The following is a 72089-nucleotide window of genomic DNA, read 5'->3' as shown; positions in this document are numbered from 1 at the left end:
TTGGACAATTGAAACATATTCCTCAAGATGTTGAAAATTATATTCTTCCAGTTCAGTCTCCGACCAGCCATGATAGCAGTCATAGCTTGAAATTTTTCAAGAGTAAGTGCAGCAAAGGATCCAGCCTTTGCTAAAAGCCCTTTGGTATGATATCTGCCAGTAATTGCACCTCTGGCTTCAGGTCCTTCTTGGGATCGAAAACTTTGATTTTCCTACCATTAGCAGAAATAAGGGTTTGCATCTCCTCAACATCAGATGCCTTTACTTCAGAGAGATTAACTAGCTCATCAGTAGGCAGTTGAAATAGGTTGCAGAAGAAATCCTCGTCAATGATCAGCAGCTGACCATTTACAGTAGTTGCGATACTGCCGGTTTTAGTGACATAGCCGTTGGCATAGAGATCCTGAATCTCTTTAGTATAGATTTCTTGGGAAGATAATCCCAAAAATTGTTTCAGTCCAGCTGCTTCCAGTTTGATGAAGATGTTCTTCACAGCTTCATCTGATACAGTCATAACTGAGTCAAAGTTGATTGCCATTGCGTTCATGACATGAGCTGGGATCTGATTTGTCATTTAATTGAATGTTTTTCTGCGAGAAAGAAAACCTGAATTTGTTTTGCTCTGTAAATTTGATGTAAGCGTAAGGAGAAAAACTGAAATAGAGCGGATATAGTACTGATGTAAGTGACTGTTCAAATTATTGGACACGTGTCAGTCCAGGAAAATTTGAATTAAAAACGTGTGTACGTGTGGTAAAAACGTGTGTAGAGTATTCATGGATTACGTGGGTTCACGTTCCAAAATACAATTCGTTGAAAGACAGCAATTAATGCTTCGACAAACAGTCACATCATTTAATATAGAATATTATTTGATTTATTAGTTAACTTATCGGAGAAGATCAGTTAGATCAGCAGCTGAATGACCAGTTGAAAAATTAGTCAGTTCAGTTGAAGACCAACTGATTATTGTCTTCTCAGTTAACTTTTCAAATCGACATCCCCCCTCAATAAATACATATAATTAAAAGAAAGGGTAAGAAAAACTCAGTCTGAGTAAGTCAAAAGACTTTTCAATTGATTTGAGTCTCTTCATCTTCTTCATTATTAAATGAAGCTTAGTTACACAAAGGACACTTCCTCATTTGGAAACTCTGAATGATGTTATATGGTCTCGACTTCATTCTTAATGAAATCTTGTTTTGTATCATTGCTGTGGGGACCCGGACGCTAATCATGTTCTTAATCATCATTGGGACAATTTAATCGATTATAATAAATAGGGTCTAATTTTTTTTTAAATACAGTATTAAATGCGGAACGCAATGGAATACATTCTAATATACATGTCAGTATTAAAGCGCAAGTCTTGTACTATATACAATCATTCAAACTAAGGTTTAACAACTAAATATCAAGTGTCCAAACCCTATCTCTAATCATGATCCGTAGTCTCCACTCTAATCACGATCTCTCTTCATCTCCTCGACCCCGATCCTGTCCCACGTGTTGCCATGCACACATACAAACACGACAACAGCCGGATAACTCCGGTGAGAAATATATCCCAGTATAAATCAACAAAACATGAAATCATATAAACAATGTAAAAGCATGTAACAGATATCAGTAACATGTATCAAAATCTGAAACATAACCAATATAACATCGTCAATCAGACTCGTGACTCCACGTCTCAAACTAGACTCAATCCAAGTCTAGGGATCCCGGTTTTCAGACGTTGGTATTCCATATCGAATATCAGTAATAGAAGAAACTCCAATTCTATTCAACATCGATATAACCAAACATCCGGTGTCTTGACCTATCCGTCACAGACTTTGGCACTTTCGCCAAATCACTATCCTGTGACAATGTGCCAGTGACGATTCCATCACTATCTGACACCTATGTCACAAGATCACTCGTCTAATACTCGTCTAATACATGCTTTCTATAAATCAATAGAACAAGCATATCAATTCAAATCAATGCACACAATAACAATAAGTATGTGATTTAGGGAAACTCAAGTATATCATACTCGAGTCGTTCTCCCGGTACCACATTGACTTATACCTTTCTTTAGTTGCAGTTCTGACAACGTTCAAGTCTGGAATTCGAAGTTTGTCAATACTCAATCTGGAAATGACAATATCAAGAAGTACAATATCAATATACTGCTCAAATCAATACCGAATCTGATCAATCTGAATCTAACTCAAAATCACGGCATAAAGAAACAATCTGAATATCCCCGTCAATACAATATCAACAGATATCAATTACCACAACTCATAATCAATAACAATACAATTCTGATATCAAATATCAATCATATCCAATCAGAAATTCATAACAATTATATACAGTATCCGTTCTTCAATCCGGTTTCGATTATACGATGTCTAACATGTCAAGAACCTCATATATATGAATCATATCCGATTCTGGCAATATCATAATTTCAAGACATATCGAAACGTAGTAAAACTTACGTCCAGTTGAAGCCTGCGTCGATAGGAACACAGTACTGAGGTCGGATTGACAATCTAACAGACGGATCGAAATATAATTCACCGTTCTCTGAAGCCTTCTTCCAGAAATTCTCTCGTTTTTTCCTTCTGAATCGTTGAAGGGAAATAAGCAATTTCATATATATATTGCATGTTCAAGCCATGTGGCTAAGTCCTTGTGCAGCACGTCTCGCGCATATGCGCGACCATCCTCGGCGCATATGCGCGACCATCCTCGGTGCATATGCGCGAGACATAATGTCTCGGCGCGTAACCTTCACAGCAGCTCGCGCATATGCGCACCCTCATTCGACGCATATGCGCGAGGTCTTTTACCATTCTTCACAACTCTCGGGTACCCTCGCGTAAATGCGCAGATACACGTCGCGCATATGCGCGAGGTGTTCTGCCTGCCTCGCGCATATGCGCCCGGTCTGGTCGCGCATATGCGCGAGGTATTCTGTCCTTGCTTATAATTCTATCTTATTTCCGCCTATCCCAGTCTAACCTGTACCATCTATAATCACATCAATTAATCAATGAATCATTTCAGATTAACAACACCGCAAATCTCGGGCATTACATTTTTCCCCCCCTAAGATACGATTTCGTCCCCGAAATCACAGGCAATCAATCATATCAATAAAGAGTATATAACAGAATACTGAATATAAAACTCACATCAATGAAATAACTCTGGGAATCTCTGTCTCATATCTGACTCAGTCTCCCAGGTAACTTCTTCGATGCCATAACGACTCCACTGGACTTTCACAAGCGGAATTGTATTCGTTCTGAGCTGTTTTTCCTTGCGATCAAGAATCTGAATCGGCTTTTCAAAATAACTCAATGTCTCGTCAAATTTGGCCTCGGCTGGCTGAATAACATGTGAAGCATCAGGCAGGTATTTCCGCAATAATGATACATGAAAGACATCATGTATCCCAGATAGAGAAGGCGGTAAGGCGAGTCGATAGGCACGATCTCTTATCTTCTCGAGAATCTCATTCGGCCCAATATATCGTGGAGACAGCTTCCCTTTCTTGCCAAATCTGACAACTCCCTTGAAAGGTGAAATCTTCAAAAATACTCGGTCTCCTGCATCAAATACCAACGGTGGTCGTCTGATGTTGGCATATTTGGCTTGTTTATCTTGAACTGCCTTCATTCTCTTCTGAATCTGCTTCACTTTCTCAGTCATATCTCTGATCATGTCAAGTCCAATCTCAGGAACCTCAGAGATATCATCCCAATACAGAGGGGATCTGCACTTCTTTCCGTACAACGCTTCAAATGGTGCCATTTCAATACTTGTCTGATAGCTGTTGTTGTACGAGAACTCACAAAGTGGCAATGCATCTTGCCAAGTAGTGCTAAAATCAAGCACTACAGCTCTCAGCTTATCTTCCAGTATCTGGATAGTCCGCTCTGACTGTCTATCGGTCTGTGGATGATATGCGGTACTCAGATGTAACTTTGTACCTAGAGCCTGCTGCAAACTCTGCCAAAAGTTCGAAGTAAACCGAGGATCACGGTCTGATACAATCGACTTCGGCACTCTATGCATCTGACCACTTCTCTGACATAAATATCGGCCATCTGGTCATGTCTGTACGTCATCTTGTATGGAATAAAACATGCGGATTTGGTCAATCTGTCAATCACAACCCAAATCGCATCACAATCTCTGGAGGATCTCGGTAACTGCGTCACAAAATCCATGGAAATGTGATTCCATTTTCATTCAAGAATAGATAAACTGTGCAGTAGACCTCCTGGTTTCTTTCTCTCGGCTTTCACCTGTTGGCAATTCAGACATTTGGATACAAATGTAGCGATATCAGCTTTCATCTGTTTCCACCAGTATTGTGTCTTCAAATCATTATACATTTTTCTGCAACCAGGATGAATGCTAAAACGACTGCTGTGCGCTTCTGCTAGTATCCACTGTCTCAAATCTGAAAAATTCGGCACAACAATACGATTATTCACATACAAAACACCGTCACGAACCTGATATTCCGATTGATGTCCAGCTCTAACAATAGCAATATAATTCTGCACATTCTGATCAACTTTTTGTGCCTCTTTGATTCTCAATATCAGTTCTGGTTCACCGGATAGTACTTGATTTCACAATCAAAATCTTTCAGTAAATCAAGCCATCTTCGCTGTCTCATATTCAATTCTGACTGTGAAAACAGATATTTCAGACTTTTATGATCCGAATAGATTTCGAATTTCTCATCGTATAGATAATGTCGCCATATCTTCAAAGCAAATACAATGGCAGCCAATTCAAGATCATGAATTGGGTAATGAGTCTCATGTGGCTTCAGCTGTCTCGAGGCATAAGCAATAACATGTCCTCGCTGCATCAGAACACAAGCCAATTCTCGGTGAGATGCATCACAATAAACCACAAAATCACCAGTACCTGATGAAATAGTCAATATCGGTGCACTGGTCAGTCTTTTCTTCAGCTCAAGAAAATTGGACTCACAGTCTTCATACCATACAAATGGAGCATTCCTCTGAGTCAACTGAGTAATAGGCTTGGCAATACTCGAGAAATCTTTAATAAATCGACGATAATAACCTGCTAAACCCATAAAGCTGCGTATCTCTGGTACAGATGTCGGTCTCAGCCAAGAAATCACGGCTTCAACCTTACTGGGATCAACTGATATACCATCTCCGGATATTATGTGACCCAGAAATACCACCTGTCTCAACCAAAACTCGCATTTTGACAGTTTAGCATACAGTTTCTCAGCCCTCAGAATTTTCAATACAGTTCTCAAATGCTCGGCATGCTCAATCATATTCTTCGAATAAATCAAGATATCATCGATGAATATAATAACAAAATCATCAAGATACCTCCGAAATATGCGGTTCATCAGACCCATAAACACAGCTGGAGCGTTAGTCAAACCGAATGGCATGACAATAAATTCATAATGTCCATACCTGATTGTGAATGCTGTCTTCGAGATATCAGAATCCCTGACTCTCAGCTGATGATATCCAGATCTCAAATCGATCTTGCAATATACTGGAGAACCCTGCAACTGATCAAACAAATCATCAATGCAAGGCAAGGGATATTTATTCTTTACCGTTGCTTTGTTCAGTTGCCGGTAGTCGATACAGAGTCTCATAGAACCGTCTTTCTTTCGAACAAACAATACTGGAGCACCCCAAGGCGAAACACTTGGTCTAATGTATCCCTTGGCCAGTAAATCTTCCAACTGATCTTTCAATTCTTTCAACTCAATCGGTGCCATTCTGTACGGAGCTCTAGAAATCGGAACTGTACCCGGCATCAATTCAATACTGAAATCTCTCTCTCGAATCGGAGGCAAACCCGGAATCTCATCTGGGAAGACGTCAGCAAACTCGCAAACCACTGGCAAATCAGCCAATGATGGACTCGATTTCAGTAAATCAACTGAATAGACAAGGAATCCCCCCGCTCCTTTCTGTAACAATCGAGTCATAGACAATACGGATATCAAAAGAATTCTAGATCGAAAACCCGTACCGTAAAATTTCCACTCATCAGCCATATCCGGTCTGAATCTCACAATCTTGTGGAAACAATCAACCGTAGCTCTGTACTTGGTCAGCATATCGATACCGATAATACAGTCAAAATCAGACAACCCAAGCACAATACAGTTTAACTCAATCTCATGCCCATCATACTGTAGCATACAATGTTTCACAGACTTCACTGATATCAAACATGTCCCCAAAGGAGAAGAGACAGACACTACAGTAGATAATGACTCAATAGGCAAAGAATGCATCAATGCAAATCGCTCAGATATGAATGTATGCGATGCACCAGTATCTATCAATACATATGCAAGATAACCAGAAATAAAACAGTTACCTGCAACAACATCGTCAGGTGCCTCCTGAGCCTGCTCCTCTGTCAAAGCAAATACTCTGGCCTGCTGTCTAGCAGGCTGGCTCACTGTCTGGCTACCTCCTGGCCTCTGCTGTGACTGAGATGGTGCTGGCTGAAATGAATGAACATCAGCTGATCGTCTATCAGTCTGTGCTGTTGATCCAGATGACTCGGCACCCTGTGATCTCTGAGAATCTCTCTGGGGACAAACTCTAGCAAAATGTCCCTGCTGTCTACATATACGGCAACTACCAAACACTCCTTGGCACTGCTCTGTGGCGTGTTTCCCTCCACAAGTGCTGCAGTAGGCTCCTGTATAACTCTGGCTCTGACCGATCTGTCTCGAGCCACTAGATCTGGATGAAATGCTTCCAGATCTTAAACTGCTTCCCTCTGGCTTTCAGGAAATCTTTCTTTCCTCCACTGCTGCTGCCACTCTCAAACCGAGGAGGTGGTTGCTGTGGTCTCGGTGCTGGAGGTACAAACGAAGCTCCCTTCTGTCTCATCAGACCAGCTTCGGTTCCCTTGGCTCTATTCAAGGCATCAGTAAAATTGTTCGGTCATCCCGTATTCACCAATGTAAATATTTCAGGATTCAGGCCATTAATGAACTGATCCGCAACAGCTTCGTCATTTTCAGCCACATGTGGAGCAAAGCGCAGTAATGTCGAGAACTTGGCCACATACTCCTCGATGTTCAACTGGCCCTGTCTCAAATTTGCAAACTCGGCTCCCTTGTCCTTCCTATACGACACTGGAAAGAATCTTTGATAAAATTCAGTTCTAAATACATTCCAGGTAATAGTCGTACCTCGATGCTCCAATGCTCTCTTCGTCGTAATCCACCAATTCTTTGCGACGTCATGCAATTGGTGTCCGATCAGTTTCACTCTCCGCTCATCAGTGTAATCCAAGGACTCAAATAGCATCTCAATGTCATCTAGCCAACTCTCACAATCCACTGAAGTCTCAGTACCTTTCAGAGTCGGTGGATGGAACGACTGAAATCTCTTCATCAATGTTTCCATCTTGCTGTCACATCCATTGGAGGATTCGAAGTACTATCATGTTCTGGTATTCTTCGAGGAGGCATATCTGATTACCAAAAGGGTTAGCAACCAAATACAACAAATCTGTTTCAGTCCTCCTCCGATCATTTTACTGCTGATCAAGAATCGGTTCTGATTCATTCTCAATAACACATGTTTCCAAATCAAGTCAGATAAACATGCATTATAAAGCAGTAAAACATGCTAGCAATCAAAAGTAGGAAAGAAAACTCAATCTACCCCGCTCCCTAGCTTCTATCTCAATCTAAAGGATCTATCGCTCTGATACCACCTATTGTGGGGACCCGGACGCTAATCATGTTCTTAATCATCATTGGGACAATTTAATCGATTATAATAAACATGGTCTAATTTTTTTTAAAATACAGTATTAAATGCGGAACGCAATGGAATACATTCTAATATACATGTCAGTATTAAAGTACAAGTCTTGTACTATATACTATCATTCAAACTAAGGTTTAACAACTAAATATCAAGTGTCCAAATCTTATCTCTAATCATGGTCCGTAGTCTCCACTCTAATCACGATCTCTCTTCATCTCCTCGACCCCGATCCTGTCCCACCTGTTGCCATGCACACATACAAACACGACAACAGTCGGATAACTCCGGTGAGAAATATATCCCAGTATAAATCAACGAAACATGCAATCATATAAACAATGTAAAATCATTTAACAGATATCAGTAACATGTATCAAAATCTGAAACATAACAAATATAACATCGTCAATCAGACTCGTGACTCCACGTCTCAGACTAGACTCAATCCTAGTCTAGGGATCCCGGTTTCCAGACCTTGGTATTCCATATCGAATATCAGTAATAGAAAAAAATCCAATTCTATTCAACATCGATATAACCAAACATCCGGTGTCTTGAACTATCTGTCACAGACTTTGGCACTTTCACCAAATCACTATCCTGTGACAATGTGCAATGTGTCAGTGACGATTCCATCACTATCTGACACCTATGTCAAAGGATCACTCGTCTAATACTCGTCTAATACATGCTTTCTATAAATCAATAGAACAAGCATATCAATTCAAATCAATGCACACAATAACAATAAGTTTGTGATTTAGGAAAACTCAAGTATATCATACTCGAGCCGTTCTCCCGGTACCACATTGACTTATACCTTTCTTTAGTTGCAGTTCTGACAACGTTCAAGTCTGGAATTCGAAGTCTGTCAATACTCAATCTGGCAATGACAATATCAAGAAGTACAATATCAATATACTGCTCAAATCAATACCGAATCTGATCAATCTGAATCTAACTCAAAATCACGGTATAACGGAACAATCTGAATATCCCCGTCAATACAATATCAACAGATATCAATTACCACAACTCATAATCAATAACGATACAATTCTGATATCAAATATCAATCATATCCAATCAGAAATTCATAACAATTATATACGGTATCCGTTCTTCGATCTGGTTTCGATTATACGATGTCTAACATGTCAAGAACCTCATATATATGAATCATATCCGATTCTGGCAATATCATAATTTCAAGACATTTTGAAACGTAGTAAAACTTACGTCCAGTTGAAGCCTGCGTCGATAGGAACACAGTACTGAAGTCGGATTGACAATATAACAGACGGATCGAAATATAATTCACAGTTCTCTGAAGCCTTCTTCCAGAAATTCTCTCGTTTTTTCCTTCTGAATCGTTGAAGGGAAATAAGCAATTTCATATATATATTGCATGTTCAAGCCATGTGGCTAAGTCCTTGTGCAGCACGTCTCGCGCATATGCGCGAGACATAATGTCTCGGTGCGTAACCATCACAGAAGCTCGCGCATATGCGCACTCTCATTCAGCGCATATGAGCGAGGTCCTTTACCATTCTTCACAACTCTCGGGTACCCTCGCGCACATGCGCGGATACACGTCGCGCATATGCGCGAGTTGTTCTGCCTGCCTCGCGCATATGCGCCTGGTCTGGTCGCGCATATGCGCGAGGTATTCTGTCCTTGCTTATAATTCGATCTTATTTCCGCCTATCCCAGTCTAACATGTTCCATCTATAATCACATCAATTAATCAATGAATCATTTCAGATTAACAACACCGCAAATCTCGGGCATTACATTTCTCCCCCCTATGATACGATTTCTTCCCCGAAATCACAGGCAATCAATCATATCAATAAAGAGTATATAACAGAATACTGAATATAAAACTCACATCAATGAAATAACTCTGGGAATCTCTGTCTCATATCTGACTCAGTCTCCCAGGTAACTTTCTCGATGCCATGACGACTCCATTGGACTTTCACAAGCGGAATTGTATTCGTTCTGAGCTGTTTTTCCTTGCGATCAAGAATCTGAATCGGCTTTTTAAAATAGCTCAATGTCTCGTCAAGTTCGGCCTCGGCTGGCTGAATAACATGCGAAGCATCAGGCAGGTATTTTCGCAATAATGATACATGAAAGACATCATGTATCCCAGATAGAGAAGGCGGTAAGGCGAGTCGATAGGCACGATCTCTTATCTTCTCGAGAATCTCATACGACCCAATATATCGTGGAGACAGCTTCCCTTTATTGCCAAATCTGACAACTCCCTTGAAAGGTGAAATCTTCAAAAATACTCGGTCTCCTGCATCAAATACCAATGATGGTCGTCTGATGTTGGCATATTTGGCTTGTCTATCTTGAGCTGCCTTCATTCTCTTCTGAATCTGCTTCACTTTCTCAGTCATATCTCTGATCATGTCAAGTCCAATCTCAGGATCCTCAGAGATATCATCTCAATACAGAGGGGATCTGCACTTCTTTCCGTACAACGCTTCAAATGGTGCCATTTCAATACTTGTCTGATAGCTGTTGTTGTACGAGAACTCACAAAGTGGCAATGCATCTTGCCAAGTAGTTCTAAAATCAAGCACTACAGCTCTCAGCATATCTTCCAGTATCTGGATAGTCCGCTCTGACTGTCCGTCGGTTTGTGGATGATATGCGGTACTCAGATGTAACTTTGTACCTAGAGCCTGCTGCAAACTCTGCCAAAAGTGCGAAGTAAACCGAGGATCACGCTCTGATACAATCGACTTCGGCACTCCATGCAATCTGACCACTTCTCTGACATAAATATCGGCCATCTGGTCATGTCTATACGTCATCTTGTATGGAATAAAACATGCGGATTTGGTCAATCTGTCAATCACAACCCAAATCGCATCACAATCTCTGGAGGATCTCGGTAACAGCGTCACAAAATCCATGGAAATGTGATCCCATTTCCATTCAAGAATAGATAAACTGTGCAGTAGACCTCCTGGTTTCTTTCTCTCGGCTTTCACATGTTGGAAATTCAGACATTTGGATACAAATGTAGCGATATCAGCTTTCATCTGTTTCCACCAGTATTGTGTCTTCAAATCATTATACATTTTTCTGCAACCAGTATGAATGCTAAAACGACTGCTGTGCGCTTCTGCTAGTATCCGCTGTCTCAAATCTGAAACATTCGGCACAACAATACGATTATTCACATACAAAACATCGTCACGAACCTGATATTCTGATTGATGTTCAGCTCTGACAATAGCAATAGAATTCTGCACATTCTGATCAACTTTCTGTGCCTCTTTGATTCTCAATATCAGTTCTGGTTGAGCTCGAATAGTACATAATCTCAAAGGCTGACGATCTATTTCAAAAGCTAATCCAGACAAACAACAATCTTCTATCAAATTCGAAACACCAATCGTCGATAAGGATAAGGAACATACCTTTCGACTCAGTGCATCTGCCGCCGCATTGGATTTCCCTGGATAGTACTTGATTTCACAATCAAAATCTTTCAGTAAATCAAGCCATCTTCGCTGTCTCATATTCAATTCCGACTGTGAAAACAGATATTTCAGACTTTTATGATCCGAATAGATTTTGAATTTCTCACCGTATAGATAATGTCGCCATATCTTCAAAGCAAATACAATGGCAGCGAATTCAAGATCATGAATTGGGTAACGAGTCTCATGTGGCTTCAGTTGTCTCGTGGCATAAGCAATAACATGTCCTCGCTGCATCAGAACACAACCCAATTCTCGGTGAGATGCATCACAATAAACCAAAAAATCACCAGTACCTGATGGAATAGTCAATATCGGTGCACTGGTCAGTATTTTCTTCAGCTCAAGAAAACTGGACTCACAGTCTTCAGACCATACAAACGGGGCATTCCTCTGAGTCAACTGAGTAATAGGCTTGGCAATACTCGAGAAATCTTTAATAAATCGACGATAATAACATGCTAAACCCATAAAGCTGCGTATCTCTGGTACAGATGTCGGTCTCGGCCAAGAAATCACGGCTTCAACCTTACTGGGATCAACTGATATACCATCTCCGGATATGATGTGACCCAGAAATACCACCTGTCTCAACCAAAACTCGCATTTTGACAGTTTAGCATATAGTTTCTCAGCCCTCAGAATATTCAATACAGTTCTCAAATGCTCGGCATGCTCAATCATATTCTTCGAATAAATCAAGATATCATCGATGAATATAATAACAAAATCATCGAGATACCTCTGAAATATGCGGTTCATCAGACCCATAAACACAGCTGGAGCGTTAGTCAAACCGAACGGCATGACAATAAATTCATACTGTCCATACCTGATTCTGAATGTTGTCTTCGAGATATCAGAATCCTTGACTCTCAGCTGATGATATCCAGATCTCAAATCGATCTTGGAATATACTGAAGGACCCTGCAACTGTTCAAACAAATCATCAATGCGAGGCAAGGGATATTTATTCTTTATCGTTGCTTTGTTCAGTTGCCGGTAGTCGATACAGAGTCTCATAGAACCGTCTTTCTTTCGAACAAACAATACTGGAGCACCCCAAGGCGAAACACTTGGTCTAATGTATCCCTTGGCCAGTAAATCTTCCAACTGATCTTTCAATTCTTTCAACTCAATCGGTGCCATTCTGTACGGAGCTCTAGAAATCGGAACTATACCTGGCATCAATTCAATACTGAAATCTATCTCTTGAATCGGAGGCAAACCCGGAATCTAATCTGGGAAGACGTCAGCAAACTCGCAAACCACTGGCAAATCAGCCAATGATGGACTCGATTTCAGTAAATCAACTGAATAGACAAGGAATCCCCCCGCTCCTTTCTGTAACAATCGAGTCATAGACAATACGGATATCAAAATAATTCTATATCGAGAACCCGTACCGTAAAATTTCCACTCATCAGCCATATCCGGTCTGAATCTCACAATCTTGTGGAAACAATCAACCGTAGCTCTGTACTTGGTCAGCATATCGATACCGATAATACAGTCAAAATCAGACAACCCAAGCACAATACAGTTTAACTCAATCTCATGCCCATCATACTGTAGCATACAATGTTTCACAGACTTCACTGATATCAAACATGTCCCCAAAGGAGAAGAGACAGACACTACAGTAGATAATGACTCAATAGGCAAAGAATGCATCAATGCAAATCGCTCAGATATGAATGTATGCGATGCACCAGTATCTATCAATACATATGCAGGATAACCAGAAATAAAACAGTTACCTGCAACAACATCGTCAGGTGCCTCCTGAGCCTGCTCCCTCTGTCAAAGCAAATACTCTGGCCTGCTGTCTAGCAGGCTGGCTCACTGTCTGGCTACCTCCTGGCCTCTGCTGTGACTGAGATGGTGCTGGCTGAAATGAATGAACAGCAGCTGATCGTCTATCAGTCTGTGCTGTTGATCCAGATGACTCGGCACCCTGTGATCTCTGAGAATCTCTCTGGGACAAACTCTAGCAAAATGTCCCTGCTATCTACATATACGGCAACTACCAAACACTCCTCGGCACTGCTCTGTGGCGTGTTTCCCTCCACAAGTGCTGCAGTAGGCTCCTTATAACTCTGGCCCTGACCAATCTGTCTCGAGCCACTAGATCTGGATGAAATGCTTCCAGATCTCTTAAACTGCTTCCCTCTGGCTTTCAGGAAATCTTTCTTTCCTCCACTGCTGCTGCCACTCTCAAACCGAGGAGGTGGTTGCTATGGTCTCGGTGCCGGAGGTACAAACAAAGCTCTCTTCTGTCTCATCAGACCAGCTTCGGCTCCCTTGGCTCTATTCAAGGCATCAGTAAAATTGTTCGGTCATCCCGTATTCACCAATGTAAATATTTCAGTATTCAGGCCATTAATGAACTGATCCGCAACAGCTTCGTCGTTTTTAGCCACATGTGGAGCAAAGCGCAGTAATGTCGAGAACTTGGCCACATACTCCTCGATGTTCAACTGGCCCTGTCTCAAATTTGCAGACTCGACTCCATTGTCCTTCCTATACGACATTGGAAAGAATCTCTGATAAAATTCAGTTCTAAATACATTCCAGGTAAAAATCATACCTCGATGCTCCAATGCTCTCTTCGTCGTAATCCACCAATTCTTTGCGACGTCATGCAATTGGTGTCCGATCAGTTTCACTCTCCGCTCATCAGTGTAATCCAAGGACTCAAATAGCATCTCAATGTCATCTAGCCAACTCTCACAATCCACTGAAGTCTCAGTACCTTTCAGAGTCGGTGGATGGAACGACTGAAATCACTTCATCAATGTTTCCATCGGTGTTGCTGTCACATCCATTGGAGGATTCGAAGTACTATCCTGTTCTGGTATTCTTCGAGGAGGCATATCTGATTACCAAAAGGGTTAGCAACCAAATACAACAAATCTGTTTCAGTCCTCCTCCGATCATCTTACTGCTGATCCAGAATCGGTTCTGATTCATTCTCAATAACACATGTTTCCAAATCAAGTCAGATAAACATGCATTATAAAGCAGTAAAACATGCTAGCAATCAAAAGTAGGAAAGAAAACTCAATCTACCCCGTTCCCTAGCTTCTATCTCAATCTAAAGGATCTATCACTCTGATACCACCTGTTGTGGGGACCCGGACGCTAATCATGTTCTTAATCATCATTGGGACAATTTAATCGATTATAATAAACAGGGTCTAATTTTTTTTTTAAAATACAGTATTAAATGCGGAACGCAATGGAATACATTCTAATATACATGTCAGTATTAAAGTACAAGTCTTGTACTATATACAATCATTCAAACTAAGGTTTAACAACTAAATATCAAGTGTCCAAACCCTATCTCTAATCATGGTCCGTAGTCTCCACTCTAATCACGATCTCTCTTCATCTCCTCGACCCCGATCATGTCCCATCTGTTGCCATGCACACATACAAACACGACAACAGCCGGATAAATCCGGCGAGAAATATATCCCAGTATAAATCAACGAAACATGCAATCATATAAACAATGTAAAAGCATGTAACAGATATCACTAATATGTATCAAAATCTGAAACATAACCAATATAACATCGTCAATTAGACTTGTGACTCCACGTCTCAGACTAGACTCAATCCTAGTCTAGGGATCCCGGTTTCCAGACGTTGGTATTCCATATCGAATATCAGTAATAGAAGAAACTCCAATTCTATTCAACATCGATATAACCAAACATCTGGTGTCTTGACCTATCTGTCACAGACTTTGGCACTTTCGCCAAATCACTATCCTGTGACAATGTGCAATGTGTCAGTGACAATTCCATCACTATCTGACACCTATGTCACAAGATTACTCGTCTAATACTCGTCTAATACATGCTTTCTATAAATCAATAGAACAAGCATATCAATTCAAATCAATGCACACAATAACAATAAGTATGTGATTTAGGGAAACTCAAGTATATCATACTCGAGTCGTTCTCCCGGTACCACATTGACTTATACCTTTCTTTAGTCGCAGTTCTGACAACGTTCAAGTCTGGAATTCGAAGTCTGTCAATACTCAATCTGGCAATGACATTATCAAGAAGTACAATATCAATATACTTCTCAAATCAGTACCGAATCTGATCAATCTGAATCTAACTCAAAATCAAGGTATAACGAAACAATCTGAATATCCCCGTCAATACAATATCAACAGATATCAATTACCACAAATCATAATCAATAACGATACAATTCTGATATCAAATATCAATCATATCCAATCAGAAATTCATAACAATTATATACGATATCCGTTCTTCGATTTGGTTTCGATTATACGATGTCTAACATGTCAAGAACCTCATATATATGAATCATATCCGATTCTGGCAATATCATAATTTCAAGACATATCAAAACGTAGTAAAACTTACGTCCTGTTATAGACTGCGTCGATAGGAACACAGTACTGAAGTCGGATTGACAATCTAACAGACGGATCGAAATATAAAGGCTTAAGGATTTTTCACAATTCTCTGAAGCCTTCTTCCAGAAATTCTCTCGTTTTTTCCTTCTGAATCGTTGAAGGGAAATAAGCAATTTCATATATATATTGCATGTTCAAGCCATGTGGCTAAGTTCTTGTGCAGCATGTCTCGCGCATATGCGCGACCATCCTCGGCGCATATGCGCGAGGCATAATGTCTCGGCGCGTAACCTTCACAGCAGCTCGCGCATATGCGCACCCTCATTCGGCGCATATGCGCGAGGTCCTTTACCATTCTTCACAACTCTCGGGTACCCTCGCGCACATGCGCGGATACAAGTCGCGCATATGCGCGAGGTGTTCTGCCTGCCTCGCGCATATGCGCCCGGTCTGGTCGCGCATATGTGCGAGGTATTCTGTCCTCGCATATAATTCGATCTTATTTCCGCCTATCCCAGTCTAACCTGTTCCATCTATAATCAATCAATTAATCAATGAATCATTTCACATTAACAACACCGCAAATCTCGGGCATTACAATTGCTGTTGTCTCTTTATCTTTCTGCAAAACTTAACTTTCATCAGTTGATAAATAGTTAACGAACTGAATATAATAACTGATAAATGTCCAACTGACATCAGTTGATAAGCATTTAAATAATAAATGACAAACTGAATGAACATCAATTTATAAAACAGCAATAAAACTGATAAATTAAGATAAATCAATTAAACCAAGTATATCGCGAAAGTGAGAAAACTTAGTCTCTGACAATGATTTGGTAAAGATGTCAGCAGCTTGTTGTTCAGTTGACACATATTCCAGTCTGATAGCTTTCTTCAGAGCATGATCTCTGATGAAGTGATGCCTGACATCAATATGCTTGGTCCTTGAGTGAAGAACTGGATTGTAAGTTATTGCAATCGTGCTAGTATTATCACAAAATATGGGAGATTCTTTAGCATCAACTCCAAAATCTTTCAGTTGTTGCTGAATCCAGAGCAGTTGGGCATAGCAGCTTCCAGCAGCAATGTATTCTGCTTCAGTTGAGGAAGTAGCTATGGATGTTTGATTCTTGTTGAACCATGAGATCAGTCTGTCTCCTAGAAACTGACAAGATCCACTGGTGCTTTTACAATCTAGCTTACATCCTGCATAATCTGCATCTGAATATCCAACTAAATTGAAATAAGAGTCTTTACCGTACCATAATCCCACATTTTGAGTGCCTTGTAGATATTTTAAAATATTTTTGGCAACTGAAAAATGCGATTGCTTAGGATTTGCTTGAAATCTAGAACACATACAAACAGCAAATACAATATCAGGACGACTAGCAGTTAGGTACAATAATGAACCTATTAAACCTCTGTAGAGTGTCGTCTCCACTGATATTCTCCTTTGATCATTGTCCAGTTTGACTGATGAACTCATGGGAGTACTTGCAGCTGAACATGTTTCCATGCCAAATTTCTTGAGCAATTCTTTCGTGTATTTGGTCTGACTGATAAAAATACCAGTGTCCAGTTGCTTCACTTGTAGTCCGAGAAAGAATGTCAGTTCACCCATCATACTTATCTCAAATTTGTCCTGCATTAACTTGGCAAATTTCTCACATAATTTGGGGTTAGTTGATCCAAATATAATATCATCAACATATATTTGCACAAGTAAAATGTGATCATTCTTAGAAATTTTGAACAAGGTCTTGTCAACTGATCCAACAGTAAAATCATGATCAGTTAAGAATTTTGAAAATGTCTCATACCAATCTCTTGGAGCTTGTTTAAGATCATATAAAGCTTTGTTCAAATGATAGACATGATCAGGAAAAGAGTGATTGATAAAACTTTGTGGTTGTTCAACATAAACTTCTTCCTGCAACTGACCATTCAGAAATGCACTTTTTACATCTATTTGGTAGACTTTAAAGTTCTTGAATGATGCATAGGCAAGGAACATTCTGACTGCTTCCAGTCTTGCAACTGGTGCATACGTTTCAGCATAGTCAATTTCTTCTTCGTGCCTATATCCTTGTGCTACAAATCTTGCTTTGTTGCGTGCAACTGAACCATCTTCGTTTAGTTTATTTCTGAATACCTATTTTGTACCTATAATTGTTTTACAAACTGGTCTTGGAACTGAGTGCCAGACATTGTTATGGATAAACTGATTTAGCTCCTCTTGCATTGCATTTATCCAGTTAGGATCAACAAGAGCTTCGTCAGTTTGCTTTGGTTCCAGTGTGAGACAAAAGCAGAATGAATGAACAAATTAAGCATTTGATTTCTTGTTCTCACCGTGTCAGATAGATTACCTATCACCAATTCTGGAGGATGTGATTTCTTTCATCTGAGCTCAATATTTGTTGCTTCCATATCAGCAACTGCTTCTGTTGGCAACTGAATGTTTTTAGTTTCAGTTGGAGTTGTATCAGTTGGTAACTGAATATCATCTGTGTTCTCCACCAACTGATTATCAGGAGCATGTTCCTGTTCAATTGATTGATCTAGTATTTCTGGTTCAGGTGTTTGAAGGATATTTCTATTGATATGATTTTCTTCTTCATTATCATCCTCCAAACTGATCTTTGTATAACGATCAACTAGCTCAACTGAATTAGTTGGCTTATCAGTTAGCACAGTTTCATAAAAAAAACATGATGAATAGATTCTTCAACATTTAAAGAGCTTTTATTAAAAACTCTATATGCTTTGCTAACTGAAGAATATCCAAGAATTATTCCCTCTGTAGATTTAGCATCAAAGGCTTTTAAATGATTTTTACTATTATCAAGAATAAAACATCTGCAGCCAAATATTTTGTAGTAAGAAACCACACCTTTTCTTCCATGCCAGATCTCATATGGTGTTTTCACATTATTCTTATTAATCATTGATCTGTTCTGAGTGTAACATGCAGTGTTTACTGCTTCAGCCCAAAACCTTTGAGAAATACCAGAATCAGCAAGCATTGTTCTAGCAGCTTCTTTAAGGGTCCGATTTCTTCTCTCAGCTACACCATTTTGCTGAGGTGTTCTAGCTGCTGAGAGCTCATGCTTGATTCCAGTATTTTCTAAAAAAGTTGAAAGATTTTGATTGATGAATTCAGTCCCTCTGTCAGACCTTATTCGATCAATCTCAACTGATTTTTCATTTAATAGTCTTTTGAAGAGCTTAATCAGTTGTGCAGCAGTTTGGTCTTTGGATTTGAAAAAAATAACCCAAGTAAATTTTGAAAAATCATCCACAACTACTAAGGTGTATTTCATTCCCCCTAAACTCATGACTGATATTGGATCAAAAAGATCCATATGTAACAGTTTTAAGCATCGAAAAGATGATTTACAACCTCTGTTTTTGAATTAAGATCTTACTTGTTTACCAAACTGACATGCTGAACAAAATTTATCTTTTGAAAAATTTATTTTGGGCAAACCAGTTACAAGATCATGGTTACTCAGATAGGCAATAGATTTAAAGTTTAAGTGGTTCAACCTCTTATGCCACAACCAGTTTTTAGAAGACTTGGAAGCAACGAAACAAACTGGTGCATAAGGTTGTTCAGTCCAACTGACTTTGTAAGTGTTTCCACAACGATTTTCAGTTAGGATGACCTCATCAGTTGAGTCTTTAACTGAACAAGTATGTCTGTCAAACTTAACTGAGAAATTTTTATCGCATAACTGACTGATGCTTATCAAGTTGTACTTCAAATTCTCAACTAGCAAAACATCTTTAATTGTAAAGTTACCATGGATAAGCTTATCTTTACCTACAGTTTTAACTTTGGAGTTGTCTCCAAAACTGATGTTTGGTCCAGTATATTTGATCAGTTGAGATAGCAAATTTGCATCTCCTGTCATATGCCGCGAATAACCACTGTCTATATACCAAGTTGATTTTGTTTTTTTCCTATTACCTGCAATCACACACAGTATATAATTTTGGTACCCATATTCATTTGGGTCCTGAACTGATTAGTCCTTTAGGAACCCAGACTTGGACCAGTCTAACTGACTACCCAGTTGCTGTGTTCCAAATGGTTTTTCTCGAATTCTTGGCAATATGTGTGTGATGTGAGGATGAAACAATATGATTTGTATCCTTTTTCAACTGACTGTTCTTTTGATATCGTTTCTGAACTGGCTTACAATTGTAGTAATTGTAATAGTCATTCCTTGAGTACTGATTTTTGTAACTGAATCGTTTAGGTGACCAATTTCTTGAATCAGTTGAACTCTCAGAGCTATATCCAATTCCATACCGTTTGCCTTTGTTCTTACTTTCAGTCAATTGAATAGCTGGTTTACTTGGTTCTGAGAATTCATTTACCATAGTTGATTATACAAAGGTAATGTACTTTACTTTGTTTTAATTCAACCTTGGCTGTGTATCACTTGCAGAATTTTCATCATGACTGTTAAAGCCTAAACCAGTTTTATCAGCAACTGATTTTTGTGAATTCTGCATTTCAATCAATGAAACTGAAGACTTGTTCCAAGCTTGAATCAGCTCAGTATGTGATAAACATAAAAATTGTACATTAATTAAATATTTTATAATATAAATATATAGTTTTCGTTTTATTAAATGTTTAAATATTATATGTTTTATAATAAATTGTATAAAATATAAGTTGTTGTGTAATTATAAGTTTTTACTATTTTTTACAGGTTCGATAAAACAATAATAAACTTGGCGTTGCAAATGGGATTAAGATGATTCTTGGACCTGTAGAAAGTTGATGTTAATATCTACAATATTGGTGGCAAGCATGAGATAAAAATCCTCTCACAATTGAGATCAAATTAAGCAACAAATAAAGTTATCAAAGGAGTGGCAGTTTTACCATGCTCTAGTATTTTGACCATATCTCTCAAATTACTTGGTCAAATGGTTTGAAAAAAATACCACAACTAGACAACTTAATTATCCACTTGTTTCTTTTTATGTGAAGAAGCAAATTCGGAGAAGAAGATTTTCAAAAGTGATGTGTAATATAATATAATATCTTGGAACACCAATGAAGACTTATGTGTAAAAAAATAATATTTTATTTGTGGTTGTCTCCCCAAATTTGGCTATAAATAGGGGTGCATTGTAATGAATTGGGATATCCCTCATTCTATGAACAAACCTTTGAGTTCATAATATTTCTCTCTATATTTTTCCTTTATTTTTTCATTTAAATATAATTAGCATGTTAATTTCATATTCAAAGTTTTACACTTTGAATAATGAATAGCTAACTTCCTAAAGTTGAGATGAAAAGGTGAAACTCTTGGCATGATAATAAAGTTACTAAAAGGTAAGAATCTATGTTTTATATTATTTAATCATTATTTATTGTTTATGTTATATTTATTTCTTTAAGCATTTTTATACCCTACTTATAAGTGGGAGTTTTGATTTATTGTTGCTATATGTTACACTAAATTCTTGGAACCATTTAAATGTTAGTTTGGTATTACCAACCGTTTAAAGTGGATGCCTTGATTTATTATATATGAATATATTATAATATTAAATTCTTGGAACCATTTAAATGTTTGTTTGGTTTTACCAACCATTTAAAGTGGGAACCTTGATTTACTATATATAAATATATCATAATAATAATTTCTTGGTACCATTTAAATGTTATTTTGGTTTTACCAACCATTTAAAGTGGGAACCTTGATTTAGTGTTTACAAATATATATATAGCACAATAAATACTTGACAATATTTATAAGTTTTGGTATATATTATATACTTATAAGATAATAATATATAACATAATATAAATATGATTATTTAATATATTGGAACCATTTTATTAAGTGGATTTCAATAATGTTCGTTAATGTTAACTTTATTAAAATACCAAGAGTGGATCCTTTAATCTCAACTACTTAATTTTTGAACAATTAAAAATTACCAATTAAAGATTCAAACAACTAAAAAAAAAATAAAAATAAAAAGACATTACAGTGGACTTGTAATTACCTTAGCTTTCCTGCGGATACGATATCGGACTCACCGAATTATACTACTTGTGGACAACTTGCTCTTGGGAGTGCAACAATCAAAGTCGCAACAAGTTTTTGGCGCCGTTGCCGGGGAAGTATAATTTAATTTTGTTTATAGTTTATTTTTCTTTATTTGAATTTTTATTGCTTTTGTGTGTTTTTATTCTTTTGCATTTGCATTTGCATGAGCATTTGGTCACGTACACTTAGTGGTCGACTCATTCGAAATAACCCTTTATTTTTACAAAACATGGCGGAAGAACCCATCCAAGAAAATGAAGATGAAATTCAATCTCAACATGATCATGATAGACGAAGAACACTTAGAGATCACATGAATCCTACACGTACTAGTGCACCTTCATGTCTAGTTTTTCCCCCTGATGCATCTCATTTCAATTTTAAGCCTGGTATTATCCAACTTTTACCGAATTTTCATGGATTAGATTCTGAAAATCCATACATGCATTTACGAGAATTTGAAGAAGTGTACAACACATATAATGATCTAAATTGTAGCATGAACACCATTCGACTTAAGTTTTTTCCTTTTTCTTTAAAAGATAAAGCTAAAACTTGGCTACAAAATCTTAAATCGGGATCCATTCGAACTTGGGATGAATTGCAACAACAATTTTTGAAAATTTTTTTTCCATCTCATAGAACAAATTCTTTCAAAAAGCAAATCATCACTTTCACTCAAAAACAAGGAGAAAATTTTTATCAGGGTTGGGATAGATACAAAGAATTGCTTAATCTTTGTCCACATCATGGTTTTCAAATTTGGAGAGTTGTTTCTCAATTTTATGAAGGCTTAACACCTAAAGATAGGCAAATGGTTGAATTTATGTGTAATGGAACATTTGAAGATAAAGATCCAAACGAGGCAATTGAGTATCTCGATTCATTAGCTGAAAATGCTCAAAATTGGGACACTATAGGTACAAAGATTCAATCTCCTACATCTGGTGGAGATATGTACACTCTCAAAGATGAACATGATCTTCAAGCTAGATTTACCTCTTTGGCAAGAAAAGTTGAGGCACTTGAATTGAAAAAGAATGGTCAATTAAAATCTGTTCAAGAAATTGTGTGTCACATCTGTGATACAAGTGATCATTTTACAAAAGATTGTCCCACTTTGCCCTCTTTTAAAGAATGTCTCCATGAACAAGCCAATGTTTTGAACAATTTCAAAAGGTCAAATTTTGAACCATTTTCCTCAAAATTACAATCCAGGTTGGTGAAATCATCTAAATTTTAGTTGGAGGAATGATAATGCTGCACAATTTTCACAACCAAATTTCCAAAATCAACAAAATTTTCAAAATTATGCACCTTATGTTCCTCCACCTAAAAGAAATTTGGAAGATACATTGAATACTTTCATTGCAAAGCAAGAGTCTATCTATACTCAAACTGCTCAAACCATGACAGATTTGAAAGATACTCTTGCTAAATTTGCATCTGCACTTAATGTTCATGAAAAAGGTAAATTTCCTTCACAACCTCTGCCTAATCCCAAAGATCATCATTCACAAACTGGAACTTCTGGAACTCAACCGATGGATCAGGTAAAATCTGTTATTACCCTTCGAAGTGGTAAGGTTGTGGAAAAATCCATTCTTGAATCTTGTGAAGATGATGATAAATTAACTCCAAAGGGTGAGGAAGTGGAACCCATAACTTGCGAAGAGGAGGTTCAACAGACAGTGTCACCACCATTCCCTCATGCATTGAAAAATACAAAAAAATCAAATTTGAATTCTGATATATATGATATTTTTAAACAAGTAAAAGTTAATATTCCTTTATTAGATGCAATAAAACAGGTACCATCATATGCCAAATTTTTGAAAGACTTGTGCACTGTGAAAAGAAAATGAATGTGAAAAAGAAAGCATTTTTAGCCGAACAAGTAAGTGCAATCATTCAAAATAATAATACTTTGAAATACAAAGACCCTGGTTGTCCTACTATTTCATGTATTATTGGAGAACGAAAGATTAAAAAAGCCTTGCTTGATCTTGGAGCTAGTGTGAATTTACTTCCATATTCAGTTTATCAAGAACTCAATTTAGGGGAGTTAAAATCTACTTCGGTAACACTTTTACTTGCCGATAGATCTGTTAAAGTGCCAAGAGATATGGTAGAAGACGTATTGGTCCAAGTTGATAACTTTGTATATCCTGTCGATTTCATAGTTTTAGATACACAACCTATCGAAGCTTGTAATGCAATTCCTGTAATTCTGGGTCGTCCATTTTTAGCAACTTCTAATGCTCTTATAAATTGCAGGAATGGAATAATGAAGTTGTCATTTGGTAACATGACCTTGGAGATCAATGTTTTTAATCTTTGTAAGCAACCACATGACAAAGGAGATGAAAGTGAAGATGAAAATCTTATTGAAACTCTTGTGGAAGAAAACATTCAAGAAGGGGAGTACTCGTGATCAATTAGATATTTGTTCAATTGAAACTGTTAAAGAAAATATTGAAATTGATCTTGATGATTTTATCAGGTATCACTCGTTACCAGGATCAGAGAAAGAATTTGATGCAAAATATGAAAACAAAGACGAACCACCCATATTGGAGTTAAAACCCTTGCCAGAAGAATTGAAGTATGCATTTCTTGGAGAAAATGAAACATATCCGGTGGTAATTTCTTCCAAACTAGAAAGTGATCAAGAAGGTTATTATCAAATTCCCATTTCACTCGAAGATCAAGATAAAACTACATTCACATGTTCTTTTGGAACATTTGCATTTAGAAGGATGTCATTTGGATTATGCAATGCCCCAGCAACATTTCAAAGATTCGGTGCAGTATTGGGTCAAAGAAGAAACGGAAAAATGCCACCGCAATGGAGTTCTCAAGATAAAATTTTTTTTTTTGAATGAGGTAAAAAACTTTTATTGGGATGATCCGTATCTGTTCAAGTATTGTCCGGATCAAATTTTTCGACGTTGCATACCAGACAATGAGGTAAGTAGTGTCATTAAATTTTGTCATTCAGAAGCATATAGAGGACATTTTTCTTCAAAGAAAACAGCTGCAAAAATCTTGCAGTGTGGATTTTATTGGCCCACTTTGTTTAAAGACACCCACGAAATCTGCAAGATCTGTGAAAATTGTCAAAAATTGGGTGCGATTTCAAAAAAAAACATGATGCCTTTGAATCCTATCATTGAAATTGAAATCTTTGACTGTTGGGGAATAGATTTTATAGGACCTTTTCCACCGTCGTTTGGATACTTGTATATTTTAGTTGCAGTTGATTATGTTTCCAAATGGATAGAGGCAATTCCATGTCGAACAAATGATCATAAAATCGTCATCAAATTTTTAAATGAAAATATTTTTAGTAGATTTGGAATTCCTCGAGCCATGATAAGTGATGGGGGAACTCACTTTGTTAATAAACCATTTGCTTCATTAATGAAAAAATATGGTATTACTCATAAAGTAACTACTCCTTATCATCCTCAAACAAATGGACAAGTTGAATTAGCTAATAGGGAGATAAAGCAAATTTTGGAAAAAACTGTTAACTCAAATAGAAAAGATTGGTCCTCTGCGACTTAATGATGCACTTTGGGCATATCGAACAGCTTTTAAAACATCATTGAATATGTCTCCCTATAGGTTGGTTTATGGAAAACATTGTCATTTGCCTGTGGAATTGGAACATAAAGCTTATTGGGCGATCAAAACTTTAAATTCAAGCATGGATGATGCCAAAAAATTGCGTAAATTGCAACTTAATGAAACTTGATGAACTCAGAAATGACGCGTATGAGAATTCAAGTATTTATAAAGCAAAAATCAAATCATTTCATGATAAAACAATTCTTAGAAAATCTTTTGAGATTGGTAAAAAAGTTTTGCGTTATAATTCTCGACTTCACATATTCCCAGGAAAATTACGATCAAGATGGACAGGCCCATATGTTGTAAAGCATGTGTATACTTATGGAGCTGTGAATATTGAAAATCCTAAAAATGCTGATATTTTTAAAGTAAATGGACAAAGGCTTAAACCATTTTTAGAAAATGAAATCTTTCAAGAAGAGTTTATTTCCCTTTCTGATCCTTGATTTTTTTTTATTTTTTTGGTGTTGCATTTAAGTTTGTTTGTTTTTATTTCAGGTTTTCTTAATCTTTTTATTTTCCCGATTAAATGGCGGATAACTGGTACTCCGTGACTCTTATAGTCGGTTAAATCAGTTTCCCACAATTGCTGATACAAAAATAAAAAAAATCATTTCTTTTCTTTTCAAAATGGATGAAATTCTCTCAAAAATTTGTAAATATTTTCCCTCTGTTTCTGAAAATGTTCTAAGAAAAATTTATGCAGGAAGGTGTGAAAGATTGAGATTGCTAATGCAAAAAGGAATTCCAGAAGATATTTGTCTTGTAATAGAAGCTAAGGTCCGATTAGGAGGAGAAGTTCCACAATCATTGCTCATTCGGTATTTGCCTGGATTAGGAAAAAACACTTATGCAAAAAAACGAAGGGCCAAAAGTTTAGGGGTTTGTCATAAGTGTGCAAGATGGACTTGTGACAAACGATGCAGATCTTTGGGATGTGTTTCCAATAACAGAGAAGATAAAATTGGTTTCATTAAGAATGGGCTGAGTAAGGAGTCTTTAGATAACATCTTATTGACTCTTGAGACACATTCTAGTGGACATGTGCATATTGAACTTCTCCGTTTATGGAAACAATTCCAAGATGAACGTCATAGTCTTGGGACTCCGACTAAAAAAGACCATGTTTGCCAATTTATAAGAAAATTGGATGGGAAGCATATCATCGACTCATAGAAGGCGTTGAAGCCGTTTCTGGACGTAAAACCAGAGGAAAATTGTGAGTCACAATCACACTACTGTTTATATGCATGTGTGTCATTATTGTTTTTACTATTTATTCTGTTTACAGCTTTGACCCATAATTTTGTTATGATAACATATTACCCCTATAAAATCTCTCATCTTTCTCTCTATTTTCGCAGATAAAAAAAGAAAGTAAAAACATAGCTGGATTCTCTGCACAAACATTGAAAAATATTTGTGTATTTGTGGGTCGAGTCCTGGAAAAAATGAAGTGTTTCTAGAAGCAGCGAATAATCTTGGAAATATATTGGCTGAGAGAAAAATTTACTTGGTATATGGGGGAGGTAATATTGGGTTAATGGGATCTGTTTCAACATCTGCTCATCTTGGAGGTAGTCAGGTTTTGGGTATTATTCCTACAGCTTTAGCTGAAGGAAATATTACATGTGTTACGATTGGGGAGGAATTAAAAGTTTTTTCTATGTATGAAAGAATCACTCAAATGATTGAAAATTCTGATGCTTTTATCGTACTACCAGGTGGTTTTGGTACATTAGAAGAAATTTTTCACACTGTTTCTTGGGCACAACTTAATATCCATAATAAACCTGTGGGCTTGTTGAATATCAATAATTATTATGACAGTTTGTAGACATTTCTTGATAAAGCTGTGGAACAGAATTTCATTTCAGAAAATTCACGACGGATGCTCATCTGTGCTTCGACTGCCGACCAATTAATTGATGATTTGGAAGCTTTTGTTCATAAGCCTGATCCGATGATAACAAAGATCAATTGGTCGCAATCAAGCAGTAAGAAAAGGAAGTTGGATCATTGATTCAAAAGTCGTGGATTGGTTTGCGTTTGTTTCAGTTTGTTATCTTCAATAAAATTTCAGGTGATATCTCTTTCATTATGTACTCTTTATTAATAGTTATTTTGACATTAGGGACAATGTCATATTCTGATAGGGGGGAGAACAAACTTATAATATATATTATTTTAAAATAAAATCATGTTTATATTTTGTATCTTAGTAATTTTTGCAAAAAATGTCATACATTACATGTTTGAAAGATTTAAATTAGAACATGCATTAATCTATTTAAGAATGTTTAAATTTTTATTTGAAAAAAAAAGTCAATTTTAATATTCTGATCAATATAAAAATATGATTTATGAAATCTTTTTGAGTGATTAACCATTGTGATAAAATCAGGTATTAAAGTATATGGCCCAAGATATACCTTATAAGAGTGCCTAAAATTTTAAACTCACACATATTTTGTGAGTGAGTGGAGAGGACTGAGAAAACAGCGTTCGAGCCTTTATTGATCATGAGAGAGACTATCTATTGTTTAGATCTTGAGTTCTTATTTTGAAAAAAAATGATATTTCCTGAAAAAAAAGGAGAAAAATACAAAAAGAAAGATATTGAAGATCTATGTAATTTTTAAGTTATATGCTACGACCCATATATCTCTCATAAAAAAAAAGAGAGAGAAATTTATTGTACAAATTAAATAAATATGTGGTCAAGAAGCATAAACTTAGTCTGATTCCATTATGTTATGAAAAAAATATATATACATATATCAGGAAAAAATATATAATAAGAACAACTAGATTTTGAATCAATGGATTTTCTATATTTTGATTAGTTTGGCTCGTTTGTCTGTCTGCATTCTGTAAACCATTTTTCTGAGCATTTATCTGTATTCCAACTCCATGAGAGAAATTGTTGCCATAAATTGAAACATTTATTAACCTGTGAGGATATGGAGTTGAGACTCTTACTAGGAATTTCTGAAGGCCGTGTACATTTAACTACCTGAAATAAGCTTTGAATTGATCATCTCAAATTATTTCATAAATTATAATTATGATGATCTTGATATAACTTTGACAGTTTTCAAATTTAATTTAAACACTTAGATAGTTTTGATTACATTTCTATTTAAATTAATCAATATGTTTTGTATTGCTATTAACGCTTAAATTGCTAGAGACTAGCAATAAGCTGGTTGGGAGGTGTGATAAACATAAAAATTGTACATTAATTAAATGTTTTATAATATAAATATATAGTTTTTGTTTTGTTAAATGTTTAAATATTATATGTTTTATAATAAATTGTATAAAATATAAGTTGTTGTGTAATTATAAGTTTTTACTATTTTTTACAGGTTCGATAAAACAATAATAAACTTGGCGTTGCAAATGGGATTAAGATGATTCTTGGACCTGTAGAAAGTTGATGTTAATATCTACAATATTGGTGGCAAGCATGAGATAAAAATCCTCTCACAATTGGGATCAAATTAAGCAACAAATAAAGTTACCAAAGGAGTGGCAGTTTTACCATGCTCTAGTATTTTGACCATATCTCTCAAATTACTTGGTCAAATGGTTTGAAAAAAATACCACAACTAGACAACTTAATTATCCACTTGTTTCTTTTTATGTGAAGAAGCAAATTCGGAGAAGAAAATTTTCAAAAGTGATGTGTAATATAATATAATATCTTGGAACACCAATGAAGACTTATGTGTAAAAAAATAATATTTTATTTGTGGTTGTCTCCCCAAATTTGGCTATAAATAGGGGTGCATTGTAATGAATTGGGATATCCCTCATTCTATGAACAAACCTTTGAGTTCATAATATTTCTCTCTATATTTTTCCTTTATTTCTTCATTTAAATATAATTAGCATGTTAATTTCATATTCAAAGTTTTACACTTTGAATAATGAATAGCTAACTTCCTAAAGTTGAGATGAAAAGGTGAAACTCTTGGCATGATAATAAGGTTACTAAAAGGTAAGAATCTATGTTTTATATTATTTAATCATTATTTATTGTTTATGCTATATTTATTTCTTTAAGCATTTTTATACCCTACTTATAAGTGGGAGTTTTGATTTATTGTTGCTATATGTTACACTAAATTCTTGGAACCATTTAAATGTTAGTTTGGTATTACCAACCGTTTAAAGTGGATGCCTTGATTTATTATATATGAATATATTATAATATTAAATTCTTGGAACCATTTAAATGTTTGTTTGGTTTTACCAACCATTTAAAGTGGGAACCTTGATTTACTATATATAAATATATCATAATAATAATTTCTTGGTACCATTTAAATGTTATTTTGGTTTTACCAATCATTTAAAGTGGGAACCTTGATTTAGTGTTTACAAATATATATATAGCACAATAAATACTTGACAATATTTATAAGTTTTGGTATATATTATATACTTATAAGATAATAATATATAACATAATATAAATATGATTATTTAATATATTGGAACCATTTTATTAAGTGGATTTCAATAATGTTCGTTAATGTTAACTTTATTAAAATACCAAGAGTGGATCCTTTAATCTCAACTACTTAATTTTTGAACAATTAAAAATTACCAATTAAAGATTCAAACAACTAAAAAAAAATAAAAATAAAAAGACATTGCAGTGGACTTGTAATTACCTTAGCTTCCCTGTGGATACGATATCGGACTCACCGAATTATACTACTTGTGGACAACCTGCTCTTGGGAGTGCAACAATCAAAGTCGCAACAGTATGTTTTGAAATTTCTGTTTTTAACTGACATATCAAAGTTTGATTTTCAATCATTTCAGCTTTTTTGCTGTGCAATCTCTCTTTTTAGACTCAACAGTTCAACTGAATCATCAGTTTCTGTTTTGTTGTCATTGAGATCAGTTTGCTCAGTTCTAACCTTCTCAAATGATCGAGCAAGTTTGTGATACTCATTTACCATGTCATGCAATGTGGTAATGAGTTCCTCACGAGTGAAATCAGTAGAGCTGAAGTCAAATACCTATTCACTTGCTGACTGCAGTTCAGCATCATCTGCCATTAAGCACTTAACTTTCTCTTCATCTTCACTTGAACTGATTGGGCTTTCTGGTTCTGACTTGTCACGGTCAGTTTCTTCCCACTTAGATTTGCTCTCTTCAGCCAAAAGCACTTCATGTTTCTTTTTGGAAGATTTCTTGTCATCCTTGGTCCTTTTTCTGTGCTCATAGGGCTTCATTCCCTTTTCAGTTGATCCTCGACTGTCCTTCTTTGATTTATGACAATCTGCTATGAAATGACCAGATTTGCCACAGTTGTAGCAAGCATATGATTCTTCTTTGGACTGATTTTTCTGAATTCGCTTCTGGAAGTTTCTTTGATTCCTCCTCATAAACCTTCCAAATTTCTTGACAAACAATGACATAGCATCATTGCTTAGTTGATCAATATATTTGTCAACTGAACCAGTTGGTTCCAGTCTGATAGCAGTTAAAGCAGTTGTGGCAGTTGGTGTAGAAGGTTCTCCTTCTCTGATTTGTAGTTCAAACTCGTAAGCCTTTAGATCAGCAAACAAGTCATGAAGTTTGATCTTGTTAAGATCCTTTGACTCTCTCATTGCCATGGTCTTGACATCCCATTCTTTGGGAAGACCTCTGACCACTTTCAGTGCCACTTCTTTGTTCGAATATACTTTTCCAAGTGCATTAAGCTCATTGATAATACCACTGATCCTCTCATCATATTCGTGCATGGATTCTCCGGCCTTCATCTTGATGTTGTTAAATTTGTGAACAGCAACTGATAGCTTGTTCTCTTTTGTTTGCTCGTTTTCTTCACACAGCTGGATCCTTTTCTCCCATATCTCTTTGCCAGTTTTGCACATCTTGATTTTGCTGAAAGTGACTTTATCCAGCGTTTTATGTAAGATATCATTAGCCACATTATCTAGGTTGGCTTTTCTTTTATCCTCAGTTGTCCATTCCTCTCTGGACTTTTCTATGCGATGAGGGTTTAGGGTTTAGGGGTTTGGGGTTTCGGGTTTAGGGTTTTTTTTAATAAATTTTTTTATTTATATACAACAAACGAGCAGTACAAATAAAACCTAATGGGAGGAAGACGGTGTCAAGACCTCCGCAAAGGGCTATACAATCACAACATCAAAACATAAATAACGAAAAGACCTAGGGTGGCACATACATGTGCCAAAATCCAATCCCTAAGAAAAGCGCATAATAAAAATGAACATCTAAGAGCAGCGATAAGTACATCAAAACAAATCGAAGTTTATCTAAACAGTAAAGATCCAGCTCAGATGTGAAAGGGGATCGATTAAGGTGCCCGAAGGCGTAATGGAAGTTTCAAAAATTGTTTTTCAACAAGAAAACCGAGCACCCTAAGCATATAGTGTGTAGCAAATACAAAAACACGAAATTTCATACATAGGGTGTTTAGAAGTTTTACCTATCAATCACAATGATTGATGTAATGGCTCCAACTAAGCTGTAAACACCTTAGCTCTTGATGGATGACAATCTACAAGCCTCCTTCCTTCAAAATTAGGCCCACCACCAACTAGCTAGAACCCTTCTTATTTTGCACTAGAAAAATAAGATGATTTTTCAAGGAGAAGAGTATGAATTCCTCAACAATTGAAGAAAGAAAAATGAGGAGAATATTGAGAGCAATATTTCGGCCATTGTAGGTTGTGGAGAGAAGGGAGAGCAATTTTCTTGGTCCTTGAAAAAGTGATAAAGGTGCATGAGCATGCCATGCAATTTTTTAATGAAAAAGTAATCCCCAACTCTTCACCTCCCTAGCATGCTTTTTAAGTGGGCTTGTAACATTTACAAAGCCCATGGACTTTATTTAAATGTCTCAAACATATTTGAGTCCATTTAAAACTTTACTTGATTTTACTCAAGCCCACTAGTTTAATAATTATTTCTAATTGGGCTCTACAAGGCCCAATGTTATTTAATTAATTCAACACTTAAATTAATTTAATTATTTGGACACTACTAGGTCCATTAGTGTTTAATTAATTCAACACTTGAATTAATTTAATTTAGTCCATAATAATGTTTATGAAAATTACAATTTTCAAATACATTATTTGTTTGGCCAACTTTTAATTTAAAAACATTTCCTCAAATTAAAAGTTACATTCTCCTTATAGAAGTCATACTTCTATTTTTCATTACGCTTATAAACTCCTTTATAAGCCGTTCAACAAATTGAACTATTTTACTTCTCAATGGGATCTAGAAAGCTAGCACTTGTGTGGCCCTTAATGGTTCATTGATACAACTAACCGTGGGTTCACATCTCCATGTGATTCGGACTAAACATGTCCTTATTCGAGATACCCCAATTGATCCATTCTTAATTATCAACTCCTTGATAATAAGAACGTCAGAACTCAAGTCTGATAGTACCCAACCAATCATGTTAAACGCCTAGAAGCATCGCTTACACGATTCCCTAGGTATCAAATGATAGTGCCTGCAAGAACCATTCAATTATGGTTAGCGTACAGTACGGTCCCTTCATCTCATATATCCCGACCGATTCGACAACCATTGGTATATCGAGAGTTGTCAATGAATCGATACTATGTGTCATGTCGTAGTTGCATCGATGGTGTAATATATGAAACCCCTTTCATAATTACCACCATACTCTGATCAGAGATTTTATACTACATATACATGTGATCACATAGGATATCCATACCCGAAGGTAAGCGGTGAATCCCCGACTACAATGCATCGACTCCTATATATTTCGACAAAACACCCAACCTTGCCACCTGATGACCCCATGAGAGTCGGTAAACAATTCAAAGAGCAATGCTAGCATATAGAGTCTCAATGTTGTCCCGGGTCGTAAGGACTAATGGTGTACAACCATAAACTAGGATGTTTCCACTCGATAAGTGAGAACCACTTGGAAAGTCCTTTATGGAGGGTTGTTCAGTGCACTCTACCAAGAGCACCAATCTGCATGCTCGGACATCACAATGTCCCCTACCAATGAAACATGGTACTCACATCGCAGATACTAGTCTCGAACTCTAGCGGCCTATATCCTTCTTAGCGGCGGCTGAATCGACTAGGAACTGTTTAGAATATATAGTATTACAAATATGAGTTTCATGATACTCATCATATGAGCATCTCATATTCTTTCTACTATTTGTATATTCAAGAACTTTATCTATTCAACTAGCATGGGTATACAGATAAAGAAGTGCCAAAACAATAATTTTAAATATTATTAAAATAAAGATTGTTTATACATAGAGTTTAAACATGAACCCTCGGCCAACACTTGGCTCGACGGGCACCTACTCTAACAAGATGTAGGAGCAAAAGACCACCGATGGTACCTATCTCTGAGCCGTCTGTCACTGTAAGTCATCACTGTGCCAAAACGGTCGAAGCACAGATGGAGGACCGCAATCCAGATCCAGTCAGAGAAGCGCCAAATCCCTAGAAGAAGGTGAAAACGTATGAAGCTCATAAAGTCATAAATCCAAGCGTGACTGGAACTCTGATATAAGAGGTAACCAAGAGAGAACATCAAGAACCACCAATGCACACAGCACAGCAGAGAACATATAAATCCCGACATGAATGGAGCTTCAGGCCAGAGAAACCACTGAGATAGATCATCCAGAGCCACCATAACACTCGGCAATAGAACATAAAAGATAGAAGGCGTCAAGCAAGGAGAAGTCTACAGTGAGCGCCCTCCAATATCACCTGTCCCGAATCTATCTACCAAAATACTCATCAAAATATATGAAAGAGAGGAAATAGCGAGCAAGGAGAAGCCTGTAGAAAATGCTCGCTAGATACTAGTGAGACAGATAAAGGAGACACCACTGTAGCAGGTGCCTGAAACCACCATGTATAAGAGTCCTGAGGAGTACAAGTGTCTGAACCCACTTGCACAAAACTGGCAAGGAGGAGAGAAGACAACCTCCCAATGGTAGCAAACCCGCAAAGAAATATACATATATATATATATATAGAAATGTAAATAAAGAAAGAGATCCAACAAATAGAGATGGGCTGCAAATGGCTAAGAACATCTGTATCTCAGGTAGGGGAGCCCTAACAGATAAGAGCGGGCAAGGTTTAGGGTTTAGAGGTTCGGGGTTCGGGGTTAGGGTTTAGGGTTTACGGTTTTTTTTTTAAGAAACCACCGCCGGAAGCGGGGGTTAGGCAGACCCCTACCTGTATATATCATGAAAACAAAATACAAGATAAAACCTAAAGAGAGGGGGCTAAACCAATACCTCTCAAAAGGCTAGACAGAACACATAAAACATGAAAACATAAAGGCCTAGGGTGGCAAATACATGAGCCAAAATCTAATCCCTAGGAAAAGTGCATAATAAAAATGACCATCTAAAAACAAGCGCTAAGTACATCAAAACAAATCGAAACCTATCTAAACAGTGAATATCCTGCTCAGAAGTAGGTGCAAAAGACCACCAATGGTACCCATCTCTGAGCCAGCTGTCAGTGTAAGGCCAAACTGATAAGAAGATCTTAGTCCGAGCTCGGTCTGCTGTACAGGATCTCACAGTCAAAATAATATATGTCTGTAAAGTCACTACGCAAATACGGTCGAAGCACAAAAGGGTGACCGCAATCCAGCACAAGTCAGAGGAGCTCCAATTCCCAAGAAGAAGGAGAAAATGGACGGAGCTCATAAAGTCATAAATCCAAGTGTGACTGTAACTCTGAAAGAAGAGGCAACCAATAGAGGACATCCTGAGCCACCAATGCACGCAGCAAAATAGAGAACATATAAATACCGACATAAATGGAGCTCCGGGCAAGAGAAACTACTGAAAGAGATCATCCAGAGCCACCATAACACTCGGTAAGATAACATAAAAGGAAGAAAGTGGCGGGCAAGGAGAAGCCTGCAGTGAGCGCCTGCCAAAGAACATGGGTGGTCCACAAAAAAGCACCAACGGAGAAAGTGCTGGAGCCCACCCAGACCAAAGGAGCAAAGCATGGAGGGTGCAAGTGTCTGGGCCCACTCGCACACAACTGACAAAAGGGGAAAAATGACGATTCTCCAAAGAGACAGTACTGAACCAAGCCCATGAAGAAGGAGTCTGACTAGAGAGACACAGCGATGCAGAGGGCCGTCAGGAAAGAACCCATGAAACCACCACAGCATCCAGCAAAAACAGATACAATAACTGAGGCGACGAGCAAGGAGAACCTGCACTAAAAGCCCGCCAGGAACCAGGGATAGGCCAAAGAGGATCACCAACAGAGAAAGTGTTGAATACCACCCGGAACAAGAAATAACAAAACACAAAAAATGCAAGTGTCTGGACCCACTTGCACAAAGAAGAGGAGAGGGAAAAAACCTCCAAAAACAATAACCTGCAAGAAAAAAGTACATATATATATAACAAGATATAGAGATAGAAATAGAGCCAAAAGGAAGAAGGGGCTACAAATGGCTAAGAATATCTATATCGGAGGTATGGAAGCCCTAAACGATCAGAGGGGGCAAGGATGGAGATGTGGCTGGGTAATGAAGGTCCTAACTCTAAGCTATACCGTCTAAGGTCATGGGCCCTTGCCGCCAAAGCATCCGCCACCGAATTACCCTCCCGAAAAATATGAGAAATATGAACCATACGTTCCCTCAAGAGGACCAAAATCCGAGACACAATATGATCCAGACCCCAACAACAGCTACGAGAGCGGATGATCTGAATAGAAATCTGGGAATCAACCTCGATCCAAAGAGGGAAAAAAAAAGATCAGAGCAAAGTAGAAGACCCCTCCAAACCGCCCAAAGTTCTGCCCGGATAGTAGACCCAGCTCCAATGAACTCACTGTAGGATAACAAAACCGCCCAGAATCATCACGAACTACACCTCCAATCGTAGAATCTCCAGAGTTGCCTCTAGAACTCCCATCCACATTAAGCTTAAAACAGCCCAACGGCGGCCGAAGCCAACGAACAGTCGTCATCTGATGAGATCTGTATAAACCAAATGAAATCCCCATCGATCTCGCCACATGAAAGAAGCCCAACCAATGTTTAGGCTTGACAGTACGCGCAACATGAGCGAGATGCATGTAAGACAGGATCTGGAACTTCACCGTCTCCACAGAAATGGAGAGCTTACGGTGCTTTGCATCATTCCGAGCAGTTCAAAGAAACCACAAAACGATGAAAGGGATAAACTCCCTCACGTGGTCCCCTGGAGCCCAGACCAGATCCCTCTTCCAATCACTGAGGAACAACCTAAAATCCTCAGTGTCAGGGATACGAACCCTAAAGACTGCACCAAAAAAATGCCAAACAACGCGAGCCACCGGGTTGCGAATAAAAATATGGGTGAATGTCTCAGACAGATCACAGCACTGACAACGAGACGCTAATACAAAGCCACGGCGCTGAAGCACCTAATCAACTGGGAGCCACTGATGCCAAAATCTCCAAAGAAAGAATGACATCGTAGGCCTTAACCAACTACCCCACAGGGCCGAAGAATATCGGAAATCGAAGCGCGCAGACGGATCAGCTCCCAAGCGGACTTGACAGAAAAAGCACCATTAGAGCTATGAATCCATCTAGCCAAATCAGGCTCTCCCGAAAGAATCGGGACCAACACAATCTGCTCCGCAAAAGAAGGAGCAATCACTGAAGAAAGAAGATCAAAATCCCAGGCTCCCTCAGAAAGAAAATGGGAAACCCGGACCCCACGGTCACCACGAACCTCAGTCTGACTGGACAGAGGGACATCCCTAAACCAACAATCATCCCAAAAGGAAACCTCTCCAAGACCCACACGCCAGGGAATACCAATCTCCGCACGAGGCATGATCTGAAGCAAACGCCGCCAAGTGGGAGAGATAAATCCACGAGAAGAGACACAAGCTGGGTGCGCCAAGAGACAATATTTCCTCATAAAAAATTTGGCCCATAGGGAAGACCCCTGCCGTAACGGAAACCACAACTTTATTGAGAAGCTATCCACGAGATCTTTCAATCTGCGGAAGCCAAGACCTCCTTCTGCCACAGGGAGGCAAGCCCGAGACCAACGAGCCCAATGCCATTTCTTCTCCAAGGGCCTAGACCCCCATAGAAAGGAATTAAAGGCTATCTCAAGCTTCTCCAATACAGACAACGGAGGCTGAACTACCTGAAACAAATATATCGACATTGAGAGGAGTACACTACGAATTAGGGTCATGCGGCTCGCCGAAGAAAGATTCCGAATATCCCAACCCTCAAGGCGCTTCCTAACTGACTGTAAGAGGGGCTCAAAAAGAGAGCACGTCCTGTTACCCCGAAACAATGGAAATCCAAGATACTTGAGAGGCAACTGACCCTCCGTAAAACCAGTTGAACGGAGAAGCCTCTGCGGAGGCGCGCGGAGCATCTCGGAGGCAAAATCAGAGAATTCTTGACAGCGTTAACCAGCTGTCCCGAACAGTTCTCATAGTGATGGAGAAAATCTAAAAGACTCTGCATCCCACGATACCCACCATTGGCAAATATAATAATATCATCAGCATAGGCCAGATGGGAAATCAAAAAATCACAACCAGAACGGTACCTGATATCAGGATAATGCAGGTGAAGACGGTCAAGGCCACGTGAAAGATATTATGCCCCTAAAATGAAAATAAGAGGGGACAATGGATCTCCCTGCCTAAGGCCCCTGGTAGAACCAAAGAACCCCGAAAAAGAGCCATTGATATTAACGAAGAAATGAAAATGAGAGATACAGGCCGAAACCAACGCCACAACCCGCTCGAAGAAACCAAAATGACGCAGAACTTCAAAAAAGAAAGGCCACTGGACCCGGTCATAGGCCTTAGCCATATCCAACTTCAAATAACATTACCACCACGAGTGGAAGAGTGAGACTATGAGTGAGCTCCTGAGCAAGGAGGATTGTAAGGCCCGAGATTTTATTACTGTAATCTGAGAGTAATCTGAAATGATTTATTTATTAATCGAGATGATTATAAACGGAACGGATCAGACCGGGAGAGCCGAAAGAAGATTTGACATGAGATGTAAGGAGAAGTCCTCGCGCACATGCGCGACGTGTTGGGCGCACATGCGCGAGGAAGGCAGAACCTTTCGCGCATATGCACGGGATGGGCAGAATGTTTGGCGCATATGCGCGACGTAGATGGCGCATATGCGCGAGCTGACAGAATGCTGGTTCGAACTACCGGCGCATATGCTCGACTTTGTGCGTGCATATGCGCGCAACGTGCAGAACATGCACGATGCCACTTGCCCTTGTATCATGCAGCATATGTATATATATATATACCTACATGCAAACCCTCCAGATTAAAAAGGAAAGAAACGAGGGATGAAGCTCCAAGTTCTCTTGGGTGAGAAATTGAATGTCACGTAAAATCCGTCCGTCTGTTTTTGAATCCGATTACAGTACTGAATTCCTATCGACGCAGGCTACAACTGGACGTAAATTTTGTTACGTTTAGACATGATTTGAATTTACGATATTGTCAGAATTGAATATGAATCGGATATGGTGTTTCTACTACAGTAGACATTATATAATTGAAGTCAGATTAAAGAATAGACTGTTTTTACAATTGTTATGATTTTCGAAAGATATTGATTTAGATTTGATATCAGAGTTGTGTTATTACTGATCTTAAGTGTACCGATATTAAGATTATGAATTGTATTGATACTGATTGTGAATTCTGGTAGTATCTATGTGATGTTGAGATTGACTGGGTTATCGAGACTGTATCGTTATGCCGTCGAAACATCAGTTGATTTAGATTGATCAGATTCAGTAATGATTTCGATTGTATCGTGATATCGTTGATATGAATTAGATTGTACCTTGTTCAGATATGGATCAGATTATGTATTGATTTGAGTATTGATCAGAACAAGTCTTGAATTGAGTTATATACTGATATGGTATTTATGTGACTTGTCATTGCCAGACTGGGTATGGACATATTGGAATACAAGACTTGGTCTTCATCAGACCGAGAAGAGAAAGGTATAAATTGATGTTAATTGGGAGATCGACTTGAGTTAGATTTAACTCGAGTTTCCCTAAACCACATACTTGTATGGTATTGTTTTTATACCTTTGTATTTTAATGATTATGTTTATTCTATTGAATTAGAAGTAGAAAGCAGAGAGCTATTGAGTGAGAGTCACTGACAGAGGGGTTAGATTTTGACAGTATAGTCACTGACCCATTGCACATTGTCAGACTAGGCTTAGTCTTGATAGATACGCCAAGGCACTGGACGTTTGGTGTATCGATGTGCTTAAGATACAGACATTGTTCTTATTGTAGATTATTCGATACAGCTAGACCAAAGTCCAGAAATAAGAACGTACCGCCACCGCGACTGGTAGTAGTAGGTGGGAGACTTGTTACGTTCTTATTCACCGAGATCCCTAGATTAGAATGAGAGATGAGTCGAGTCTTAGATATCGAGACTAGAACTTGATTACAGAGTTGTATTGATTTATGTTTCGTAGATTACGATTCAGATATTATTTACAGATTGGTATTGATACATGTTGTTTGATTATGCTACATGTGATAAGATATAATTCATGCTTTTATGTTAATTCAGTTAACTGCTTGTATATATTATTTATACTGGGATTTATTCTCACCAGAGTTATCCGGCTGTTGTCTTGTTTGTATGTGTGCATGACAACAGGTGGGACAAGATCGGGGTCAAGAAGACGATGAGAGGAGACAGATTAGAGTGGTGATTCCGGACTTATTGTAGATATGGATTTAACACTTGGAATCTAGTAGTTGAACCTTAGTCTAGTTTCATGATTATTGTACATTATTTTACTTCTATACTGAGATGTATATTAGTAAATTCTATTACGTTCCGCACTTGCATTTTAAAAAGAAAAAATTTTAGACCCTGTTTATCTGAATTGATAATTAACTCCCAAAGATGATTAAGAAGATGATTAGCGTCCGGGTCCCCACAAGGATGTTATCAGAAATCATCCGTCCCGGGACAAAGCCACTCTGGTTCAATGAAATAAGTTTCTCCGCTACAACCCTCAAGCGAGAGTACAATAACTTAGAAATAATCTTATTAGTAACATTACACAGACTGATCGGACGGAAATCCGACCAAGCATGTGCACCCTCGGCTTTTGGGATCAAAGTAATTGTGGTGGCAGTAAAACTATGAGGCATAGGAGAGCCTCGGAAAAAATCTAAAACCGCATCCAACACATCCTGATGAACGATCTCCCAGCAATGCTGAAAAAACGCCGAAGAGAAACCATTAGGGCCAGCCACACTATCAGGAGAAATGGAGAAAACAGTTGCACGTACCTCCTCTAAAGAGGGGATAGCAGCAATCTCATTATTCTCCTCATCAGAAATCACCGAAGTAAAGCCCGAAAAATCAGGACGATCAAGCACAAAGGTATCCCCGGTAAGCAAATTCTGAAAAAACGAGGCACCCGACTGCTAAATCAACTCAGGAGACGTTAGGTAAACCCCATTCTCCCATATGCGGAAAATCTTATTCGCCACATGCTTCTTCTTAACCATGTTATGAAAGAGTTTGGTGTTCCGCTCACCATCCTCTAGCCAGTTGCATGCAAATTTTGTTTCCAAAAGTCCGCCTCCATGGCGGTGATACGAGAAGATCCACATTACGATAAGACAGAGCAGTCCAATTCGACTCAAAAGGATCGGCCTCATATGCAATCTCAGCAAAACGAACAGCACTCTCACCTCAGTGAGTTTATCAAAGATGTTACCAAAAACATCCCGATTCCACCACTTCAGATGATGCTTCAGCTGTTTCAATTTGACAAAAAGGCGTGACATGCCAATCAGACTGCAAGGTAAATTCCAATTGAGCCTAACAGTCTGCAAAAAACCATGATGCCGAAGCCACATACGCTGGAAGCGGAACGAGCTAGGCCCACGGGCAAAAACCGGAGTGTTAACCAAAAGCGAACAGTGGTCAGAGACCGTTCGACTAAGATGTTCAACTCTAATAGAGCTGAAATGATCACCCCAATCAACCGAAACTAACACTCTATCCTACCGCTTCCAGATGGTCTTATTCGTCCAAGTGAACGAAGACCCCTCAAAACCAGCATCAATCAAACCAGAATCCATAATGAAAGTGTTGAACTCCTCCATGGGTAGCAACCTACCACCACGGGTGCCCAGACACTCAGATGAATCACGGACGACATTGAAATCCCCACCAACCATCCAAGGACCCAGAACAGGCTTGACATGAAGCAGGGAAGTCCAGAGATCCCGACGCTCAATGTAATCACATATGGCATAAACAAAAGAACAAAAACCAGATGTGGGTAAAGAAGGAGCAGAAACCTTGATGTGAAGGAACTGAGCATGATCAAGGACACACTCAGCCTGGACATCAGCAGCAAAAAACACCCAAATGTGGCCAGAAATATTCGAAATGACTTGAGAAAACCAAGACGATGAGTCATGAATCTCTGATCTAAATTGATCATCGGCTCCAAAACAGTCAAAACCTTAATCTGTTTCTACTTATCAAAAGCATGAAGCCTCTGTTGGGACTCCGAACCCCGAAGCCTCGGATATTCCAGATTAGGAAATTCATGATTAACGGGCAGCAGAGATGCCCGATCGCTTCCTAAGCGACCTAGGGAGATCATCCCTCCCCTTCTTTTTCTTAACATCTGGCATATCTGAATCCAGTACGCCGTCCTCAGACGCACGGCCATCACCCGGCTCAGAATGTTTATCAAAACCCTGGTCATGATCCTCAACAAACCTCTCACGGGCAACCCTCTCACAAGCAGGAGAACCCTTCCTATCAACCAGCTGAACAAACAAAGAGGACGCATCGTCAGGGGACGGAGGATCAGAAGGGATTGAGTGACAACTATGATTCTCCAAACAAATCACGGGTTCAGTAAACACCGTGTCAATACCAGCATGCGGAGACCCCAAAACCTCCGCACAATCTTCAAAAGGAATGACATCATCCTCCTCCGAATCCTTAGCCCCAGACTGGGATGACACACCACCTAATTCCAACGGGGAAACTGCAACGGTGGGTGAACTCAAACCTACATGATCCATACCCACGGATGGGGCTTGCTCCAAAGAAGCACCCCTGGTGATAACAACACCCACATCCCCCAAGTGGGGCACAAAATCAGAGGTGGTACCAACTAACGCACTAGTATAAAAAAGCTGCGCTTCCTTCTGCCAAGGAGAAAGTACATCAAAAGCATTCGAAGTACTCTTCGACTGTGAAAGAACCTGCCCTAGAGGGGGAATAGCAGCGGGTGGAACTCGACGCACTTGCCGTCTCCTTCTACGACGCTTAGGACCAACAAAAGTCTAAGCATTGGGACCTTGAGGACCCTGAACTTCACCAGAAATGACACCCTCATGGGGTGACTGACCCGAAGCAGCCTTCTGTGACGGAGGGACTGGACCAAAAGACTTAGCCTTGATCGGCCAGGGATTCTTGCCACGTGAGTAACAAACACTCGTCGCATGTCCCAGCATTTTGCAATCAGTGCAATAGGCCGGGATCCTCTCATACACAACCTCAATCTCTTGAAGGTGATCACCCCAGCCCACCCAAATGTGCTTGACGGGAGGCTCCAACACATTAATTTCCACACACACACGAGCAAAGGCCCCACGAGACACCTCAGCTGTGTGGTCATCAATTTTGATAGGCTTACCCAAGAGCTTGGCAATAGCACAAAGACTTTTTTTACTCATATAAATGAAATGGTAATTCCGGAAGTCAAGCCCAAACAGGGGCAACTGGCGACTCCGCCTGAAACTTGAACTCTGGGGTCCATTTAGAAAAACGGATACCAAGAGATCCAACCATCATATTACCATGCGCCCAAAGGAGTGCATAATCCTCTTCACAAGTGAGAGTAATGAACATGAAACCCCGGGGTAAAATTTCAAATTGAACGGTCTGACCAAACCCACTTTGTCAAAGGCAGCAAATATCATTGAATTGGGGACCACAGACCGATTCCCAGAAATTTTACCCAACAATGCAAATTTAAATGGCTCAATAAGGGAATAAATTACCTTATCTGGGAATAGAATACCCAGTTTTCCATCCAAATAAGAAGGCTCAAGCATCTCTTCCATCGAATTGAGAACATCATCAAAGCTATTCTTCATCGTACGAGGAGAGAGGGAAGCTAAAACATCCTTAAAAGACACATGAGGTGTAACAACAACTTTCGGACCTACGTTGACCGCAGAAGCACCATGTTTGACTGCCGAGTTGACTCGCTGCCCTCGGCTGTGTGACTCATCCGAGTTGCCTCGGACATTACCAATCGGAGCAACACCGAGGGCCGGTGACGTAGCGGTAAACATGTGTGGGGACCCGGACGCTAATTCGATTCTTAATCATCTTTGGGACTAATTACTCAATTATAATAAACAGGGTCTAATTTTTTTTTTAAAACACAAAGCGGAAACGTTATGTAAATCAATCTAACTTACATATTAAATATAAACATACAAGTCCTGTATTGTCTACAATAATCCAACTAGGTTCAACTACATATCAGTGCTGACTCCTAATTTATTTCTGAGCCCGGATCTCCACGCTTTCTAGTCCAGCCTCGTTCTCTTCTTGACCCTGATCCTGTCCCACCTGTTGTCATGCACACATACAAATAAGACAACAGCCGGATAACTCCGGTGAGAATTACATTCCCAGTATAAATCATGTATACATGCAATCATATAAACAATATAAAAGCATATACAGATATTCATAACATGTACCATAATCAGGAACATAAATCAACATCAATCAATGAATCAATATCCGTAACTCATAAACTCAGACTAGACTCAATCCTAGTCTAGGGATCCCGATTCCCAGACGTTGGCATTCCATATCAATCACCAGTAATAGAAGAAACTCCAATTCTATCCACGTTGATATGGTATCGATCACCAGTAATAGAAGAAACTCCAATTCTATCCACATCGTTTGCCAATCGTCCAGTGCCCTATACGTGATGGACATTGGCACTTTCGCCAATTTACTATCTTGTGACATCGTGCAATATGCCCGTGGCGATCCCGCCACTATCAGGTACTTCTGTCACAAGATCACTCGACTAATACCTGCTTTCTATACATTCATAGAACAAGCATATCCAGTCAAATCAATGAACATAATAATAAGAAGTATGTGATTTAGGGAAACTCAAGTATATCATACTATACTCGAGTCGATCTCCCGGTACCACATTGACTTATACCTTTTTCTTCTCGGTCTAACGAAGACGAAGTCTGAAACTCAGCTCTGTCCATCTTCAGTCTGACTCTGTCGAAGTCTTGGACTCACTGCCTATCTATATCAATCTGGCAATAACAATATCGAATATACTGTAGTAATGTATAACTCAATTCAAGACATAATCTGATCGATATCACGACACCATAATACAATCTCAATCAATACTGAATCTGATCAATATCAATTCACTGATGTTTCGACGGCATAACGGTACCATATAAATATACCACGCAATATAAATCAACAGATATCAATTCCTGTAACTCATACTCGATAACAATACAAATCTGATATCAAATCTCAACCAATTCGACTTCGAAAATCATAACAAATACATACACAGTCTGTTCGTCGATCTGACTTCAATTATATAATGTCTAATATCGCAAGAACAATATATATGAATTCTATTCGATTATGGAAATATCATAATTTCAAGACATATCGAAACGTAGCAAAACTTACGTTCGTGTGAAGCCGCTAACACGAAGATTACAGAAATATACTTAGATCAAAATTCTGACGGGCGGATCTTGCGTAACATTCAAATTCTCGCACGTAAAGAACTTAGAGCTCTTCCCTTCGGTTTCCCTTCTTTCTTCTATGTGATAATCAAGTTTGTATGTATATATATATATCAAATCGCATGCCAATGAAACGTGGCTGATTTTTAATTTGCATGTCTCGCGCATATACGAGCCTAAGCCCCGCGCATATGCGCCGGAAGCTCTATCCGGAAATCAGCTACTGGAATGCTCGTGCATATGCGTTCACATAAGTCACGCATATGCGCGAGACCGAATGTCTCGTGCATTCTACCACTCGCGCATATGCGCGACTTCACCCCGCGCATGTGCGCCCAACTCTCTGCCTACCTCGCGCATGTGCGCGGCTCACGTCGCGCATGTGCGCGCAATGTTCTGTTATAGCTCCTTGGCTACTGGACACCTCGCGCATATGCGCGCCCTCACGCCGCGCATATGCGCGGGGTCTTCTGCCCGAATCGCGCATGTGTGCGCACTAGGTCGCGCATATGCGCGAATAGCACCTCCCTCACATATTTTCGCGTCTTTCCCGGCCTAATCCATTCCATCTATATTTACATCAATTAATCCATAAATCATTTCAGATTAATCTCCGATTACAATAAATAAAATCCCGGGCATTACATTTCTCCCCCCCTAAGATTCGATTTCGTCCCCGAAATCACAGGCAATCAAATCAGATAAAGAAAGAAATGTATAATAGAGGTTAATCAGAAAACTCATTACAACGCAACAATTCTGAATTTTCAGTCTCATATCAGATTTTGTTTCTCAAATAGTTTCTTCAGTATCATAACGCCTCCATTGAACTTTCACAAACCGAATAGTCTTCTTTGATACCCTGACGACTTTACTGTATGTTTAACAGCAGAATAGTCTTCATTCTGGATTATTCTTCTTTCGTGAATCTCTAACTCCAATCTGGAATATTAATGCAAGAAGTATAATCTCATAATACAACTTGAAGTAATTCTGATAGAATCGATCTCAAAACATTGGCTATACAACATCCGTATATACCAATTACCGACTCATAACAAATCAATATTATCCTCTATTATCAAATCCGGTACTCCCAGTCAAGGTTACATTCAGTTGTTCCAGTTTTAAATATCAACAGTCATCATCCGACGTTGACATATTCAGTCTATTTATTTTGAGTTGTCTTCATTTTCCTCTGAATCAGTTTCAATTTCTTTTTCATATCTCTGATTCCATCCGATCCAATCTCAGGTATCTCGGAGATATTATTCATATACGAAGAAAATCTACCGTTCTCACTATACAATACCTGGACTGAAGCTATTTCAATACTCATCTGATTGTCGTACATTCATTCACAAAGTGACAACACACCGTCTCAACTAGTGCTAAAATCCAGCACTACAGTTCCTGGATATCCTCCAGTTTCCAGGATAGTTGCTCCAACTATCTGTCGATCTATAGACGATAAGTGAAAGAGTTTATTGTATACTCTGCCAAAAGTAAAAAATCAAACGAAATTCACAGTTTGATATAATCAACTTTGGCATTCAGTACAATCTATCCTCTTTTCTGACATAAATCTCCATCGACTGGTCATATCCGTAAGTCTTCATGTACAAATAATATATGCAAATTCACGCAATCTATTAATAACAATCACATCGCATCACAATCTTGACAAGATTTCGGTGGTTTCATTATGAAATCTATAGAAATGTACTCCCATTTCTATTCAAGAATCGATAATCTATATAACCAACCTCCTGGTTTCTATTTTTCTGTCTTCATCTGTCGACGATGCATACATTTCAGTACAAACTCTGCTACAACATATCTCCACTGTTTATATCAAAACTGTCTTTTTGAATAATCATACATTTTCTGTCACCAGAATAAATACTGAATCGACTACCGTGCGCTTCTGCCTATATCTGTCATTTCAGATTCGAAATATTCAGCACAAACAAGTCGATTATTCACATATAATACAGTATTACCTACCTGATATTCTGATTGACACCCTGTTCTGACTATCGAATCAAGTTCTGAATAGTCTGATCAAACTTCTAAACTGCTGTAATTTTCAAAATCAGCTCTGATTCGGCTGGAACTGTATATAATCTCAACGGTTCCCAATAATCTGTATCACATCTTCGACTTTGTTTAGATCAACTGCTATATCACTTTCGAATGTAATGTCCCCCAACCAATATACTCTGTCTCAAATATTGTTTTAGAACAATACAATTCTCAAGCAATTTCAAAACAACAGTCATATACAATAATCTGTTAAACTCAAGCAAGAAAATAAAGAAGTTTCTGACATCGGTATCATTCTCAGCCACTGATCACTGCCTCAGCTGTGCTAATATCAATCGGTATACCATATTCGGATATCACATACTCGGAATACAATCTGTTTCAATCAAGATTCATATCTGAACAATTTCTGTATACAACAATTTCAGTTCTCAGATCCTTCAATACAAGATATTCGATTTAGTCAGTCATATGCCACGAGTATATCACAAAATATCATAGATAAACGGCATAAAATCATCAGAATACCTCTGAATACCGGATTCATCAACCCATAATCAGAACTGAAGTATTTTACAGAGAAACACACAATCAGATGTAACTTTCGATCAGTAAATCTTCTAACTGATAATTATCTTCAATTCAATCAGTATCATTCTGTAAGGAGTTCTAAAATAAAACCAATACCTGGTATCAATTCAAGGCGGAATTCACTCTCTCTGATATAAGGCAAATCCGGAATTTCATCTAGAAAGACTTTATCATTTCTCCTGCTACTGACAAATCAGCTCATGGTATATTCATTTTCAGTAATCAACTGAATGCATAAGGAATAACTCCATTCCTTTCGATAATCATCGAATCATAATTAATACGGAAATCAAAGGAATTCAAAATCGAAAATCCTTACCGTACATTATTCATTCTTCGGCCATTTCAAGTCCGAATCTTACCATCTCCTGGTAAGAATCTACAATAGCTCTGTACTTGTTCAATATATTCATATCAATAATGCTGCCAGAATCAGACAATACAAGTACAACACAATCTAACTCAATCTCATTCTCACTTCACTGCAGTATACGATATTTACAGAATTCACTGGTATCAATCTTTCCCCCAAAAGATAAAGAAATCAATACTACAGTATATACAGACCCAATAGAATAAAGCATATGTCAATGCAATTCATACAGAATCATGTATAAGATGTACGAGAATCTCCCCAATACATATGGAACAAAATCATAAAAGAACAGATACCTGTCACTACATCATCAAGTGCATCTTGGATCTGTTCCTCGGTCACTACCACCAGACGCCTCTGCTCCCTGGAATCTTCGGGAACCTCTCTGTGGACATACTCTCGCAAAATGTCATGACTGTCGGCAGATACGGCAACTACCAAAAACTCCTTGGCATTGCTCATTGGGATGTCTTCCTCCGCAAGTCCTGCAATAAACTCCAGTATAACTCGGGCTAGAACCACTGGAGCTAGATGAACCTCTCGGTCCGCTCCCTAATTTCTTAAACTGTTTCTTTCGAGCTTTCAACAAATCTGGCTTCCCACTTGTACTGCCACTATCAAGTCTGAGAGGGGATTGCTGTGTCTGGGGTCGGATCACATCCAACCTCTCTCGTTGTCGACTCAAACTTGCCTCAACTCTCTTTGATTTATTCAAAGCATCACCAAAATGCTGGGGTCGCTCTACCTTTACCAAGGAAGATATCTCACCATTCAATCCGTTGATGAACTGATCCGCTACAGCTTCATCATTCCCAGCTATAAGAGGAGCAAAACGTAATAAAGTAGAGAATTTAGCAACATATTCTTCAATATTCAGTTGGCCCTATTTTAAATTCTCAAACTCTGCTTTCTTGTCCTCTCGGTACGAAACTGAGAAATATTTTCGATAGAATTCCGCTCTAAAGATTTCCCACGTAATTATCGTACCACGCTGTTCTAATACTCTTTTGGTTGTAATCCACCAACTCCTTGCGACGTCGTGTAACTGGTTGGGCACTAGTTTAATTCTCCGTTCGTCTGGATACTCAAGTGAATCAAACGATATCTCTATATCATCTAACCAATACTCACAATCATCAGATGTCTCAGTACCTCTCAGAATTGGCGGTTGAAATGACTGAAACTGTTTCAACTGTATTTCCATCGGAGTTTCTGACACATCTATCTGATCAGTCGAAGTACTACCTCTTTCTGGAATTCTTTGAGGAGGTATACCTGATTACCACAAGAGTTAGTATCACATGAGATAAATCAATCTCAGTCCCTTTCTGATCAGCTTACCTTCTGATCAAGAATTGGTTCTGATCCATTTTCAAATAATACACATTACCAAATCAACTCAGATATTCAGGTAACATGTATCTTCCAAAAAAGTAAAACATACTGCAATATTAACATATACAATGTAATTCAACATTATAATAAATCACATGCAAGGAAAGAAAACACATTCTACCCCGCTCACTAGCTTCTATCTCAGTCTCAAGAACCTACAGTTCTAGAACCTATTGTTCTGGAACCTAAAGCTCTGATACCACCTGTTGTGGGGACCCAGACGCTAATTCGATCCTTAATCATCTTTGGGACTAATTACTCAATTATAATAAACATGGTCTAAATTTTTTTTTTTTAAAATACAAAGCGGAAACGTTATGTAAATCAATCTGACTTACATATTAAATATAAATATACAAGTCCTGTATTGTCTACAATAATCCAACTAGGTTCAACTACATATCAGTGCTGACTCCTAATTTATTTCTGAGCCCGGATCTCCACGCTATCTAGTCCAGCCTCGTTCTCTTCTTGATCCTGATCCTGTCCCACCTGTTGTCATACACACATACAAACAAGACAACAGTCGGATAACTCCGGTGAGAATTGCATTCCCAGTGTAAATCATGTATACATGCAATCATATAAACAATATAAAAGCATATACAGATATTCATAACATGTATCAAAATCAGAACATGAATCAAATATTCGTAGCATGTATCATAATCCGAAACATGAATTAATATCAACAATAACCCTTACTCTAAACATGTACCATAATCAGGAACATAAATCAACATCAATCAATGAATCAATATCCGTAACTCTTAAACTCAGACTAGACTCAATCCTAGTCTAGGGATCCCGATTCCCAGACGTTGGCATTCCATATCAATCACCAGTAATAGAAGAAACTCCAATTCTATCCACATTGATATGGTATCGATCACCAGTAATAGAAGAAACTCCAATTCTATCCACATTGTTTGCCAATCGTTCAGTGCCCTATACATGATGGACATTGGCACTTTCGCCAATTTACTATCTTGTGACATCGTGTAATGTGCCCGTGGCGATCCCGCCAATATCAGGTACTTCTGTCACAAGATCACTCGACTAATACCTGCTTTCTATACATTCATAGAACAAGCATATCCAGTCAAATCAATGAATATAATAATAAGAAGTATGTGATTTAGGGAAACTCAAGTATATCATACTATACTCGAGTCGATCTCCCGGTACCACATTGACTTATACCTTTCTCTTCTCGGTCTGACGAAGACGAAGTCTCAAACTCAACTCTGTCCATCTTCAGTCCGACTCTGTCGAAGTCTTGGACTCACTGCCTATCTATATCAATCTGACAATAACAATATCGAATATACTGTATTAATGTATAACTCAATTCAAGACATAATCTGATCGATATCACGACACCATAATACAATCTCAATCAATACTGAATCTGATAAATATCAATTCACTGATGTTTCGACGGCATAACGGTACCATATAAATATACCACGCAATATAAATCAACAGATGTCAATTCCTGTAACTCATATTTGATAACAATACAAACCTGATATCAAATCTCAGCCAATTCGGCTCCGAAAATCATAACAAATACATACACAGTCTGTTCTTCGATCTGACTTCAATTATATAATGTCTGATATCGCAAGAACAATATATATGAATTCTATTCGATTATGGAAATATCATAATTTCAAGACATATCGAAACGTAGCAAAACTTGCGTCCGTGTGAAGCCGCTAACACGAAGATTACAGAAATATACTTAGATCAGAATTCTGACGGGCGGATCTTGCGTAACATTCAAATTCTCGCACGTAAAAACTTAGAGCTCTTCCCTTCGGTTTCTCTTCTTTCTTCTATGTGATAATCAAGTTCATATGTATATATATATATATCAAATCGCATGCCAATGAAACGTGGCTGATTTTTAATCTGCATGTCTCGCGCATATGCGCGCCTAAGCCCCGCGCATATGCGCCGGAAGCTCTATCCGAAAATCAGCTACTGGACTGCTCGCGCATATGCGCGCGCATATGCGCGCGCATATGCGCGAGACCTACTGTCTCGTGCATTCTACCACTCGCGCATATGCGCGACTTCACCCCGCGCATGTGCGCCCAACTCTCTGCTTACCTCGCGCATGTGCGTGGCTCACGTTGCGCATGTGCGCGCAATGTTCTGTTATAGCTCCTTGGCTACTGGACACCTCACGCATATGCGTGCCCTCACACCGAGCATATGTGCGGGGTCTTCTGCCCGAATCGCGCATGTGTGCGCACTAGGTCGTGCATATGCGCGAATAGCACCTCCCTCGCACATATTTTCGCGTCTTTCTCGGCCTAATCCATTCCATTTATATTTACATCAATTAATCCATAAATCATTTCAGATTATTCTCCGATTACAATAAATAAAATCCCGGGCATTACAACATGAAACCGGTGTTAGAACCAGCAGAACCAGGCGGCGGAGGGCTGAACTCGGAGAAAACAGTAGCCGGAAAAGGGGAGGAAATCGGAATTTGGGCGTTTCCGATTTCCAAGCTAGTACCTGAAATTGAAGGTACCGAGATGTTGCCCATGATAGGGGGAGTAAACGCCATGGAGGAATTGAGAAAAGGAGGAGCGACGCCGGAGGAATTGAGCAAAAAATCCGTCGCAATAGGTGAACAGTGACTAAAAATCGTAGATCTGAAATTGCCGTCGCATACAAATGGCGTTGGGGCTGATACCAGAGGCAAAGTGATCGTCTGGTTGAGAGGATTCAAGATTGGTGTTCCATTAGCAGCGAGGTTGCTAGAGATGGCCGGAATTTGAATAAAACCAGACGGTGTACGCATGAACAGTGCCGCCGAGGAAGAAAACAAAGAAATCGGCGGCTGTGGTTGATAATCCGGTCGCACATGGGTACCATTGGAAAGCTGACAAAAAACCGATTCAGGGGAAGTACCTCCGATGCTCGGAGAAGCAGCGGCCACCGGGGACGAAGAAGAAAGAAAAACAGGCGTAATTTCGATCGGAAAATTGAGGCAGTTGCCGGAGTCCGATCGGTCTGAAATTTTAGTATGTTGATCGGCGAGGGGAGGCGGTTCTAATGGAAGCGGTTTCCGGCCAGGATCCGACGGCGGTGACATGGCGGTGGTTTGGGCGTGAATAGTGTCAAATTGTGGTATTTTTGGAATTTTTTTTCTTGAGAGCGTTCGTCAGCTTTAGAGTTTAGGGTCTGGGGCGGGGGTCGGGTCTGGGGTCAGAGGTCGGGGGTCCGGGTTCCGGGGTTTGGGGTGGGGTTTGGGGTTTAGGGTTGAGGGTTTGGGGTTTGGGATTCGGGTTTCGGGTTTAGGGTTTAGGGTTTAGGGGTTAGGGGTTAGGGTTTAGGGTTTAGGGTTTAGGGTTTTTTTTTTTTTTTTTTTTCCGGAAAACACCGCCGGATGCGGGGGGGTTAGGCAGACCCCTACCTGTATATACCCACAAAATAAACAGTAACAAATACAGAATACAGAAAAAAAAACCTAAAAGAGGAGGTGGATAAAACCATAACCTCCTCAAAAAGGCTAAAGCAGTAGAAACATAAATACAAAGCAACCTAGGGAAGGAATTACAAAAGCAAAACGAACCCTAGAAGACTACCAAATAAGTGGCAACAACTAATCAAAAAGGAGAAGCGCTATGAACCACATGCTGAGGAAGACAAAATGATAACGGCGAGATGATCGCAGAGTCCATGCAAAAGCTCTCATCCCGGAGCTATCATCCTGGAGAGTCCAATCTGTCAATATAAATATAATCTGGTAGCTGTCAACTGTACCAAACCCACTAGTCAAAAGAAAATCTGGCCAGGAAGCCATTATACAATGGCGATCACAGAGTAATATATAGATCGCAATCCCGCCAGAACAAAAGATATCTAGCATCTGAATCAAAAGAGCAGAGAGCTCGATCCCATGAAGTAGGAGTCTGACGAACATGTCATAAAAATCAGAGGATCCTTTAGAAAGCACCCCATGAATCCACCATGACATCCAGCAAACACCTCTACAATAACTGATACGGCGGCCAAGGAGAACCAGCAGTAAACGCCTACCAGGAACCATGAATGTGCCAAAGGAAAGCACCAACAGAAATAGGGCAGAAACCCACTCAGAACAAACAAGAATACACACATCATGTGCAAGTGTCTGGACCCACTTGCACAGACCATACGGAAGTGAAAAACAACCTCCAAGTACACTAACCTGCAATAAAATATATATATATATATATATATATATGTATATAGATATAAATAGATATAGAGCCAGAGACCATAAAGAAAGAGATCCAAAAAAGAAGAAGGGGCTGCAAATGGCTAAGAGGATCTGTTTCTGAGGTATGGAAGCCCAGAATGATCAGATCTAGCAAGGGTGGAGATGTCTGGAGGTAGGGAAGGACCTAACTCTAAGGTGTACTGCCTAAAAGTATGAGCCCTCGCCGCCAAGGCATCCGCAACAGAATTCCCTTCCCGGTAAATATGCGATAAATGAACACATCGCCCCCTCATCAACAAAAGAATCCGTGTAACAAAATGTTCAAGATCCCAGCAGCACCGACGAGAACGAAGTAAAAGAATGGAATCCAAGAGTCAGTCTCAATCCAAAGAGGGAAGAGATGAAGATCAGAAGAAATGAGTAGACCCCTCCAAATAGCCCATAATTCTGCCCGGACATTGGTCCCAACTCCAATGAACTCACTGAAAGAAACCACCACATGCCCAGAAGAGTCACGAACAACACCACCAACAGTAGAGGCCCCAGGACTACCTCTCGAACTCCCATCAACATTCAATTTAAAACACCCGAACGGCGGCCGCAACCAACGAACAATCGTCAGTTTACGAGCCCTACGCAACTGAACAAAAATCCCCATAGCCCTTGCAGCCTGCAAAACACCCCGCCAGTGCATGGGCTTAACAGTAGACGCAGCGTGAGCGAGGCGCAAATAAGACAAAATCTGAGACTTAACAGTCTCCGCGGAAATGTGCAAATGACGGTGTTTCGCATCATTACGAGCCGTCCAGAGAAACCATAAAACAATGAAAGGCAAAAACTCCTTCACGTGGCCCCTAAGAGTCCACCCCGGATGCCTCTTCCAAGCACTGAGGAAGAGTCTGAAATCACTGGTAAGGGGAATACGGACATGAAAAACAGCCCCAAAGTAATGCCATACAGACCTGGCAAGAGGGCTATCAATGAAAATGTGCGTGAATGTCTCAGGCATCTCACAACACTGACATTTAGACGCCAGCTCGAAACCACGACGCTGGAGCACATCGTCAACTGGAAGCCATTGATGCCAAAACCTCCAGAGGAAGAAAGACATAGTAGGCCTCAGCCAACTGCCCCAGCAAGGAGTGAAGATATCAGAAACTTGGTCTCTCAAGCGGACAAGCTCCCATGCGGATTTCAGCGAAAAAACACCGTCAGAACTATGCACCCAAATAGCCGAATCGTGCTCCCCCGATGCAATAGGGATCAGAGTAATAGTCTCAGCAACAGAGGGTGGGACAACTGAGCAGAGGAGGTCAAAATCCCAAGCCCCATCTGAAAGAAAGTGAGAAACACGGACACCCCGATCCCCCCTAAGCAGGACCTGACTAGACAAGGGAACATCCCCACACCAGATGTCATCCCAAAAAGCAACATCTCCCACCCCAATTCTCCATCGAATGCCAGATTCAGCACGAGCCCTAATCTTAAGCAAACGACGCCAAGTGGGAGAAATGAACCCAGCAGATGAAACATAAGCTGGATGCACCAACTGGCAGTATTTTCTCATCATGAATTTGGCCCATAGGGAGGAACCTTGACGAAAACGAAACAATAATTTAATGGAGAAGCTATCCACAATATCTTTGAGCCTGCGAAATCCAAGACCCCCTTCAGAGACAGGAAGACATGCACGAGACCACCTCGCCCAATGCCATTTCTTATCCAAGGATCTGGATCCCCACAGGAAACCATTGAAAACATTCTCAAGCCTCTCCATAACTGCCAGAGGTGGCTGGACTACCTGGAACATGTAAATGGGAACCGAAAGGAGGACACTCCTAAGGAGAGTCATACGGCTCCCCGGGGAAAGAGTTTTAAGCTCCCAACCCTCCAACTTCTTACTCACCATCTGCACAAGGGGATCAAAAAGAGAGCAAACTCTATTCCCACGAAACAAAGGAACTCCGAGGTATTTGATAGGAAAACAACCCTCCCCAAACCCAGTTATACGAAGGAGACGGGAACGAGTACGACCAGAACACCTCGGAGGCAAAATAATGACACTCTTAACTGCATTCACCAACTGCCCCGAGCAGTTTTCATAGTGATGCAAAAAATCCATGAGACTGTTCATCTCACGAGTCCCACCATTGGCAAAAATAATGATATCATCAGCATAGGCCAGGTGGGAAAGAAGGAGATCACAACCAGATCGGTACCTAATCGCAGGATACTGACGATAAAGACGATCAAGACCACGCGAAAGGTACTCTGCCCCCAAAATGAAAAGAAGTGGGGACAAAGGGTCGCCCTGCCGGAGACCCCTAGTGGATCCAAAGAATCCAGTGAGTGAACCATTGATATTAACTGAAAATTGGCAATGAGAAATGCAGGCAGATATCATCGACACTACCTACTCTGAAAAGCCATAATGCCTCAAGACATCCAACAGAAAAGACCATTGGACCCTATCATAAGCTTTAGCCATATCCAGTTTCAAAATAACATTGCCACCACGGGTGGGGAGAGAAAGACTATGAGTGAGCTCTTGAGCAAGGAGGATATTATCCGAAATCACCCGCCCTGGAACAAAGCCACTCTGATTCCACGAAACCAGCCTCTCCGCCACCACCTTCAGCCGAGAATATAAAAATTTGGAAATTATCTTATTTGTCACATTACACAAGCTGATAGGACGAAAGTCCGACCAAGCCTGAGCACCCATGACTTTGGGAATCAATGTGATCGTGGTGGCAGTAAACCCCTGTGGCAAGGGACTACCCCGAAAGAAATCCAGGACCGCATCAAAAACATCCTGATGGACAATCTCCCAGCAATGCTGAAAGAAGGCCGAAGAGAATCCATCAGGCCCCGCCACACTATCACGATGAATGGAGAAAACAGTCGCCCGCACCTCCTCCAAAGAAGGAGGGGCAGCAATATTTGCGTTCTCCAAATCCGAGATCACCAAGGGGAAATCAGAAAAATCTGGGCAAGCAAGCACAAAAGGATCCCCAGTAAGCAGGTTTTGAAAAAAGGCGGCCCCAGACTGCTGAATAAGCTCAGGGGAAGTAATGCAAGAGCCATTATCCCAAATACGAAAGATTTTATTAGCCACCCTTTTTTTCTTGACCATATTGTGGAAGAGTTTGGTGTTCCTCTCACCATCCTCTAACCACCTACAAGCGGCTTTTTGCCGCCAAAAATCCGCCTCCATGGCGGTAACCCTAGCAAGATCTGCATTGCAATTGGACAAACTAGTCCAATGCAAATCCGAAGGAGCAGCCTCGCAATCTGCCTCAGCAATCCGGACAGCCTGCTCCGCCTCAGCAAGTTTGGCAAAAAGATCACCAAAAACACTCTTATTCCACCACTTCAGATGGCTTTTGAGGCGCTTCAATTTCACAAAAAGACGGTGCATACCGTTCAAATGACACGGTAAATTCCAATTAAGCCTCACCGTCTGCAAAAAACCATGGTGCCTGAGCCACATGCTCTGAAAGCGAAAAGAACTCGGCCCACTAGCAAAGACCGGGACTGACACAAAAAGAGGACAATGGTCAGAGACCGTACGAATGAGGTGCTCCACACGAATAGAATGAAAATGGTCACCCCAATCAACAGACACAAAAACCCGATCAAGACGCTTCCAAATGGTCTTGTTCGTCCACGTGAACGAAGACCCCTCAAAACCAGCATCGACTAACCCAGAATCCAAAATAAAGTGATTAAATTCTTCCATGGGAAGCAACCGCCCACCAGAAGAACCCAAACACTCCGACGAATTCCTGACTACATTAAAGTCGCCACCAACAAGCCAAGGACCCTGAGCAGGCTTAACCTGAAGCAAAGAATTCCAAAGCTGTCTGCGCTCAATGTAGTCACACTTAGCATAAACAAAGGAACAAAAGACAGTGGTCGGCAAAAAAGTAGCAGAAATCCGGAAGTGAAGGAATTGAGTGTGATCAAAAAGACACTCAACCATGACATCCTCAGCAAAGAAAACCCAGATATGACCCGAGGAGTTCGATATAACTCGAGAAAAACCAAAACGACGAGTCATAAAACGAACATCCAGATCAATCATGGGTTCCAAAATAGCCAAGATCTTGACTCTCTTATCTTTAACGTGGGCATGTAGCCTTTGTTGAGACTCCGAGCTCCGGAGCCCCCTGACATTCCATATGAGAAAATTCATGGAGAATGGGCACCAGAACCGCCCTGTCGCTTTTTACGCGACCTATGAAAAGCATTCTCCTTCCTTTTCTTAATATCCCCCATATCAGCATCCATAATACGACCTTCAGACCTACAGCCATCACCCGACTCAGAATGCCGATCGAATTCCTGATCAGTATCTCCAGCAGATTCCAGCCGGAAGACCAGCTCACTGACAGAAGGACCCTGCCTAGCAACCAATTCCTCTACCGTAGAGGAAGCATCATCAGGAGACAAAGGAACAGAGGGGATGGAATGACTACTGTGATTCAAAGTACAAGGCCCCAGAGAACCAAACACAGGCAACTCACTAGTAGACGGGACCCCAATACCATCCACACAATCATCCAACTGTAACCCTCCGTCAATAACCTTATCACTGAGGATCACACCCTCAACAAGAACAGACTCCAAAGGATCCTTTCCAGAAGACCCAACACCGGCATTCTCCAGATTACCACATGGAGGGTCCATATCAACACAATCTAATCCAACAGGATCAGGCTCCGCATCCTGCCCATGCGAGAGCACCTCAAAAGGATTCAACTCAAGAGGATTCTTTCTTGGAAGAACCTGCCGAACTGGCCTCTTTTTCCCTCTACGTCTGGGACCCGTGCCAGTTTTCTGAAGCTGAGGCTGGGTCCCCAAATTAAAACCAGAATTAACACCCCCTGGAGGGGCAGGCTCTGTAGATGGGGAAGACTGGCCAGAAGCACGGTCAGCAGGCTTAGGACGAACAGGTTTGGGATTTTTTCCATGGGAATAACAAACACTGGTCGAATGACCCAGCATTTTGCAATCCATGCAGTACCCGGGGATTCGCTCATAAATGACTTCAATTTCTTGAGCATGATCACCCCAACCCACCCAAATCTCTTTGACTGGCGGTTCGAGCACATTAATTTCAACACAGACGCGAGCAAAAGCGCCTCGAGAAGAATCTGCAGTATGATCATCCATCTTCACCGGTTTCCCCACAATTTTGGCCAAAGCAAAGAGACTTTGCTTAGAAAACAAATGAAGGGGAAGACCTTGGAAGCGGATCCAAACAGGGGCAATGGGTGACTCCTCCCGAAGATTAAACTCTGGCGTTCACTTAGAGAAGCGGACCGACAGAGGTCCAACCTGCATAACCCCCTTAGTCCAAAAGAACGCATAGTCTTCTTCACAAGCAAGTGTGAGAACAAGAAAACCCCGATGCATGAACTTTAAGTCAAAAGATCTAACTAGTCCCAATTTAGCAAAAGCTGCAGAAATACCAGAATTTGGAACTAGAGATCGATTCCCTGAAATTTTTCCAACCAAAGCAAATTTGAAAGGTTCTGCGAGGGTAGAAATAACCTCATCCGGGAAGAGAATACCCGGTTTTCCATTTCGAAGAGTCGGCACAGGCATGTCATTCATAGAGTTGTGCAACTCATCAAAGCTTTTTTTGGCCGTCCGAGGGGATGGTGGAGTCAGGATATCACGAAATGACACAGTAAGCGGAATAGGAACACGCGTACCTGGTTTGACCGTTTCAGCACAAGGGTTGACTGCCGAGTCAACTAGTCCTACACGGTGATTCGACTCGACCGAGTTGACTCGTGAGTCACCTACCGGAGCACCACCATGGACCGGCGACGGTGAGGGGAGTCCAGAACCGGGACCAATTCGTGCAGACTCGGGCATTGGAGGGTCCGATTTAACCAAAGTATGTGAAGAAACTCGATTTTGCCCTAGAAATTGGGCGTTTCCGACCGGTGGCCGAAAACCAGAAATTGAAGATGGCAAAATGCGACCCATACCTGGACGATCAACCCCTAAAGAGGAATTGAAGAAAGAAGCCGGAATAGTGCCTGAAATCGACGGTGAGAAAGACGGCAGTGAGGCGTCCAACGGCGAGTTCTTAGATCTGAAATTCACGGCTGATTTGAACTCCGATTGGAGTGATTCATGAACCATTGGAATCGTCTGGACCAGAGGGTCACAGATCGGGGTCGGGATGGAACATTGGATGTCGGAGTTGGCCGGAATCGACGAAACAAGCGACGGCTGCGCAGTGAACAGTGACTGCGGAGCTTTGAACGGAGATGACGCCGGAACGGGGTAACTGGACGGTCGCGCAGGTGCCGGAAATGAAAGGGGAGGGTGAGGCGAAGAGAATGATGTATGGCCAGTACCAGGAGGAGCGACGGTTGCCGGCGCCGACGAAGGGGAAGAAACCGCCGCGATTTTGACCGGAGAAATGAGTGGGTAATCGGACTCCATTTGATCTGAAATTTTGTAGGGTGGGTCGTCGTGAGGTGGCGGTTCAGATGGGGTGGTTGGCCGGCCGGGATCTGGCGGCGGTGGCATGGCGGTGGGTAGGGCGTGAATAGTGACGGGTTTAGTGTGTTATTTCTCACCTTTTACTGTGTGTTTTTTCAGAGAAAATTTTTTTGGGGGCAAATGGATTGGTTTAGGGTTTAGGGTTTAGGGTTAGGGGTTTAGGGTTTAGGGTTTAGGGTTAGGGTTTTAGGGTTTAGGGTTTAGGGTTTAGGGTTTTTTTTTTTTTTCAAGAAAATTTTATTTATATACAACAAAAGAGCAGTACAAAGAAAGCCTGATGGGAGGGGGACTAGGCCAAGACCTCCGCAGAAAAAGGCTAAACATGCATAACATCATAACAAAAGTAACGACATACTACAACAGGGCAACCCAGAATAAAGCAAAACACAGAAATAAAAACATCGGGCGCCCCGGAAGACATCAGACAAACTAATAACACTGATGGGCAAGGAGAACTCTCCAGTGAACGCCCATCAGAAAATCATATCAACCTGAATCAGGCGGTCGCCCATAGGGTAACCCCGCCTGACTCTTCTGAGATCTGTAAAACCGACGCTGCTGTGAGCGCGTGCGACCTGGTAATGGCAAGGACTGACAGGAAGTAGTAGGAGGAAGATCCAACTCAGCCACTCGAGAACCATTCCCAAGGTCGATGTGTAACGAAGTAATGGGACCAGAAGCTGTAGGAACAACCATCTGTGCCGGAACAGTGGAGACAATCATCGGGTCTGTTACCACTGGAACAACATCCACCAGAGAAGAGCTCGCCCCAGAACCAGACCCCTGAGCATCACCTGCAATAACTGATGTAACAACCATAGGTATAGCAGGAGGAGAATGCATCGGAGCCACAACAACCTGAGGCACCAATGGAACATCCTCAACAATAGCCTCTAAAACATGAGAAGAAGACGATGGGCATGAAGATGAACCAACACCAGAATTACCACCTGGAAAGGAATCTCCTGAAATGGAGTGAAGAACCGCAAACTGATTACTCGAAATAGGAGACTGTGGAGTAACCTGACTAGAAGCCTGGCGGCGCCTACGTCTCTGCTGAACCCATCCTTGCTCAGTACTCCCAGAACCAGGACCACTAGAAGGAACCGAGCCAGGCGGAAAACCTTGAGGCTGACCCGAAGAAGGAGGTTGCTGCCCCTGAGCAAAAGAACGGCCACCAAGAGCCTTATAACCAGAACGAGAACAACGCTGCACTGAATGACCTAGCATCTTACAATCCGTGCAAAAATAGGGGACTTTTTCATAAACCACCCCCAAAGTCTGTCGGTGGCTGCCCCACCCGACCCAGATCTCATCCAGACGAGGAAGCAACACATCAATCTCAACACAAATACGGGCAAAAGATCCCCGAGAACCATCAGCGGTGATCTCATCCACCATAACAGGGTTCCCTAAGAGCTTACCAATCTGATAAAGACACTTCTTGTCATATAAATGCAACGGTAGATCAGGAATACGAACCCAAACCGGAGCAATCGAAGACTCAGCCTCAAATTTAAACTCCGGTGTCCATTTGAAAAAGCGTATCGACACTGACCCAATAGAAACTAAGTCCTGAGGCCAGAACTTCAAATAATCTTCCTCGCTAGAGAAAATAAGAACAAGAAATCCTCGGGGAAGAAATTTCAATGTAAATGAGGCCAAAAAGCCAAAACGAGAAAAAGCAGCCAAGATATCACTATTGGGTGTAACACCCCGGTTCCCTGTAACACGGCCAATCAACGCAAATTTAAAAGGATAATAAATAACCTGATCCGGGAATAGAATACCCGGTATACCATCAACAATGGCCGGTTCAGGAATCTCGCCCACCAAACCACCAAACCCGGCAAAACTCTGTCTGGCTGGAGAAGGAGCAGTAACATCCCTAAAAGAAGCCAAGGGAGTTGCTGAGGAAGCGGAAACAGAAGCCGGAATTGCATTTGCAAAAGAAACCGAAGAGTTGACCATCGGTTGACCGCCAAAAACCGGCGACGGCGAGACAACCACCGGAGCACCACCAACCACCGGCGACGACGAGGGTGTCACGGAACCGGTGACCAAAGGTGAAGAACCGGGCTGAAACGGAGGCAATTGACCGGAAACGTTCGCCGGAAACGAACCAAACACTTGATTTTGGGCGTTTCCGATCGACGATGTATTTTCCGAAATTGAAGGCATAGTTATCTTACCCATGACTTGATGAGTTTGTAGTAGAGAGGAATTGCAAAAATCAGCAACCGATCCGGAGTAATTGAGTTTTGAAGCCATCGCATATATAACTTGGGGACTGAAATTCGTAGATTTGAAATTCCCGCCGCCACCGGACTCCGATGAAGCAATTGAAGATACCAATGGACGCGCCTGGTCCTGGGCATTCCGGATCGGGGTCTTGATCGGAGAACTAAGACCGGAGTTGGCCGTAATCGGAGCCGAAACATTCGGCGTCGCGGTGAACAGTACTGACGGAACATCGCCGGACGATTGCGGGATGCAAATGAACTCCGTTTGGGCTGATTTTTGGACCAGAGGATCGACTGGAGGAGACGATTCGAATGGTGTAACAATCGTTGCCGGACGATGATCGAAGACAGGTGTGATTCCGGGCGACGGAATCTGCGCAATTTCCGGAGCTTTGACCGTCGATTTGGCCGGAGAAACGACCTCCGTTGGACCTGAAATTCGGACAGCAGCCTCGTCTCGCCGAGGCGCACCTGATCGTACCGGTGGCCGGCCGGAAACCGGCGCCGACATGGGGGCGATTTTTAGGGCGAAATTGGGGCTTTTTGGACACTATTCACAAATGAGAGAAAAAATTTTGGGGCAAAATGGGTTTTTGGTTTAGGGTTTAGGGTTTAGGGTTTAGGGTTTTGGGGTTTGGGGTTTAGGGTTTTGGGTTTGGGGTTTGGGGTTTGGGGTTTAGGGTTTAGAGTGGGTTTAGGGTTTAGGGTTTAGGGTTTTTTTTTTAGGGTTTAGGGTTTGGGGGTTTGGGGGTTGGGTTTAGGGTTTAGGGTTTGGGGTTTAGGGTTTCAAGTTTAGGGGTTGGGGTTTGGGGTTTGGGGTTTGGGGTTTGGGGTTTGGGGTTTAGGGTTTAGGGTTTCGGGTTTGGGGTTTGGGGTTTGGGGTTTGGGGTTTAGGGTTTAGGGTTGAGGGTTTAGGGTTTTTTTTTTTTTTTTTTTTTTTTTCCGGAAAGCACCGCCGGATGCGGGGGGGTTAGGCAGACCCCTACCTGTATATATCCACAAAATAAACAGTAACAAAATACAGAATACAGAAAAAAAACCTAAAAGAGGAGGTGGATAAAACCATAACCTCCTCAAAAAGGCTAAAGCAGTAGAAACATAAATACAAAGCAACCTAGGGAAGGAATTACAAAAGCAAAACGAACCCTAGAAGACTACCAAATAAGCGGCAACAACTAATCAAAAAGGAGAAGCGCTATGAACCGCATGCTGAGGAAGACAAAATGATAATGGCGAGATGATCGCAGAGTCCATGCAAAAGCTCTCATCCCGGAGCTATCATCCTGGAGAGTCCAATAATGGCGATCACAGAGTAATATATAGATCGCAATCCCGCCAGAACAAAAGATATCTAGCATCTGAATCAAAAGAGCAGAGATCGCGATCCCATGAAGTAGGAGTCTGACGAACATGTCATAAGAAGCAGAGGATCCTTTAGAAAGCACCCCATGAATCCACCATGACATCCAGCAAACACCTCTACAATAACTGATACGGCGGCCAAGGAGAACCAGCAGTAAACGCCCTCCAGGAACCATGAATGTGCCAAAGGAAAGCACCAACAGAAATAGGGCAGAGACCCACTCAGAACAAACAAGAATACACACATCATGTGCAAGTGTCTGGACCCACTTGCACAGACCATACGGAAGTGAAAAACAACCTCCAAGTACACTAACCTGCAATAAAATATATATATATATATATATATATATATATATATGTATATAGATATAAATAGATATAGAGCCAGAGACCATAAAGAAAGAGATCCAAAAAAGAAGAAGGGGCTGCAACTGGCTAAGAGGATCTGTTTCTGAGGTATGGAAGCCCAGAATGATCAGATCTAGCAAGGGTGGAGATGTCTGGAGGTAGGGAAGGACCTAACTCTAAGGTGTACTGCCTAAAAGTATGAGCCCTCGCCGCCAAGGCATCCGCCACAGAATTCCCTTCCCGGTAAATATGCGATAAATGAACAGATCGCCCCCTCATCAACAAAAGAATCCGTGTAACAAAATGTTCAAGATCCCAGCAGCACCGACGAGAACGAAGTAAAAGAATGGAAATCCAAGAGTCAGTCTCAATCCAAAGAGGGAAGAGATGAAGATCAGAAGAAATGAGAAGACCCCTCCAAATAGCCCATAATTCTGCCCGGACATTGGTCCCAACTTCAATGAACTCACTGAAAGAAACCACCACATGCCCAGAAGAGTCACGAACAACCCCACCAACAGTAGAGTCCCCAGGACTACCTCTCGAACTCCCATCTACATTCAATTTAAAACACCCGAACGGCGGCCGCAACCAACGAACAATCGTCAGTTTACGAGCCCTACGCAACTGAACAAAAATCCCCATAGCCCTCGCAGCCTGCAAAACACCCCGCCAGTGCATGGGCTTAACAGTAGACGCAGCGTGAGCGAGGCGCAAATAAGACAAAATCTGAGACTTAACAGTCTCCGCGGAAATGTGCAAATGACGGTGTTTCGCATCGTTACGAGCCGTCCAGAGAAACCATAAAACAATGAAAGGCAAAAACTCCTTCACGTGGCCCCTAGGAGTCCACCCCGGATGCCTCTTCCAAGCACTGAGGAAGAGTCTGAAATCACTGGTAAGGGGAATACGGACATGAAAAACAGCCCCAAAGTAATGCCATACAGACCTGGCAAGAGGGCTATCAATGAAAATGTGCGTGAATGTCTCAGGCATCTCACAACACTGACATTTAGACGCCAGCTCGAAACCACGACGCTGGAGCACATCGTCAACTGGAAGCCATTGATGCCAAAACCTCCAGAGGAAGAAAGACATAGTAGGCCTCAGCCAACTGCCCCAGCAAGGAGTGAAGATATCAGAAACTTGGTCTCTCAAGCGGACAAGCTCCCATGCGGATTTCAGCGAAAAAAACACCGTCAGAACTATGCACCCAAATAGCCGAATCGGGCTCCCCCGATGCAATAGGGATCAGAGTAATAGTCTCAGCAACAGAGGGTGGGACAACTGAGCAGAGAAGGTCAAAATCCCAAGCCCCATCTGAAAGAAAGTGAGAAACACGGACACCCCGATCCCCCCTAAGCAGGACCTGACTAGACAAGGGAACATCCCCACACCAGATGTCATCCCAAAAAGCAACATCTCCCACCCCAATTCTCCATCGAATGCCAGATTCAGCACGAGCCCTAATCTTAAGCAAACGACGCCAAGTGGGAGAAATGAACCCAGCAGATGAAACATAAGCTGGATGCACCAACTGGCAGTATTTTCTCATCATGAATTTGGCCCATAGGAATGAACCTTGACGAAAACGAAACCATAATTTAATGGAGAAGCTATCCACAATATCTTTGAGCCTGCGAAATCCAAGACCCCCTTCAGAGACAGGAAGACATGCACGAGACCACCTCGCCCAATGCCATTTCTTATCCAAGGATCTGGATCCCCACAGGAAACCATTGAAAACATTCTCAAGCCTCTCCATAACTGCCAGAGGTGGCTGGACTACCTGGAACATGTAAATGGGAACCGAAAGGAGGACACTCCTAAGGAGAGTCATACGGCTCCCCGGGGAAAGAGTTTTAAGCTCCCAACCCTCCAACTTCTTACTCACCATCTGCACAAGGGGATCAAAAAGAGAGCAAACTCTATTCCCACGAAACAAAGGAACTCCGAGGTATTTGATAGGAAAACAACCCTCCCCAAACCCAGTGATACGAAGGAGACGGGAACGAGTACGACCAGAACACCTCGGAGGCAAAATAATGACACTCTTAACTGCATTCACCAACTGCCCCGAGCAGTTTTCATAGTGATGCAAAAAATCCATGAGACTGTTCATCTCACGAGTCCCACCATTGGCAAAAATAATGATATCATCAGCATAGGCCAGGTGGGAAAGAAGGAGATCACAACCAGATCGGTACCTAATCGCAGGATACTGACGATAAAGACGATCAAGACCACGCGAAAGGTACTCTGCCCCCAAAATGAAAAGAAGTGGGGACAAAGGGTCGCCCTGCCGGAGACCCCTAGTGGATCCAAAGAATCCAGTGAGTGAACCATTGATATTAACTGAAAATTGGCAATGAGAAATGCAGGCAGATATCATCGACACTACCTGCTCTGAAAAGCCATAATGCCTCAAGACATCCAACAGAAAAGACCATTGGACCCTATCATAAGCTTTAGCCATATCCAGTTTCAAAATAACATTGCCACCACGGGTGGGGAGAGAAAGACTATGAGTGAGCTCTTGAGCAAGGAGGATATTATCCGAAATCACCCGCCCTGGAACAAAGCCACTCTGATTCCACGAAACCAGCCTCTCCGCCACCTCCTTCAGCCGAGAATATAAAAGTTTGGAAATTATCTTATTAGTCACATTACACAAGCTGATAGGACGAAAGTCCGACCAAGCCTGAGCTCCCATGACTTTGGGAATCAATGTGATCGTGGTGGCAGTAAACCCCTGTGGCAAGGGACTACCCCGAAAGAAATCCAGGACCGCATCAAAAACATCCTGATGGACAATCTCCCAGCAATGCTGAAAGAAGGCCGAAGAGAATCCATCAGGCCCCGCCACACTATCACGGTGAATGGAGAAAACAGTCGCCCGCACCTCCTCCAAAGAAGGAGGGGCAGCAATATTTGCGTTCTCCAAATCCGAGATCACCAAGGGGAAATCAGAAAAATCCGGGCAAGAAAGCACAAAAGGATCCCCAGTAAGCAGGTTTTGAAAAAAGGCGGCCCCAGACTGCTGAATAAGCTCAGGGGAAGTAATGCAAGAGCCATTATCCCAAATACGAAAGATTTTATTAGCCACCCTTTTTTTCTTGACCATATTGTGGAAGAGTTTGGTGTTCCTCTCACCATCCTCTAACCACCTACAAGCGGCTTTTTGCCGCCAAAAATCCGCCTCCATGGCGGTAACCCTAGCAAGATCTGCATTGCAATTGGACAAACTAGTCCAATGCAAATCCGAAGGAGCAGCCTCGCAATCTGCCTCAGCAATCCGGACAGCCTGCTCCGCCTCAGCAAGTTTGGCAAAAAGATCACCAAAAACACTCTTATTCCACCACTTCAGATGGCTTTTGAGGCGCTTCAACTTCACAAAAAGACGGGGCATACCGTTCAAATGACACGGTAAATTCCAATTAAGCCTCACCGTCTGCAAAAAACCATGGTGCCTGAGCCACATGCTCTGAAAGCGAAAAGAACTCGGCCCACTAGCAAAGACCGGGACTGACACAAAAAGAGGACAATGGTCAGAGACCGTACGAATGAGGTGCTCCACACGAATAGAATGAAAATGGTCACCCCAATCAACAGACACAAAAACCCGATCAAGACGCTTCCAAATGGTCTTGTTCGTCCACGTGAACGAAGACCCCTCAAAACCAGCATCAACTAACCCAGAATCCAAAATAAAGTGATTAAATTCTTCCATGGGAAGCAACCGCCCACCAGAAGAACCCAAACACTCCGACGAATTCTTGACTACATTAAAGTCGCCACCAACAAGCCAAGGACCCTGAGCAGGCTTAACCTGAAGCAAAGAATTCCAAAGCTGTCTGCGCTCAATGTAGTCACACTTAGCATAAACAAAGGAACAAAAGACAGTGGTCGGCAAAAAAGTAGCAGAAACCCGGAAGTGAAGGAATTGAGTGTGATCAAAAAGACACTCAACCATGACATCCTCAGCAAAGAAAACCCAGATATGACCCGAGGAGTTCGAGATAACTCGAGAAAAACCAAAACGACGAGTCATAAAACGAACATCCAGATCAATCATGGGTTCCAAAATAGCCAAGATCTTGACTCTCTTATCTTTAACGTGGGCATGTAGCCTTTGTTGAGACTCCGAGCTCCGGAGCCCCCTGACATTCCATATGAGAAAATTCATGGAGAATGGGCACCAGAACCGCCCTGTCGCTTTTTACGCGACCTATGAAAAGCATTCTCCTTCCTTTTCTTAATATCCCCCATATCAGCATCCAGAATACGACCTTCAGACCTACAGCCATCACCCGACTCAGAATGCCGATCGAATTCCTGATCAGTATCTCCAGCAGATTCCAGCCGGAAGACCAGCTCACTGACAGAAGGACCCTGCCTAGCAACCAATTCCTCTACCGTAGAGGAAGCATCATCAGGAGACAAAGGAACAGAGGGGATGGAATGACTACTGTGATTCAAAGTACAAGGCCCCAGAGAGCCAAACACAGGCAACTCACTAGTAGACGGGACCCCAATACCATCCACACAATCATCCAACTGTAACCCTCCATCAATAACCTCATCATTGAGGATCACACCCTCAACAAGAACAGACTCCAAAGGATCCTTTCCAGAAGACCCAACACCGGCATCCTCCAGATGACCACATGGAGGGTCCATATCAACACAATCTAATCCAACAGGATCAGGCTCCGCGTCCTGCCCATGCGAGAGCACCTCAAAAGGATTCAACTCAAGAGGATTCTTTCTTGGAAGAACCTGCCGAACTGGCCTCTTTCTCCCTCTACGTCTGGGACCCGTGCCAGTTTTCTGAAGCTGAGGCTGGGTCCCCAAATTAAAACCAGAATTAACACCCCCTGGAGGGGCAGACTCTGTAGATGGGGGAGACTGGCCAGAAGCACGGTCAGCAGGCTTAGGACGAACAGGTTTGGGATTTTTTCCATGGGAATAACAAACACTGGTCGAATGACCCAGCATTTTGCAATCCATGCAGTACCCGGGGATTCGCTCATAAATGACTTCAATTTCTTGAGCATGATCACCCCAACCCACCCAAATCTCTTTGACTGGCGGTTCGAGCACATTAATTTCAACACAGACGCGAGCAAAAGCGCCTCGAGAAGAATCTGCAGTATGATCATCCATCTTCACCGGTTTCCCCACAATTTTGGCCAAAGCAAAGAGACTTTGCTTAGAAAACAAATGAAGGGGAAGACCCGGGAAGCGGATCCAAACTGGGGCAATGGGTGACTCCTCCTGAAGATTAAACTCTGGCGTCCACTTAGAGAAGCGGACCGACAGAGGTCCAACCTGCATAACCCCCTTGGTCCAAAAGAACGCATAGTCTTCTTCACAAGCAAGAGTGAGAACAAGAAAACCCCGAGGCATGAACTTTAAGTCAAAAGATCTAACTAGTCCCATCTTAGCAAAAGCCGCAGAAATACCAGAATTTGGAACTAGAGATCGATTCCCTGAAATTTTTCCAACCAAAGCAAATTTGAAAGGTTCTGCGAGGGTAGAAATAACCTCATCCGGGAAGAGAATACCCGGTTTTCCATTTCGAAGAGTCGGCACAGGCATGTCATTCATAGAGTTGTGCAACTCATCAAAGCTTTTTTTGGCCGTCCGAGGGGATGGTGGAGTCAGGATATCACGAAATGACACAGTAAGCGGAATAGGAACACGCGTACCTGGTTTGACCGTTTCAGCACAAGGGTTGACTGCCGAGTCAACTCGTCCTTCACGGTGATTCGACTCGACCGAGTTGACTCGTGAGTCACCTACCGGAGCACCACCATGGACCGGCGACGGTGAGGGGAGTCCAGAACCGGGACCAATTCGTGCAGACTCGGGCATTGGAGGGTCCGATTTAACCAAAGTATGTGAAGAAGTTCGATTTTGCCCTAGAAATTGGGCGTTTCCGACCGGTGGCCGGAAACCAGAAATTGAAGATGGCAAAATGCGACCCATACCTGGACGATCAACCCCTAAAGAGGAATTGAAGAAAGAAGCCGGAATAGTGCCTGAAATCGGCGGTGAGAAAGACGGCAGTGAGGCGTCGAACGGCGTGTTCTTAGATCTGAAATTCACGGCTGATTTGAACTCCGATTGGAGTGATTCCTGAACCATTGGAATCGTCTGGACGAGAGGGTCACAGATCGGGGTCGGGATGGAACATTGGATGTCGGAGTTGGCCGGAATCGACGAAACAAGCGACGGCTGCGCAGTGAACAGTAACTGCGGAGCTTTGAACGGAGATGACGCCGGAACGGGGAAACTGGACGGTCGCGCAGGTGCCGGAAATGAAAGGGGAGGGTGAGGCGAAGAGAATGATGTATGGCCCGTACCAGGAGGAGCGACGGTTGCCGGCGCCGACGACGGGGAAGAAACCGCCGCGATTTTGACCGGAGAAATGAGTGGGTAATCGGACTCCATTTGAGCTGAAATTTGGTAGGGAGGGTCGTCGTGAGGTGGCGGTTCAGATGGGGTGGTTGGCCGGCCGGGATCCGGCGGCGGTGGCATGGCGGTGGGTAGGGCGTGAATAGTGACGGGTTTAGTGTGTGTTTTCTCACCTTTTACTGTGTGTTTTTTCAGAGAAAATATTTTTGGGGGCAAAATGGTTTGGTTTAGGGTTTAGGGTTTAGGGTTTAGAGTTTTTTTTTTTTTTTTTTTTTTTTTATTTTTTTTTTAAGCTAAAAAGTTTATTTATTAACAAATAAAACCTAACGGAGGGGGACTAGACCAAGACCTCCGGAAAGGCTATATCACAATCATAACATAAAAACAGAAATAAAGACATACTACAACAGGGCAACCGGAAATAAAGCACAACAAAATACAAACAAACCAGCGAGTGCCCCGGAATACATCACACAAATAGAACAAAATGGTGAGCAAGGAGAACTCTGCAGTGAACGCCCACCACATACCGCCAAAAATGCGGAAAACGAAATCAGCCTGGATCAAGAGGTCGCCCATAGGGCAAACTCGCCTGAGCCGCCTTCTGCCTATAATAACGCCGCTGCTGAGATCGCGTACGGCCCGGAAGTGGTAGAGATAAACATCCTTCACTCACTGAACCCATCTCAAACTCTGGCAGAGCAGTAGAAACAGGAGTATCACCCACAGGATCCGGAACAACAGGGGCAATCTCAACAACCGGAACAGTAACAACCACAGGTGCAGTAACAACTGCTCCAGAAGTAGATGCCATCTCAACGATATCCGTGGCCTGAGACGAGATAATCGGATCCAAATCATCGTGAGACAGACTACTCACCGCAGCATTCTGCTCTGCCGCAAAGGGTTTAGGGTTTTTTTTTTTTTTTTAATAATAAACACCGCCGGAAGCGGGGGGGTTAGGCAGACCCCTACCTGTATATATCATCAAACACAAAATACAAGATAAAACCCAAAGAGAGGAGGATAAAATCAACACCTCTCAAAAGGCTAGTCATACAAATAGAAAAACAGAAACCTAGGGTGGCAAATACACAAGCCAAAAACTAATCCCTAAGTAAAATGCATAATACAAATAAACACAAATGATCAGCGCTA

The 72089-nt window shown here is 41.0% G+C and overlaps 1 protein-coding gene and 1 non-coding gene across 2 annotated transcripts; both read right to left on the bottom strand.

Moving 5' to 3' along the window:
• Positions 1-22494: 22494 nt before the first annotated feature.
• Positions 22495-22603, bottom strand: LOC142525710 (small nucleolar RNA R71). The gene has a single exon (XR_012815160.1). It is a non-coding gene; the product is annotated as a small nucleolar RNA R71 (small nucleolar RNA).
• A 14408-nt stretch (positions 22604-37011) lies between these two features.
• LOC142524938 (uncharacterized) lies at positions 37012-43927 on the bottom strand. The gene is made up of 8 exons (XM_075629097.1): positions 43631-43927; positions 42925-43375; positions 42204-42834; positions 41718-42038; positions 41291-41564; positions 40677-40996; positions 37881-38109; positions 37012-37692 (listed from the first exon to the last, which is right to left on the bottom strand). The coding sequence occupies exons 1-8, from the start codon at positions 43925-43927 to the stop codon at positions 37012-37014; spliced, it is 3204 nt and encodes a 1067-aa protein (XP_075485212.1).
• Positions 43928-72089: the final 28162 nt, after the last annotated feature.

Source organism: Primulina tabacum, chromosome 14 (assembly GCF_025594145.1).
Source record: "Primulina tabacum isolate GXHZ01 chromosome 14, ASM2559414v2, whole genome shotgun sequence".
Taxonomy (NCBI): Eukaryota; Viridiplantae; Streptophyta; class Magnoliopsida; order Lamiales; family Gesneriaceae; genus Primulina; species Primulina tabacum.
This window is presented reverse-complemented; position numbering and strand designations above follow the sequence as displayed.

What these genes read in the sequence shown, in the direction of transcription:
- LOC142524938 (XM_075629097.1), bottom strand. Translation starts at nt 43,927, where the DNA reads ATGTTTACCGCTACGTCACCGGCCCTCGGTGTTGCTCCGATTGGTAAT. An exon ending in GGGAGGGATGATCTCCCTAG is followed by an intron (nt 42,039 to 42,203) that starts GTCGCTTAGGAA and finishes TGATCAATTTAG; the next exon opens with ATCAGAGATTCATGACTCAT. An exon ending in CTGGGCACCCGTGGTGGTAG is followed by an intron (nt 41,565 to 41,717) that starts GTTGCTACCCAT and finishes TGATCATTTCAG; the next exon opens with CTCTATTAGAGTTGAACATC.